This window comes from Sesamum indicum, linkage group LG4 (assembly GCF_026168435.1).
Source record: "Sesamum indicum cultivar Baizhima isolate 11 linkage group LG4, ASM2616843v1, whole genome shotgun sequence".
NCBI classification, from domain to species: domain Eukaryota; kingdom Viridiplantae; phylum Streptophyta; class Magnoliopsida; order Lamiales; family Pedaliaceae; genus Sesamum; species Sesamum indicum.
The window spans coordinates 16809999-16874239 of record NC_142660.1 but is presented as its reverse complement, the minus strand read 5'-3'; the positions used below and the strand labels follow the sequence as shown (position 1 = coordinate 16874239).

Sequence of the window (64241 nt, the reverse complement as noted above, 5' to 3'; positions counted from 1 at the left end):
ACAAACCTCGGGAATATTTAAAGTAATTTTTCAGACCACATAAAATTTACGTATAATAACGCTCAGCCCAAAGAAGTGGAGCGGAATTATCCCTAAATAAAATACAAAAAAGGTACACATACGCAATATATTCTTTTCCCATATTTTGTTTGTCGTGGGCTAAAGGATTATGCATAAATCTTTCTACATGTTTTGTTTAGAATTAAGGTTTAAACTTTTACTGCTTTACCTACGCCAATATGAAACCAACATCAGCCCTAATTATTTTTCATCGTTTGCTAAGCAAACTTGTCTCTGTTTCCGAAAAAGTGGACGTACAAGATAAATTCACTTTGGAATGTAGGAATCAGTGATGGGTTTGGGACACGTGTTCATGGATTTATAAGTTTAAAATAAGCGTATATATATGAACGATGAAAAAATTAGAGTCCATTTGGTTGTGTTTTCATTTTCATTTTCAGTTTTCAATAATTGAAATGTGTAGAAATATTTAATTGATTTTTGTGCGAAAATTGAAAATATGTTTGGATTAGTTGTTTCTAAATATAGATATATAGGTGTGAGAATGTTGAATATAGGTATATGTATTTTTGATGTGACAGATGACCAAATTGATTGAATATGTGAAATTATAAAACAATCAAAGTGAGTCTTGCCATTTGAAATAATTTTAATTGATTTGAAACAAGAAAAGACATGCTGACAAGATAAGACAAGTATGACAAATCCATGTGGCCTATAATTTCAAAAAATTGAGAATTAAAATAGGAATGCATTCTCAATGAAAATGGTTTGACCAAACAAAATCCCAACTACCCAAATAATGAAAAGTGAAAAAAATCTCATTGAAAACACAACCAAACGGACTCTTAGATTTTCGTGCAATAAGTGCAAGTCAAAACCACGTATGAGGTTACGTATGTCTGTTTAAAAAGGGTTTAATGGACAAACTTTACAATTGGATATCACATGGCGAGGCACTCTAGCAAGAGTTTGATGTTCCTCCCGCACCCTCTAAGACGACAATAGATTGGGTCAGTAGGTGAATTGGCACTGTAAGATGGTTGTTTATGTTGTTGCGTCTGATTATTTATTTTTTCTCGTTACTGAGCCAATGGGTCCTACCTCATTTAACCAGTTAGAGAAGCAGGTTGTAGTTCTAATTATAGTGGGGGATACGATAATAATTTATCTCGACTATACAATAGTTTTTTTCCTTTAAAGTTGTATGTATGGCGCAAGCGCAAAAAATAAAAAATTAAAGCAATTAAACAACATTCAAGGGGTTTGTTGTTGAAGGCTTGAGGGCTATTAGTGTATAAAAATGTGTGATGAGTGTTGTGTGTAAATTGGAATGTATGTTTGGATATGGAAGCATTTCGAGACATTTGGATCCGACTCGTTTAATTTATCTGAATTGAGACCAACTACTTAATTTGCGATAAGAAATGCGTTATTCCTTATTTTATGGGATTAAAGATGCAATTTTATCCCTACCCAAAAATAAGAACAATATCAACACTGTAAAATGCAAAAATTTTAAAATTTCAAAAAGGAATTTTAGCCCCTGTATTTTGTTAGAATAGCTAAAAATCCCCGATGTATTTTGTAAAACTCAACAAAAAACACACATTCCATTAATAATTAACGGAAGGTGCATTACAGATGCTCCTTGTGCATTTTGGGCTGTTTTTCACCTCCTTTTTATCTTAGTTTTGGGTATTTTGGACTAAAATACCCTTATAGTCTCTATATATTTGACTTGTTCTAAGTGATTTTTTTATATTTTTATTTATCTTAAAAATTAAATAATTTTAAAATATATTTACTTAAAACTATGAAAAAAAGTTTATAAAAAGTTTTATAATTTTCAAATACTAGTTAATTTTCTATCAAACACTCTATTTTTAACTTTTCAATTGCTTTTCTAATCAACTTTCAAACATTTACAACTTTTACTATTAGTAATTTTTCTTAAAATCACTTAATTCATCACTTTTAAAAAGAGAAAAATGCACTTTTGATATCAAACTTTAGAGTACATTGCAACTTTCATACCATACTTTTAAAAATACCCAATTTTAGTACGCTTTGGTCTTTTACTTGGACTTACTAGATGTTACCATTGTTTCGCAATATTTTATGCTAATTACGGGTATTGTGTATCTTTGTGGTTTATTTATGTCATTTATAACATTTTTGTGTGCTTATGTAGATGTGTGTTCTTATTTTTGTTTACCTGATATGAAAGAGTATTTATTGAAATGAAGAGCAATAACAGGACATGGAAGAGTTCATTGTTTCTCTTATTTGGATTTAACGAAGAAGGGGCGATTGAGCTGAGTTTTACAAAATACATGGTGGCTTTTAACTTATTTTTAAAATAGAGTGGGTTTTTTTTGCAGAGTTTTTAAAACATAGTGGCCTTTTATGCATTTTGTCCTTTAATATATCTCGTTAGCAAGAGTGGTCTTGGATTGATTTACTTTACTAGAGGAGATATAGTGAGAGAAAATGAGTGGAGGATTCACGAAATCTGATAAATGGCTTAGGTGGTTATAATCTGCAAACCAATTCTTGAGAAGTTTTGCTGAATGATGCGCCCTTATTGATCCGGCTTTTTAATTTCCTTGTCTGGGTCTTTTTTCTTTTTGTGTGTGTGTGCGTGTGTGTGTGTGCGTGTGCGGAGTGTGTGTGTGTGTGTGGTGTGTGGGTGTGTGTGTGTGTGTGTGTGCGTGTGTAGTTTGTGTGTGTGTGCTGTGTGTTTGTGTGTGCAGTATGTGTGTGTGTGAGTGTGTGTGTGGTGTGTGGGTGTGTGTGTGTGTGTGCGTGTGCGTGTGCGTGTGCAGTGCGTTTGTGTGTGCAGTGTGTGTGTGTGTGTGAGTGTGTGTGTGGTGTGTGGGTGTGTGTGTGTGTGCGTGTGTGGGGTGTTTGTGTGTGTGTGCGGTGTGTGTGTGCGGTGTGTGCGGTGTGTGTGTGTGTGTGCGTGTGCGGGGTGTGTGTGTGTGTGTGAGTGTGTGTGTGGTGTGTGCGGGGTGTGTGTGTGTGTGTCTGCGGTGCGTGTGTGAGTGAGTGTGTGTGGGGGTGTGTGCGTGTGCGGTGTGTGTGTGTGTGTGCACTGTGCATGTGTGTGTGTGCGTGTGTCACGGTAAAATATGTTTTACTTCCATTTTCAACACAGAAGAACTGAGGTGTTGCCTTTATTTTCTGCGTCAACGAATGCCATATGCGTCTTGTTACATTTGTCATTCTGCTTCAGTTTCTAAGTCTTCATTTGTATCTACAGAACCCTTTTTCTCGTGCAGGATGTTACCATTGTTTCGCAATATTTTATGCTCATTACGGGTATTGTGCATCTTTATGGTTTATTTATGTCATTTATAACATTTTTGTGTGCTTATGTAGATGTGTGTTCTTATTTTTGTTTACCAGATATGAAAGAGTATTTATTGAAATGAAGAGCAATATCAGGACATGGAAGAGTTCATTGTTTCTCTTATTTGGATTTAACGGAGAGGGGGCGATTGAGCTGAGTTTTACAAAATACATGGTAGCTTTTAGCTTATTTTGAAAATAGGGGGGTTTTTTTTGCAGAGTTTTTAAAACATACTGGGCTTTTATGCATTTTGTCCTTTAATTTATCTCGTTAACAAAAATGGTCTTGGATTGAATTACTTTACAAGAGGAGATATAGTGAGAGAAAATGAGTGGAGGATTCACGAAATCTGATAAATGGCTTAGGTGGTTATAATCTGCAAACCAATTCTTGAGAAGTTTTGCTGAATGATGCGCCCTTATTGTTCTGGCCTTTTAATTTCCTTGTCTGTGCGTCTTTTTCCATTTTGTGTGTGTGTGCGTGTGTGTGTGTGGTGTGTGGGTATGTGTGTGTATGTGTGTGCGTGTGTGTGGATGTGCGGTGTGTGTGTGTGTGTGTGTGTGTGTGTGTGAGTGTGTGTATGGTGTGTGGGTGTGTGCATGTGCGGAGTGTGTGTGTGTGTGTGTGGTGTGTGGGTGTGCGTGTGTGTGTGCAGGGTGTGTGTGTGTGCAGTGTGTGTGTGTGCTTGCTGTGTGTGTGTGAGTGTGTGTGTGTGTGTGTGTGCATGCGGGGTGTGTGTGTGTTTGTGTGCGTGTAACACGGTAAAATATGTTTTACTTCCATTTTGAACATAGAAGAACTGAGGTGTTGCCTTTATTTTCTGCGCTAACGAATGCCATATGCGTCTTGTAACATTTGCCATTCTGCTTGAGTTTCTAAGTCTTAAATTGTATCTACACAACCTTTTTTCTCGTGCAGGATGTTACCATTGTGTGTGTGTGTGTCTGTGTGTGGTGTGTGGGTATGTGTGTGTATGTGTGTGTGTGCATGTGCGGTGTGTGTGTGTGTGAGTGTGTGTGTGGTGTATGGGTGTGTGTGTGTGTGTGCGTGTGCGGAGTGTGTGTGTGTGTGGTGTGTGGGGGTGTGTGGGTGTGTGTGTGTGTGTGTGTTTGTGTGTGCAGTGTGTGTGTGTGAGTGTGTGTGTGGTGTGTGGGCGTGTGCGGGGTGTGTGTGTGTGTGTGTGCGGTATGTGTGTGTGAGTGTGTGTGTGGTGTGTGCGGGGTGTGTGTGTGTGTGTCTGCGGTGCGTGTGTGTGTGAGTGTGTGTGTGGTGTGTGGGGGTGTGTGCGTGTGCGTGTGAGGTGTGTGTGTGTGTGTGCAGTGTGTATGTGTGTGTATCACGGTAAAATATGTTTTACTTCTATTTTGAACATAGAAGAACTGAGGTGTTGCCTTTATTTTCTGCGCCAACGAATGCCATATGCGTCTTGTAACATTTGCCATTCTGCTTGAGTTTCTAAGTCTTAAATTGTATCTACACAACCTTTTTTCTCATGCAGGATGTTACCATTGTGTGTGTGCGTGTGTGTGTGTGGTGTGTGCGTATGTGTGTGTATGTGTGTGCGTGTGTGTGCATGTGCGGTGTGTGTGTGTGTGTGTGAGTGTGTGTGTGGTGTATGGGTGTGTGTGTGTGTGTGTGTGTGTGCATGTGCTGAGTGTGTGTGTGTGTGTGGTGTGTGGGGGTGTGTGTGTGTGTGTGCGTGTGAAGTGTGTGTCTGTGTGTGTGTGTGCAGTGTGTGCAGTGTGTGCTGTGTGTGTGTGAGTGTGTGTGTGGTGTGTGGGTGTGTGTGTGTGTGCATGTGCGTCTGCGGGGTGTGTGTGTGTGTGTGCGGTGTGTGTGTGTGAGTGTGTGTGTGAGTGTGTGTGTGGTGTGTGGGGGTGTGTGCGTGTGCGTGTGCGGTGTGTGTGTGTGTGTGCAGTGTGTATGTATGTGTGTGCGTGTGTCACGGTAAAATATGTTTTACTTCTATATTGAACATAGAAGAACTGAGGTGTTGCCTTTATTTTCTGCACCAACGAATGTCATATGCGTCTTGTTACATTTGTCATTCTGCTTCAGTTTCTAAGTTTTTATTTGTATATACACAACCCTTTTTCTCGTGCAGGATGTTACCATTGTTTCGCAATATTTTATGCTCATTACGGGTATTGTGCATCTTTATGGTTTATTTATGTCATTTATAATATTTTTGTGTGCTTATGTAGATGTGTGTTCTTATTTTTGTTTACCAGATATGAAAGAGTATTTATTGAAATGAAGAGCAATATCAGGACATGGAAGAGTTCATTGTTTCTCTTATTTGGATTTAACGGAGAGGGGGCGATTGAGCTGAGTTTTACAAAATACATGGTAGCTTTTAGCTTATTTTGAAAATAGGGGGGGTTTTTTTGCAGAGTTTTTAAAACATACTGGGCTTTTATGCATTTTGTCCTTTAATTTATCTCGTTAACAAAAATGGTCTTGGATTGAATTACTTTACAAGAGGAGATATAGTGAGAGAAAATGAGTGGAGGATTCACGAAATCTGATAAATGGCTTAGGTGGTTATAATCTGCAAACCAATTCTTGAGAAGTTTTGCTGAATGATGCGCCCTTATTGTTCTGGCCTTTTAATTTCCTTGTCTGTGCGTCTTTTTTCTTTTTGTGTGTGTGTGCGTGTGTGTGTGTGGTGTGTGGGTATGTGTGTGTATGTGTGTGCGTGTGTGTGGATGCGCGGTGTGTGTGTGTGTGTGTGTGTGTGTGTGTGAGTGTGTGTATGGTGTGTGGGTGTGTGCATGTGCGGAGTGTGTGTGTGTGTGTGTGTGGTGTGTGGGTGTGTGTGTGTGTGCGTGTGCGTGTGCAGGGTGTGTGTGTGTGCAGTGTGTGTGTGTGCTTGCTGTGTGTGTGTGAGTGTGTGTGTGTGTGTGTGTGCATGCGGGGTGTGTGTGTGTTTGTGTGCGTGTAACACGGTAAAATATGTTTTACTTCCATTTTGAACATAGAAGAACTGAGGTGTTGCCTTTATTTTCTGCGCCAACGAATGCCATATGCGTCTTGTAACATTTGCCATTCTGCTTGAGTTTCTAAGTCTTAAATTGTATCTACACAACCTTTTTTCTCGTGCAGGATGTTACCATTGTGTGTGTGTGTGTCTGTGTGTGGTGTGTGGGTATGTGTGTGCGTGTGTGTGCATGTGCGGTGTGTGTGTGTGTGAGTGTGTGTGTGGTGTATGGGTGTGTGTGTGTGTGTGTGTGTGCGTGTGCGGAGTGTGTGTGTGTGTGTGGTGTGTGGGGGTGTGTGTGTGTGTGTGTGTGTGTTTGTGTGTGCAGTGTGTGTGTGTGAGTGTGTGTGTGGTGTGTGGGCGTGTGCGGGGTGTGTGTGTGTGTGTGTGCGGTATGTGTGTGTGAGTGTGTGTGTGGTGTGTGCGGGGTGTGTGTGTGTGTGTCTGCGGTGCGTGTGTGTGTGAGTGTGTGTGTGGTGTGTGGGGGTGTGTGCGTGTGCGTGTGAGGTGTGTGTGTGTGTGTGCAGTGTGTATGTGTGTGTATCACGGTAAAATATGTTTTACTTCTATTTTGAACATAGAAGAACTGAGGTGTTGCCTTTATTTTCTGCGCCAACGAATGCCATATGCGTCTTGTAACATTTGCCATTCTGCTTGAGTTTCTAAGTCTTAAATTGTATCTACACAACCTTTTTTCTCATGCAGGATGTTACCATTGTGTGTGTGCGTGTGTGTGTGTGGTGTGTGCGTATGTGTGTGTATGTGTGTGCGTGTGTGTGCATGTGCGGTGTGTGTGTGTGTGTGTGAGTGTGTGTGTGGTGTATGGGTGTGTGTGTGTGTGTGTGTGTGCATGTGCTGAGTGTGTGTGTGTGTGTGGTGTGTGGGGGTGTGTGTGTGTGTGCGTGTGAAGTGTGTGTCTGTGTGTGTGTGTGCAGTGTGTGCAGTGTGTGCTGTGTGTGTGTGAGTGTGTGTGTGGTGTGTGGGTGTGTGTGTGTGTGCATGTGCGTCTGCGGGGTGTGTGTGTGTGTGTGCGGTGTGTGTGTGTGAGTGTGTGTGTGGTGTGTGCGGGGTGTGTGTGTGTGTGTCTGCGGTGCGTGTGTGTGTGAGTGTGTGTGTGGTGTGTGGGGGTGTGTGCGTGTGCGTGTGCGGTGTGTGTGTGTGTGTGCAGTGTGTATGTATGTGTGTGCGTGTGTCACGGTAAAATATGTTTTACTTCTATATTGAACATAGAAGAACTGAGGTGTTGCCTTTATTTTCTGCACCAACGAATGTCATATGCGTCTTGTTACATTTGTCATTCTGCTTCAGTTTCTAAGTTTTTATTTGTATATACACAACCCTTTTTCTCGTGCAGGATGTTACCATTGTTTCGCAATATTTTATGCTCATTACGGGTATTGTGCATCTTTATGGTTTATTTATGTCATTTATAATATTTTTGTGTGCTTATGTAGATGTGTGTTCTTATTTTTGTTTACCAGATATGAAAGAGTATTTATTGAAATGAAGAGCAATATCAGGACATGGAAGAGTTCATTGTTTCTCTTATTTGGATTTAACGGAGAGGGGGCGATTGAGCTGAGTTTTACAAAATACATGGTAGCTTTTAGCTTATTTTGAAAATAGGGGGGGTTTTTTTGCAGAGTTTTTAAAACATACTGGGCTTTTATGCATTTTGTCCTTTAATTTATCTCGTTAACAAAAATGGTCTTGGATTGAATTACTTTACAAGAGGAGATATAGTGAGAGAAAATGAGTGGAGGATTCACGAAATCTGATAAATGGCTTAGGTGGTTATAATCTGCAAACCAATTCTTGAGAAGTTTTGCTGAATGATGCGCCCTTATTGTTCTGGCCTTTTAATTTCCTTGTCTGTGCGTCTTTTTTCTTTTTGTGTGTGTGTGCGTGTGTGTGTGTGGTGTGTGGGTATGTGTGTGTATGTGTGTGCGTGTGTGTGGATGCGCGGTGTGTGTGTGTGTGTGTGTGTGTGTGAGTGTGTGTATGGTGTGTGGGTGTGTGCATGTGCGGAGTGTGTGTGTGTGTGTGTGTGGTGTGTGGGTGTGTGTGTGTGTGCGTGTGCGTGTGCAGGGTGTGTGTGTGTGCAGTGTGTGTGTGTGCTTGCTGTGTGTGTGTGAGTGTGTGTGTGTGTGTGTGTGCATGCGGGGTGTGTGTGTGTTTGTGTGCGTGTAACACGGTAAAATATGTTTCACTTCCATTTTGAACATAGAAGAACTGAGGTGTTGCCTTTATTTTCTGCGCCAACGAATGTCATATGCGTCTTGTAACATTTGCCATTCTGCTTGAGTTTCTAAGTCTTAAATTGTATCTACACAACCTTTTTTCTCGTGCAGGATGTTACCATTGTGTGTGTGTGTGTCTGTGTGTGGTGTGTGGGTATGTGTGTGTATGTGTGTGCGTGTGTGTGCATGTGCGGTGTGTGTGTGTGTGAGTGTGTGTGTGGTGTATGGGTGTGTGTGTGTGTGTGTGTGTGTGCGTGTGCGGAGTGTGTGTGTGTGTGTGGTGTGTGGGGGTGTGTGTGTGTGTGTGTGTGTGTTTGTGTGTGCAGTGTGTGTGTGTGAGTGTGTGTGTGGTGTGTGGGCGTGTGCGGGGTGTGTGTGTGTGTGTGCGGTATGTGTGTGTGAGTGTGTGTGTGGTGTGTGCGGTGTGTGTGTGTGTGTGTGTCTGCGGTGCGTGTGTGTGTGAGTGTGTGTGTGGTGTGTGGGGGTGTGTGCGTGTGCGTGTGAGGTGTGTGTGTGTGTGTGCAGTGTGTATGTGTGTGTATCACGGTAAAATATGTTTTACTTCTATTTTGAACATAGAAGAACTGAGGTGTTGCCTTTATTTTCTGCGCCAACGAATGCCATATGCGTCTTGTAACATTTGCCATTCTGCTTGAGTTTCTAAGTCTTAAATTGTATCTACACAACCTTTTTTCTCATGCAGGATGTTACCATTGTGTGTGTGCGTGTGTGTGTGTGGTGTGTGCGTATGTGTGTGTATGTGTGTGCGTGTGTGTGCATGTGCGGTGTGTGTGTGTGTGTGTAAGAGTGTGTGTGTGGTGTATGGGTGTGTGTGTGTGTGTGTGTGTGCATGTGCTGAGTGTGGGTGTGTGTGGTGTGTGGGGGTGTGTGTGTGTGTGTGCGTGTGAAGTGTGTGTCTGTGTGTGTGTGTGCAGTGTGTGCTGTGTGTGTGTGAGTATGTGTGTGCATGTGCGTCTGCGGGGTGTGTGTGTGTGTGTGCGGTGTGTGTGTGTGAGTGTGTGTGTGGTGTGTGCGGGGTGTGTGTGTGTGTGTCTGCGGTGCGTGTGTGTGTGAGTGTGTGTGTGGTGTGTGGGGGTGTGTGCGTGTGCGTGTGCGGTGTGTGTGTGTGTGTGCAGTGTGTATGTATGTGTGTGCGTGTGTCACGGTAAAATATGTTTTACTTCTATATTGAACATAGAAGAACTGAGGTGTTGCCTTTATTTTCTGCACCAACGAATGTCATATGCGTCTTGTTACATTTGTCATTCTGCTTCAGTTTCTAAGTTTTTATTTGTATATACACAACCCTTTTTCTCGTGCAGGATGTTACCATTGTTTCGCAATATTTTATGCTCATTACGGGTATTGTGCATCTTTATGGTTTATTTATGTCATTTATAACATTTTTGTGTGCTTATGTAGATGTGTGTTCTTATTTTTGTTTACCAGATATGAAAGAGTATTTATTGAAATGAAGAGCAATATCAGGACATGGAAGAGTTCATTGTTTCTCTTATTTGGATTTAACGGAGAGGGGGCGATTGAGCTGAGTTTTACAAAATACATGGTAGCTTTTAGCTTATTTTGAAAATAGGGGGGGTTTTTTTGCAGAGTTTTTAAAACATACTGGGCTTTTATGCATTTTGTCCTTTAATTTATCTCGTTAACAAAAGTGGTCTTGCATTGAATTACTTTACAAGAGGAGATATAGTGAGAGAAAATGAGTGGAGGATTCACGAAATCTGATAAATGGCTTAGGTGGTTATAATCTGCAAACCAATTCTTGAGAAGTTTTGCTGAATGATGCGCCCTTATTGTTCTGGCCTTTTAATTTCCTTGTCTGTGCGTCTTTTTTCTTTTTGTGTGTGTGTGCGTGTGTGTGTGTGGTGTGTGGGTATGTGTGTGTATGTGTGTGCGTGTGTGTGGATGTGCGGTGTGTGTGTGTGTGTGTGAGTGTGTGTATGGTGTGTGGGTGTGTGCATGTGCGGAGTGTGTGTGTGTGTGTGGTGTGTGGGTGTGTGTGTGTGTGCGTGTGCGTGTGCAGGGTGTGTGTGTGTGCAGTGTGTGTGTGTGCTTGCTGTGTGTGTGTGAGTGTGTGTGTGTGTGTGTGTGCATGGGGGGTGTGTGTGTGTTTGTGTGCGTGTAACACGGTAAAATATGTTTTACTTCCATTTTGAACATAGAAGAACTGAGGTGTTGCCTTTATTTTCTGCGCCAACGAATGCCATATGCGTCTTGTAACATTTGCCATTCTGCTTCAGTTTCTAAGTCTTAAATTGTATCTACACAACCTTTTTTCTCGTGCAGGATGTTACCATTGTGTGTGTGTGTGTCTGTGTGTGGTGTGTGGGTATGTGTGTGTATGTGTGTGCGTGTGTGTGCATGTGCGGTGTGTGTGTGTGTGAGTGTGTGTGTGGTGTATGGGTGTGTGTGTGTGTGTGCGTGTGCGGAGTGTGTGTGTGTGTGTGGTGTGTGGGGGTGTGTGTGTGTGTGTGTGTGTGTTTGTGTGTGCAGTGTGTGTGTGTGAGTGTGTGTGTGGTGTGTGGGCGTGTGCGGGGTGTGTGTGTGTGTGTGTGCGGTATGTGTGTGTGAGTGTGTTTGTGGTGTGTGCGGGGTGTGTGTGTGTGTGTCTGCGGTGCGTGTGTGTGTGAGTGTGTGTGTGGTGTGTGGGGGTGTGTGCGTGTGCGTGTGAGGTGTGTGTGTGTGTGTGCAGTGTGTATGTGTGTGTATCACGGTAAAATATGTTTTACTTTTATTTTGAACATAGAAGAACTGAGGTGTTGCCTTTATTTTCTGCGCCAACGAATGCCATATGCTTCTTGTAACATTTGTCATTCTGCTTGAGTTTCTAAGTCTTAAATTGTATCTACACAACCTTTTTTCTCATGCAGGATGTTACCATTGTGTGTGTGCGTGTGTGTGTGTGGTGTGTGCGTATGTGTGTGTATGTGTGTGCGTGTGTGTGCATGTGCGGTGTGTGTGTGTGTGTGTGAGTGTGTGTGTGGTGTATGGGTGTGTGTGTGTGTGTGTGTGTGCATGTGCTGAGTGTGTGTGTGTGTGTGGTGTGTGGGGGTGTGTGTGTGTGTGCGTGTGAAGTGTGTGTCTGTGTGTGTGTGTGGTGTGTGCGTATGTGTGTGTATGTCTGTGCGTGTGTGTGCATGTGCGGTGTGTGTGTGTGTGTGGTGTGTGAGTGTGTGTGTGGTGTATGTGTGTGTGTGTGTGTGTGTGTGTGCATGTGCTGAGTGTGTGTGTGTGTGTGGTGTGTGGGGGTGTGTGTGTGTGTGTGCGTGTGAAGTGTGTGTCTGTGTGTGTGTGTTTGTGTGTGTAGTGTGTGCTGTGTGTGTGTGAGTGTGTGTGTGGTGTGTGGGTGTGTGTGTGTGTGCATGTGCGTCTGCGGGGTGTGTGTGTGTGTGTGCGGTGTGTGTGTGTGAGTGTGTGTGTGGTGTGTGCGGGGTGTGTGTGTGTGTGTCTGCGGTGCGTGTGTGTGTGAGTGTGTGTGTGGTGTGTGGGGGTGTGTGCGTGTGCGGTGTGTGTGTGTGTGTGCAGTGTGTATGTATGTGTGTGCGTGTGTCACGGTAAAATATGTTTTACTTCTATATTGAACATAGAAGAACTAAGGTGTTGCCTTTATTTTCTGCGCCAACGAATGTCATATGCGTCTTATTACATTTGTCATTCTACTTCAGTTTCTAAGTTTTTATTTGTATATACATAACCCTTTTTCTCGTGCAGGATGTTAGCATTGTTTCGCAATATTTTATGCTCATTACGGGTATTGTGTATCTTTGTGGTTTATTTATGTCATTTATAACATTTTTGTGTGCTTATGTAGATGTGTGTTCTTATTTTTGTTTACCTGATATGAAAGAGTATTTATTGAAATGAAGAGCAATAACAGGACATGAAAGAGTTCATTGTTTCTCTTATTTGGATTTAACGGAGAGGGGGCGATTGAGCTGAGTTTTACAAAATACATGGTAGCTTTTCGCTTATTTTTAAAATAGAGGGGGTTTTTTTTGCAGAGTTTTTAAAACATAGTGGGCTTTTATTCATTTTGTCCTTTAATATATCTCGTTAGCAAGAGTGGTCTTGGATTTATTTACTTTACTAGAGGAGATATAGTGAGAGAAAATGAGTGGAGGATTCACGAAATCTGATAAATGGCTTAGGTGGTTATAATCTGCAAACCAATTCTTGAGAAGTTTTGCTGAATGATGCGCCCTTATTGATCCGGCTTTTTAATTTCCTTGTCTGGGTCTTTTTTCTTTTTGTGTGTGTGTGCGTGTGTGTGTGTGCGTGTGCGGAGTGTGTGTGTGTGTGGTGTGTGGGTGTGTGTGTGTGTGTGTGTGTGCGTGTGTAGTTTGTGTGTGTGTGCTGTGTGTTTGTGTGTGCAGTATGTGTGTGTGTGAGTGTGTGTGTGGTGTGTGGGTGTGTGTGTGTGCAGTGTGTGTGTGTGTGTGCTGTGTGTTTGTGTGTGCAGTGTGTGTGTGTGTGTGAGTGTGTGTGTGGTGTGTGGGTGTGTGTGTGTGCGCGTGTGTGGGGTGTTTGTGTGTGTGTGCGTGTGCGGGGTGTGTGTGTGTGTGTGTCTGCGGTGTGTGTGTGTGTGTGAGTGTGTGTGTGGTGTGTGGGGGTGTGCGCGTGTGCGTGTGCGTGTGCGGTGTGTGTGTGTGTGTGTGCACTGTGTATGTGTGTGTGTGCGTGTGTCACGGTAAAATATGTTTTACTTCTATTTTGAACATAGAAGAACTGAGGTGTTGCCTTTATTTTCTGCGCCAATGAATGCCATATGCGTCTTATTACATTTGTCATTCTACTTCAGTTTCTAAGTCTTTATTTGTATCTACACAACCCTTTTTCTCGTGCAGGATGTTACCATTGTTTCGCAATATTTTATATTCATTACGGGTATTGTGTATCTTTGTGATTTATTTATGTCATTTATAACATTTTTGTGTGCTTGCGTAGATGTGGATTCATGAAATCTGGTAAATGGCTTAGGTGGTTACGATATACTAACTAATTCTTGAGATGTTTTGCTGAATCATGCGCCCTTCTTGTTCTGGCTTTTGAATTTCCTTGTCTGTGCGTCTTTTTTCTTTTTCTGTGTGTGTGTGTGAGTGTGTGAGTGTGTGTGTGTGCATTTGTGTGCATGTGCGGTGTGTGTGTGGTGTATGTGTGTGTGTGCGGAGTGTGTGTGTGGGGGTGTGGTGTGTGGGGGTGTGTGTGTGTGCGTGTGCGGGGTGTGTGTGTGTGTGTGCGTGTGCAGTGTGTGTGTGTGCGGTGTGTGTGTTTGGTGTGTTTGGGTGTGTGTGTGTGTGTTTGGTGTGTTTGGGTGTGTGTGTGTGTGTGCGTGTGTCACGGTAAAATATGTCATTTATAACATTTTTGTGTGCTTGTGTAGATGTGTGTTCTTATTTTTGTTTACCAGATATGAAAGAGTATTTATTGAAATGAAGAGCAAGAACTGGACATGGAAGAGTTCATTGTTTCTCTTATTTGGATTTAACGGAGAGGGGGCGATTGAACTGAGTTTTACAAAATACATGGTAGCTTTTAGCTTATTTTGAAAATAGGAGGGTTTTTTTGCAGAGTTTTTAAAACATAATGGACTTTTATGCATTTTGTCCTTTAATATATCTCTTTAGCAAAAGTGGTCTTGGATTGATTTACTTTACAAGAGGAGATATAGTGAGAGAAAATGAGTGGAGGATTCACGAAATCTGATAAATGGCATAGGTGGTTATAATATGCAAATCAATTCTTGAGAAGTTTTGCTGAATGATGTGCCCTTATTGTTCTGGCTTTTTAATTTCCTTGTCTGTGCGTCTTTTTTCTTTTTGTGTGTGTGTGCATGTGTGTGTGTGGTGTGTGGGTATGTGTGTGTATGTGTGTGCGTGTGTGTGCATGTGCGGTGTGTGTGTGAGTGTGTGTGTGGTGTGTGGGTGTGTGTGTGTGTGCATGTGCGGGGTGTGTGTGTGTAGTATGTGTGTGTGTGTGTGAGTGTGTGTGTGGTGTGTGGGTGTGTGTGTATGTGTGTGCGTGTGCGGGGTGTGTGTGTGTTTGTGTGCGTGTAACACGGTAAAATATGTGTTACTTCCATTTTGAACATAGAAAAACTGAGGTGTTGCCTTTATTTTCTGCGCCAACGAATGCCATATGCGTCATGTAACATTTGCCATTCTGCTTAAGTTTCTAAGTCTTAAATTGTATCTACACAACTTTTTTTCTCGTGCAGGATGTTACCATTGTGTGTGTGCGTGTGTGTGTGTGGTGTTTGGGTATGTGTGTGTATGTGTGTGCATGTGTGTGCATGTGCGGTGTGTGTGTGTGTGTGTGTGTGTGTGCTTGTGCAGTGTGTGTGGTGTATGGGTGTGTGTGTGTGTGTGCGTGTGCGGAGTGTGTGTGTGTGTGTGTGTGTGTGTTTGTGTGTGCAGTGTGTGTGTGTGTTGTGTGTGTGTGAGAGAGTGTGTGTGTGGTGTGTGGGTGTGTGTGTGTGTCTGTGTGCGTGTATCACGGTAAAATATGTTTTACTTCCATTTTGAACATAGAAGAACTGAGGTGTTGCCTTTATTTTCTGCGCCAACGAATGCCATATGCGTCTTGTTACTTTCGCCAATCTGCTTGAGTTTCTAAGTCTTCAATTGTATCTACACAACCTTTTTTCTCGTGCAGGATGTTACCATTGTTTCGCAATATTTTATGCTCATTACGGGTATTGTGTATCGTTGTGGTTTATTTATGTCATTTATAATATTTTTGTGTGCTTGCGTAGATGTGTATTCTTATTTTTGTTTACCTGATATGAAAGAGTATTTATTGAAATAAAGAGCAATAATAGGATATGGGAGAGTTCATTGTTTCTCTTATTTGGATTTAACGGAGAGGGGCGATTGAGCTGAGTTTTACAAAATACATGGTAGCTTTTAGCTTATTTTGAAAATAAGGGTTTTTTTTTTTTTGCAGAGTTTTTAAATCACATTGGGGTTTTATGCATTTTGTCCATTAATATATCTCGTTAGCAAAAGTGGGCTTGGATTGATTTACTTTAATAGAGGGGATATAGTGAGAGAAAATGAGTGGAGGATTCATGAAATTTGATAAATGGCTTAGGTGGTTATGATCTGCTAACCAATTATTGAGAAGTTTTGCTGAATGATGCGCCCTTCTTTTTCCGGCTTTTCAATTTCCTTGTCTGTGCGTCTTTTTCCTGTTTTGTGTGTGTGTCTGTGTGAGTGTGTGTGTGGTGTATGGGGGTGTGTGTGTGTGTATGTGTGTGAGTGTGTGTGTGGGGTGTGGGTGTGTGTGTGCGTGTGCGTGTGCGGATTGTGTGTGTGTGTGTGTGGTGTGTGGGGGTGTGTGTGTGTGCGTGTGCGGGGTGTGTGTGTGTGTGTGCGTGTGCAGGGTGTGTGTGTGTGTGCGGTGTGTGTGTGTGTGTGTGTGTGCGTGTGCGGGGTGTGTGTGTGTGTGTGTGCAGTGTGTGTGTGTGCGTGTGTCACGATAAAATATGTTTTACTTCCATTTTCAACATAGAAGAACTGAGTTGTTGCCTTTATTTTCTGCGCCAATGAATGTCATATGCGTCTTGTTACATATGTCATTCTGCTTCAGTTTCTAAGTCTTCATTTGTATCTACACAATCATTTTTATCGTGCAGGATGTTACCATTGTTTCACAACATTTTATGCTCATTAAGGGTATTGTGTATCTTTGTGGTTTATTTATGTCATTTATATTATTTTTTTGTGTTTGCATAGATGTGTATTCTTATTTTACTTTACCTGATATGAAAGAGTATTTACTGAAATGAAGAACAATTAACAGGACATGGGAGAGTTCATTGTTTCTCTTATTTGAATTTAACGGAGAGGGGGCGATTGAGCTGAGTATTATAGAATACATGGTAGCTTTTAGCTTATTTTGAAAATAGAGGGTTTTTTTTGCATAGTTTTTAAAACACAGTGGGCTTTTATGCATTTTTTCCTTTAATATATCTCGTTAGAAAGAGTAGTTTTGGATTGATTTACTTTACTAGAGGGGATATAGTGAGAAAAAATGAGTGGAGGATTCATGAAATCTGATAAATGGCTTAGGTGGTTATAATCTGCTAACCAATTGTTGAGAAGTTTTGCTGAATGATGCGCCTTCCTTGTTTTGGCATTTAAATTTCCTTGTCTGTGCATCGTTTTTCTTTTTGTCTGTGTGTGTGTGTGTGTGTGTGTGTGGTGTGTGCGGGTGTATGGGAGTGTGTGTGTGTGTGTGTGCGTGTGCTGAGTGTGTGTGTGTGTGTGTGGTGTGTGGGGGTGTGTGTGTGTGCGTGTGCGGGGTGTGTGTGCGTCTGCGGTGCGTGTGCGTGTGCGGGGTGTGTGTGTGTGCGTGTGCGTGTGCGGTGTGTGTGTGCAGTGTGTATGTGCGTGTGCGTGCGTGTGTCACGGTAAAATATGTTTTACTTCTATTTTGAACATAGAAGAACTGAGGTGTTGCCTTTATTTTCTGCGCCAACGAATGTCATATGCGTCTTGTTACATTTGTCATTCTGCTTCAGTTTCTAAATCTTTATTTGTATCTACACAATCCTTTTTCTCGTGCAGGATGTTACCATTGTTTCGCAATATTTTATGCTCATTACGGGTATTGTGTGTCTTTGTGGTTTATTTATGTCATTTATAACATTTTTGTGTGCCTGCGTAGATGTGTATTCTTATTTTTGTTTACCTGATATGAAAGAGTATTTATTGAAATGAAGAGCAATAACAGGACATGGAGAGTTCATTGTTTCTCTTATTTGGATTTAACGGAGAGGGGGCGATTGAGCTGAGTTTTACAAAATACATGGTAGCTTTTAGCTTATTTTTAAAATAGGGGGGTTTTTTTCCAGAGTTTTTAAAACACAGTGGGCTTTTATGCATTTTGTCCTTTAATATATCTCGTTAGCAAAAGTGGTCTTGGATTGATTTACTTTACTAGAGGGGATATAGTGAGAGAAAATGAGTGGAGGATTCATGAAATCTGATAAATGGCTTAGGTGGTTATGATCTGATAACCAATTCTTGAGAAGTTTTGTTGAATGATGCACCCTTCTTGTTCCGGCTTTTCAATTTCCTTGTCTGTGCGTCTTTTTTCTTTTTTGTGTGTGTGTGAGTGTGTGTGTGGTGTGTGGGGGTGTGTGTGTGTGTGGGGTGTGTGTTTGTGTGTGTGTGCATGTGCGTGCGTGTGTGTGCATGTGCGATGTGTGTGTGTGTGTGAGTGTGTGTGTGTGTGTGTGTGTGTGTGTGTGCATGTGCGGGGTGTGGGTGTGTGTGTGTGCGTGTGCGGGGTGTGTGTGTGCGCGTGTGCGGGGTGTGTGTGTGTGTGCAGTGTGTGTGTGTGTGTGCGTGTGTCACGGTAAAATATGTTTTACTTCCATTTTCAACATAGAAGAACTTAGGTGTTGCCTTTATTTTCTGCGCCAACGAATGCCCTATGCGTCTTGTTACATTTTTCATTCTACTTCAGTTTCTAAGTCTTCATTTGTATCTACACAATCCTTTTTCTCGTGCAGGATGTTACCATTGTTTCGCAACATTTTATGCTCATTACAGGTATTGTGTATCTTTGTGGTTTATTTATGTCATTTACAACTTTTTGGTGTGCTTGCGTTGATGTGTATTCTTATTTTTGTTTTCCAAATATGAAAGAGTATTTATTGAAATGAAGAGCAATAACAGGACATGAGAGAGTTCATTGTTTCTCTTATTTGGATTTAACGGATAGGGGCGATTGAGCTGAGTTTTACAAAATACATGGTAGCTTTTAGCTTATTTTAAGAATAGGGGTTTTTTTTTTGCAGAGTTTTTAAAACACAGTGGCCTTTTATATATTTTGTCCTTTAATATATCTCGTTAGCAAGAGTGGTCTTGGATTGATTTACGTTACTAGAGAGGATATAGTGAGAGAAAATGAGTGGAGGATTCATGAAATCTGATAAATGCCTTAGGTGGTATGATCTGCTAACTAATTCTTGAGATATTTTGCTGAATGATGCGCCCTTCTTGTTCTGGCTTTTCAATTTCCTTGTCTGTGCGTCTTTTTTCTTTTGTTTTTTGTGTGTGTGGTGTGTGGGTGTGTGTGTGTGTTTGTGTGCGTGTGCGGAGTGTGTGTGTGTGTGTGCATGTGTAGTGTGTGTGCATGTGCGGGGTGTGTGTGTGTGTGTGTGTGTGTGTGTGTGTCGTGTGTGTGTGGTGTGTGGGTGTGTGTGTGTGTCGTGTGTGGGGGTGTGTGTGTGTGTGCGTGTGCAGTATGTGTGTTACAAAGTTCGACAACTTCTTCTTTTTTCTTTTTCTTCAGAGATTTTCTTTTTTTTTTTTGAAAAAAAAGAGGATCTTGCACCTTATAATTAAGTTATGTATGAACTTGTAAAATCTTGTTAATAAGCATAGCCAAACGCGCACTTAATCGATGGTGCAAATTGTATCTTTTCATAGTTTGGGGGTATAAAGTTAATTGCAATTAGTTGGGGGTGCAAAGTGAAATTAACCCAAAATGAAGGTATAATTAAGAATTGTCCTTTACCAATTTATGTTTGAATAGGTTACGTTATAAATTACCATCTTCCAACCACATACACGCCTAACACCGTGTATGTGGACATGCTATAACCTAAATGAAGGATGAAATAAATAGTTAATAGGAGGTCTAATTTGCAATTTTTACGATATTCTATTACAGTAACGAAATTGAATGTGGAGTTACAACGTGTACCCTATACATGCTAGTCGTTGTAGTACGTCGTTTTTATATACATATAATAAATAATTATTAATATTTTTAAATATATTATAAATAAAAATAAAATATATAAATTAATAAATTATATTTAAAAAAAGAAATAAACAAAATAAAATCAGCTTAAGACATCTCGTAGTGTAACTTTTGTAAATAAATAATTACAAATAATTTTTGAAATTATCTAATTAGAATATAAGTGTCATATTTAAAATTGGTACGAATTCAAATAATAAGTGTTTTAGGCTTGTCAGCCCAATCTAGCCACCTTGCTAATGAAGCAATGTGAAAACATGGCCCGTATTAGCAGGTCTAGTACCATACAACAAGGCTAGGTCTTTGCATTTCGATTAATCGAATCGAATCGAATCGAATCGAATCCAACCGAATTTTTGGTTAATCGAAAATTTGATTCGAGATTTTTAAAAACCAAAATGGTTCAGTTCGGTTTGGTTAAAAATCAAACAATTTCAAACTTAAAATATATTAACAAATATAAATGTTAATAATTATAAAAATTATATATTAATAACAAATTTAAATTATTAGTTAGTTAAAAATATTTTAAAATAATTATCCATGCATTTAAAGTTTTAAAAACATTTAAATAAATTTTCTATGTATTTAAATAATATTATGGCACATTTTATGTATTTAAAAATAAGTATTAAAACTGAAATTTAAAAATCTTTTTAATTACTTGAAATTTAGAATTATTTAAATAAATAATTGTAAACTTAATTAATTTAAATTCTTTGACTTTTTAAAAATAAAAAAATCCAAAACAAAAAAAGAAAAGTGGCTACCAAATTGTGGGCGACGAGAGAACAATGCAGGACGTCCTCACCCCCTTTTGTTGGGGTCGGCAAGTGGAAGGAAGGCGAGGAGGCGGTGGGGAGAGGCCGACGTGGGCAGGGTTGCAAGTGAGGGATTAATTTTGTCTATCTTTAAAAATAATAATTTTATTTTTTATAATATATATTAAAAATTAATTAAATGAAAATTCTTTATTTTTCTTTATAAATTTAAAATTAGTTAATCAGATATGATGGTTCTTGTATAGTCAATAAAGATGCAACGGACGTTAAAATAAAAATAATTAAAATAAGTAAGGGAATAATGATCGATTCTTTATCGTTAATTATATTTAATGGAGATAGACGATCAAACTATATTTAGTAAAATAAAGGGGGATTTAACCTATTTTCAAAAAGTTCATGGCAGGAATTGGATAATATGACAAAAATGTAGGGTGTCTCTTGCAATTTGTGCTTGGGTATGCCTAGATATTTGCAGGCTTCACAAATGGAACCATAGCCATACCACTCTTCCAACATCTCTCTTACCAAGTAGGATAACGTTTTCTCATCCTCCCACTCACCATGCTTTCACTCACCATAAACACCCCTAAGCCCCTCTTCCTCGCTACCCCCTTCCTTCCCAACCACCACCACCACCACCACCACCTCCACCCACCGCCGCTAAATACGCAGAAACCACCGAAGCCCTTGTCTGTCTCGGCACTCATTCTTCCCCCTTCCTCTTCCACCTCTCAGCAGCAACAAAAAGTATACCAGCCGTACAGGCCTCCTCCCTCCCCTCTCCCCTCCAAATACCGCAATCTCGACACTAATGCCCAACTTGAAATTCTCTCCAATCGTTTGGGCCTTTGGTTCGAATACGCCCCTCTAATCACATCCCTTATCGGAGAAGGATTTATTTCTACCACCCTCGAAGAGATCACTGGTATTCCCTCACTTGAGCAAAACTGCCTTGTTGTCGCCGCCCAGGTCCGCGACTCTCTTGTTGAGTCCACTGACGAGGAGACTGTTTCGTATTTCGACGGCCCGAGATCCCCTGAAATTCTTTATGAAATTCGGATTCTGAATACCACGCAACGCGCCCTGGCAGCCCGGTTCATTATAGCGCATGGCTTTGAGAGGAAGAAATCCGAAGAGTTGGCCAGGTCCATGAAGGATTTTCCGCGTAGGTATGGAGAAAGAGGGTGGGGGAGTTTTGATGGGAATTTGCCGGGTGATTGTTTGGCCTTCATGTATTTTAGACAAGGCCACGAGCACAAATCTGCGTTGTCCCCCGAATTAAGTAAGGCGGCTTGGGAAAGAGCTTTGGAAATGGCGGAGACGGAGAAGGCAAAACAGATAATATTGGAGGATTTGGAGGGAAAAGATGGGGAGGGAGGCGAAGGTGGTATTGGTATAGATGATTTGGTGAGAGTGCCAGTTGTTAGGATGGCGATTGGGGAGGTTGCAGAATCGAGTGTGGTGGTGGTGTTGCCAGTTTGCAGGGCAGAGGAGAGAGAGGTTGCGGTGGAAGAGGCACCGTGGGAGAGCGGAATGGGAGGAGAGTTTGGGATGGTGCAGGTGGAGAAGCCTTGGAGCCGGTGGGTGGTGTTGCCCGGATGGGCGCCGGTGGCAGTGTTGAAGAGAGGGGGAGTGGCCGTGGCATTTCCAAAGGCAAGGGGAGTTTTGCCGTGGAGGAGCAGGAGGAGGGATGCGGATGAGGAGATTTTGGTGGTGGTGGACAGGGAACAGGAGGTGGTTGCCGATGACGGGTTTCATTTGGTCGTCAGTGGTGGTAATGGGAGTGGTGAAGAGGGATTGAAAGTGGAGAGGGGGGCCAAGTTGAAGGAGATGGGGGTGGAGAAGAGCTTGGGGACTGTGGTTTTGGTGGTTAGGCCACCTCGAGAAGAGGAGGATCAATTGGCTGATATAGAGTGGGACTGAAACAGTAGTTATCTGATGAAATACAGCACCATATCAATTGTGAGAATTCCACCCCTCCGGAATGATGCTTGAGAGAAGGACTGCAGTTGCTGTTACTGTTGCTGTTGCAGTACTTCGGCCTCAGCTGGAAGATGTAGAAATTGGTCACTAGTTTCAGAGGGCCATCAAAGCTTGAGCAAGAATTAAGAGATGCAGATTTGATGTGGCTGTCTCATCCTGTACTCTGTTTTTTCACTGTAGTCTTGATAATTTTTTGCTTTCGGATCTTTCATATGTTCCTGGAAGTTTATCAACGCGCAAGTACTATAAGGAACTTGTACTGATTCCAACAGAATATAAAAAGATTTCTGAATATTCTCAACATTTGCAAAGTGTTTATATAACTTCTATTTGCACGCATCAATTCAAGTTAATTGTTGCTAGCTAACTTGCGTATTAAATACAGGTAATGCGATGCAATCACCATTTAGCTAGTCCTGGTGCAGAAAAGTATTATCCCAATTGTATCTCAAACTGATCATTTCACATACATCTCCGCAAACGTAAAAGAAAGAAATTTAAAAGCAACCATACTCCCCACAAGCAAATCCAAGACCCCGAGGTTCAGGCACAATGTATGACAATGAGATTAGATGCTATCATTAATTACCAAAGGAAAATACAGCCATCCAGGCATTATGTTTATAAGGCAGTAGTCAAGATAAGGATCACGCTTAAAAACACATCAAATTAGGGCTGCAAATGAAAAATTGGCCAAGACCATAGTTCCAGCATGACTATCAGAAACCCCCAAGAACTGGCAAAATCTACATTAGTTGTTATTTTTGTAGAGGTAACAAATCCAACGATTATAAGGAGCTCAATTTGATATACATATATCTTCATACACAATCAAAAAGTATTGTTCTTCGAAGATAGCTGTTGCTACTCAGTTATCTGACCACAGTCTTCTATCACAACAGGTAATGAAGTGGATCCACCGTCAGAACCGACCTTCTCCATCTCCTTCACTACACCATAACCATCCACAACTTTCCCAAATACGACATGCTTTCCATCGAGCCAAGATGTCTTCACTGTGGTAATAAAGAACTGAGAACCATTGGTATTTGGCCCTGCATTTGCCATCGACAACAGACCAGGCTCAGTATGCTTTAGCTTGAAGTTCTCATCAGCAAACTTTGCTCCATAAATTGATTCTCCCCCAGTCCCATTACCCTTAGTGAAGTCTCCACCTTGACACATAAAATTAGGAATTATACGGTGAAATTTAGATCCCTTGTAGTGCAATGGCTTCCCAGAAGATCCAATTCCTTTTTCACCAGTACACAAGGCTCGGAAGTTCTCGGCAGTTTTTGGCGTGGTATCAGCAAACAATTCCATTACAACTCGTCCAGCTTTTGCCTTTCCAATCAAAATGTCAAAGAATACCTTTGGGTTCTTCATTTCTTAAAGGAACCTAAAAATAGAGATGTAAAAAGAATGAGATTTGGCTAACAACTCTGTTGCAGTCCCATTGTAGAGTACTGAAAAAAAAAACACCACTTCCAACAGACATTGAAGAGGGCTCTTGCAAATCCAATTGGCAAGAAATGCACACCAAAAATACAAATTTTACTAGAAGCATAACAGAAGTCCATAAGATCTAAATCTGAAGATATTTCCAGATATAAGCCTGAATAGCAGTAAACATTCATGCACTTGCTTATCTATTCTCCTTTCAAATTTTTCAGTTGCAAGGCCTGTGGGGCAAATTAGCACGAAAAGAAAAGGCAAAAACTACAAAGGGAGAATCAAGAATTAGTTAGACACGCAAAAATGACAGAAAAACATATCGCACATAAGTTCATCACTTAATTAATACATGAATACCCATCAACATTTCCAAAAATCATAGCAGGGAATGTATTGAATAATTGGGAGAAGTAGCAACTGCTTTCAGAAAATCTAACGCAACATTTCCCAGAAAATTATCAAATTCAAATGTACAAAATTCGGAGATGTACATCCTGTAATTAATCCTCCTGACATCAAACAATATAAATCAAGAGGACACCAAATTACAGGGATGGTTAAATCTTTACTTGATATAGCACAATTTTTGAGCTCCATGGGCTTTTACTTAATTTTGCACCCACGAAGCCTTCGATATGTGCTGCTTCCTCGGCTTCACACACAGTCGAACACAGTGTTAAAGCTTCAAATGCATGCAAAACAGAGTTCAATTAACGCAGAGAAACAGTATAACATACCGTAGAATTGAGTTGCCGTGTATTTCTGTAAGGAATGGAAGTGAAGACGGCGAGAATTATCACAGATTCTTGCAAGGGGAACCTTTGTTTATATATTACACGAGAAGACTAGAAATGGCTGCGTATGTTTTAGGGTTTAGGGTTTTGAGGTTTTTCTTTTACATGTAGACGCTCTTTCTTTACGTATTTTCAAACTGCACCCATTTACTTTTAACTAATTCCTTTTTCTAACTCTTTAACTCTAAAATTTGGAGGGGGTATCCCTCCACTCAAAATTTCACTCTTATTGTCCTTTGTCATCAATTGAATTTGACATAGAAAATCATCGTCATATTTGAATTGCTTAAGTAATTATTTTAATTATATTATGAATGTTGATTATCAATAATTAATATACGTCAATTATCACTATCAAATATATATAATTAATTAATAGGCTAAATTGCATATTTGATCCCATAAAAAAGGGGTCGGCGTCCTTTTTGGTCCCGTAATTACCGAAATTCATTGTTAGTCCCAACAAGTTAAAAATAGTTGTAATGTTGGTCTCATTTCTATTTTTCCATCAATATTTAACGAAAATGGTCAAAGTGTTGTTAGTTGACTCAACTAACTCCTTTTTTCTTGTTGATGCACATGGGAGGATGTTTATGATGGAAACTTTACCGCCAACATTAGTCCCCTCACTCTTTACTTGTTTTTTTCACCATGGAAGCATTTGCTTTTCTATTACTACTCTACCTTGAGAAAGGTCTTGATAGCAATAGCATGGGATTAGTCCTTGATTTAAAAAATCATGATAGTCGCATGCATACAGGGATTGTATCTTGAATTTGGTTAGCAGCGATCGTGTGTATGATATAATCATTATTAGCCTTCTTCAATGTAGTTAAAATATGCATTGAGGACAGTGATTCCAAGAAAGAATCTGTCCCCTGTCAGTATTGTGACAATAAGCTCTCCTATACGCTCTGAGGTGGTTTACTCTTTTTAACTATGGCCATAGTAGTTGGCTGAGTGGTAAGAAATTTCCTACGTCGATCAATAGAGTAAATGCATCTCGAATAGGAAGTATAGATGACTAGTCAATGATAGAAATCGATATCCAATTCCATGTTCTAGATCTAGGCCAGGTAACAGTCGATAGAAGGATTGTACTCATGTGGAACTCGGAACCTAAATATTCACGCTAATATTCACCTAGTCTCTAGTGTCATGGACATGGACTGTTGCTGGACGGCCACATGGTAACGGGCATTTCTGGTTATGTGATAATCATAAATAATTAATTATTAAATTAGATTTAATTAATTACATTGTTCACATGCCCAAATCTAGTTGAGTTAGACCTAAAGAATCGCACCTAAATCACGAAAAATGAAGGAATTAATTTGAAATTAATTTCAAAAGAGGTAAATTAATTGAAAGGAGTGGATAAGCCGAAGAACACAGTAGACTCGAGAAATAAAAAAATATTTAAATCAAATCAAGGGATGTACCCTTGATGTTCCCGGAATATCAGTGTATAAAATAAAGATATTATAAAACAAACATCATTCATACGTGGGCCATGAACTAAATAAAAACTAGAAAGACAGAATCCAAACCGAGAGTAACCTTGACGTTTTCCCCGAATCGGCTAGCAATGTTGCTCCTTTCTCCAAATTTGGATCTCGTTCACAAAGGATCCAATTGCAGTACCCCTCTAAGTAATATCCACACTAAAAGACTAGACCTAGGAAGAAAAAAATCAAAAGAATAACACCACATATTAGTGTATCTTTTGATTCACACTTGTTCTTCACTTAATCCACCGATCAAGAAAAACCAAGATGTGGGATAGAGAGCGAGATAGTGGTAGAATGCATTCTAGAGTTGGGAGTGTTACAGTGTACACAAATATATATTACTTATATGGGAGAGTGAAAATATGACTAGATACATTCCACTTAATCCTACAAGGCAAGCTCCCTTCTACATGGTAGAATCCAATCATACCATATAGACTAATTATATATATGTATTGCTTGTATGGGGGAGTGAAACTGTATCTAGATACATTCCACTCAATCTCACAAGTAAAGCGCCCTTCTACATAATCCAATCATAATATATAGAAGGGACACCCTATATGGTCAAGTTGCACTTTCCAAAAGTGTAACTCGATTATCTCATATTTCCAAGTAGGGAGGAGTCCAACTTCTCATTTTCTTACTTGTAAGTCAATCCTTTAAGTGATGAATTCTAATTTAATGGATCGAACTTCATTATAAATAAATTAAAATAAACCTAATGGTTTCAATGAATTAAATTAAATTCAATAAAATTCAAACTAAATTAGGCCCATCGTCATTAGTCTAATTAAAGACTTAAACCTAAATATTTCTAAATAATAAATTCAATTTATTAATTAAGGCAAGTCCAATTAAATTAATCAAATTATTTTAATCTTGGGCTATCCATTCAATAGATCATCCCACGTGTAAATAATTCAATTTATTGCAGGTCAAATAATTTATTGAATTTGTTAATATGAACAAAAAAAAAACTGAATAAAAATAGATATTTACCTTGATTGACTTAAAAATGACTTATTGCATGTCAAATAATTATTTTCAAACTAAACTACACTTAGAATGGTGAAGATATTCTATACATTAACGCATGAAGACGTATGAAGGTAATTTGATCATAAAATAATTTATTTGACCTTCTATGAATCAATAATAAGTCAATCGAAAGTAAATATAATTTTTTTTCGATTTTTTTGTTCATATCGAAAATTCAGTAAATTTTGACTAACGAATAAACTTATTTTTTAAATAGAAGCAAACCTTTAGAATGCTAATGTAATTTTTCAAATCACAGAGAGTCTACATAATTTTTTATTAAACCTTGTGAGAGGATAGTGTAATTATCCCCATAATAAAAGCTTGGCCAGTAATAAATTGACATTTGAGAAAGATATTTATTTAACTTGTAGCATCTATTTTATCATCTAATGAAAGTATAATATAATGTTATCATATCCATACATGTCAAAAAAAAATCATACATTTATGTAACACACATTAATCACCACCTTGTTTCCTTCCAAAATTCTCATAGCAAGAGCGGATCGTAACCAAAGCATTTTCTTCAAAGGTCCAACAGCAATCTCAAAATTCAATGGAATAAAATATAATTACAGTACTTCAATCTAGCCATACTTAATCCCAGAAGTTTAATGCACATTTTGAGCACAAGAATACTTAGTATTTGACAGTAAGTGGCAGATTCAGTTAAGCTCCAGGCAAAAGTAGTCTTTGAACTACATAACTGTGGAAAGACATAAATTGTACACTATGAATCCTTCACATGAATGTTTGTCAAATTTGCAGCATGAAAGATGCATCCAGCTATTCAGAATGGCCATCTGGAGCACCAGGTCTCCCACGGATATAGTTCGCTTTTATATGATAATTAGAAGGTTTTAACCAAGCCACTGTTCACAGCGACGATCACCGCTGCCTCCAACAGAATGCCGAATACTAATTTTCTCAGTTGCATACTTTTGCTGGAGCCATTCGAAAGCATTCACATCAAGCTTCCCAGAGACAGATTTTCCTTGCTTCCTCCGAGTCTGTTGTTCCCGAATCGAAGCCCAAAGTTTCTCGATAGCATCCCTCTGCCGGGTGGTGAATCTAGAAATATTATCAAATGCATGCTTAGCTAAGATATCAACGGCTGTTTGGCACCTGCAAAAGAGATGACAGCTGCATGAGAACCCTATACAGCATTCTCATGAAGTTAAAAAATCCAGTGGTGCTCAAGAATCATCATAAATTCAAGAGGAATGAGAATTTCTTTAACCATGGTGTTTTGTATCTTTTTGCAGCAATCTCTAGACAGGAAATCAATGCTTCTCTCTGTGACTTGAGAGATCTCCTCTTATCTTCATCATCATCTTTCTTATTATGGGGTAATGAGTCCTTTTTCCCCTTCGACTTTTCTTCCTTCTTAGGTGCATCTGATATCAGAGCATCCAGCCCAAATGGATCAAGCTGTTCTTTGTCGTGATCAGCCAGTGTAGCAGGAGAATTGCATCCGTTATTTACCTGTCCTTCTGAATTTACCTCCTCCATGTCATCTTTGAGGGCAACAGCTTCTTCTAAATCATCATCTTTAGTTGCCACAGGAAGAGCAGATATGGCTTCTTTTATCCTCCCAGTTGCTTTTGAGAACTGAATAAAATTCCAAAGTAAACCATGTCTAAGATCCTCAGCCCCATTGAGTGGACAAAAACAAACGTAACGTCAGAACTAAAGGCCATCATTTTATCAGCATTGAGATTCTAACATTGTTATTAAGGCCTGGTCTGTGAACATGCTAAAATATCTTGCAAGTGCTAATCTATTGGTTACTTCACTATATGCATAACTAAGATCGATATGTAACAGAAGCTTTAGTTGCACTTCAGATTAAAACAGTAAAACATACATGATTCACTTAGTAATATTGGTTTTAGCATTGTCATATTTAAAGACTCTTGGGAAGCTAAAAGAATGCAATTAACTGTATTTGAAGGTGCATGATTCTGCTACTGAACCCACGTGCACAAGTAATCACTCATGTCTGTGCTTCATTGGTTATCCATTATGAAGCTTTACCTAAGCTAAACCATACACAAGAGCATGGTATTTCATCTTATTTTGGTCTAACAAAGTGTTAGGACATCAAATAATAGTTGAGTTTCATTCTTATAAAATCAGAGCAATAACTTTTCTAGAAGGCTCTTGATTTTAGCAGTGTGCAAGTATCATCAGGCATTATTTCCAATCGAGACCAACCCAAGAGGAATACTGTAACCTTATCAAAATATATATGGGACCAGTCGAGACTAAGCTAATGGTTCATTACTTACTACACTCCCCCATCACGATAATTACCAAAACTTCCACCAGGCTTCTATCTTTGAATACACTACCTCTCTGAAAATGCAAACTCATTGGAGCGTGGCTGATGCTTTGTAAAAAAGAAAATCCTATAATTGATGAAAATGATGCAACTCAAACGTTAAAATCATATAGCAGCAAAAAAACGCAACTTGTTCTTGTATCGTTCCTAGTGGGAATCTAATTGTGCCTCAACTCGGATACCAATAGTTAGACCGAGCTCTTGCTATGTTATATTAAACGCTATAATGATACAACTATGCAAATAAAATCTTTAAACCCAACAACCGCCATCCATCTCGATTGCCCGACCACGAGAGCAATTGTCACTAGGGCAACATAACATGAGCTACTAAAATATTTAAATCTTCTATTTTACCTTTGATCTAAGACCTAAGTGATTAAATTTTCACAGATCATGCCTCAGCAATTTGTCAAAACCTAAAGTGTTCAACTAAATTTAACTTGTTCATGGAGGCCAACAAAAAAATCAGCGGTCATTCCCAATCAATTGTAAGAAAATTATAAGAAACTCTTAATTACTGTTAGACATTAGCAATCAAATAAGAAAATTATAAGAAACTGTGGAGTTACAGTTGATCAATCCAGATAATTATCAAGATAAGAAACTAAGAAAAATTATTAAAATCCAGTTTCTTTTCTCCTCCTCCCCAAAACTGTCACTTCAAGCACCATAGTGACTCCAAAATCAGACCACACGAATATAGACAATCTTGAACAGAACAGAGCTCTTGCCTATACCACCAAAGAAAAATCCAATCCATTCAGAAGGGGATTGATAAATCAGGGTATCAAGATGATCAGAATAGGTAGAGATGGTCTCAAACCAAGATTTTTGGTTTCGTAGTTAACCTTATGATTAGTAATTTAGCTTTTTCCTGGTCGAGACGTGCAGTGACTCTGATTAATCTAATACCTAAAACAAACTAAAGGCTGTGATAGCTTTTACATTAAGTACTAAAATAGATGTAAGCATAAAAGACCAGATCAAGAAGCAGCATCTTGTTGGAGGAAACATTTGCAATTCACTTCATTTTAGGTCATAAATAATGAAGAAAAATAGTTAAAACATGGAGGGTACTAGAGTAACAATGAATAGAAATAAATTCATAGAATTATTGGGAATTTTTTATGTCATAATTACTGTCACCTTGGCGAGCAATACAGCAAACGAGGATCCAAGGAAAGTGACAGCTAGTTGATGGTAAAGTAATAGTAATATCTCCAACAAGCCAGAAAATGATGGAATCCCACTATTCACTACAGCTTAGGAAGATTTCTTGGTGTAAGCACCTGAAATTGTAGCTAGATGATACTACTGTTGACAGTCATCCGCAGCACATGGAAATTATATGGCTAGGAGAGAGAAATGTACACAAGAATTACTGGTGAAAGTAATTAGCAACTCGGAAATGAATGTGAATTAAGAAAGCCTGTGCAGTTCTATGTGGCACAGAGAGAGTGAAATCTAAATTCAGAGATGAGCCTAGTGACTGCTGTCAAACAAAAGAGGATAGCAAACCACAAACCAAAAGTTTTATTGAACATCTGAAAGACAAAAGTTAATGCATAGTTTACATTAAAAATCGATAAGTCAAAATCTGATAGTCAGAGCTCAGTGTTAAAGCACTTAACATGTTGATTGACTAGTAGGAAAGTCCTAACGTGATCTAATAAAGTTTTTTTGGAGTCTACAGCACCTCCTATCTATGATAATCATATAGAGAACTCTTTCCTTCCAAAAAGAGAAAGCAAAAATGTCATATAAACAATGAGGACTGGTAGTACACATATTCTCTATGTATAAATAGATGTACGATCTTAAAGTATCTCTTGCCTAAAACATATTAATTATCAAATCTGTGAATTTCCCAAATTACAACAGATAATATTCTCATAGGATTTACTTGTATGGAAAGTAGGTTACAATACCTATATCATCATGCGATGTCACATTATCCCCGAGTCGGGAATGAAAACTCCTGGAAATATATTTAATTAATTCGTCATATTCACATCACGTACAGTTTGGGACAGGTTTTGGTGAATAAGATAACAAAAAGAAGCAATAAATTTAAGAGCATAATTGCATGAAGTAATTGAAAGGACATCATCAATCCTGTAGAAAAAGGATATTCGTTTACTCACTATCATCATACATTACAATGAAAAATTATATACATACAACGAGTAAACAAACTCACCACAAAGCTGTCATCTGTGAACAGGTCATTCGCCCAAACTGCCCTAATAGTCCATGAATGCAACAGATTCTGCTGCTTCTCACTAAGGTGCTGCAGGACATTGAATTAACTATGCTATTATGTGGCCTCGTAAAGTGTAAATAGATAATACGGACAACAGAAGCTTGAATGCTTACATAAGCTACAAGTTCAGCTGCTGAGAACAGTGCATGATAGTCAGCACGTAAAGAGGGCTCATTACAAGTGGTCAAGGAGGACATGGCGGCTTCAAGTACAGAAAAGAAGTGATCACGGGTCGTTTCCTTGATACTACCAGCCTCAATTAGCTGTATTGCAAGCTTTGATGCCTTATTGAACTTTGATGGGTTCTTTATATGTGAACCTATTTTTTGCATGGCCTCAATTACTTGTTTTTCAGAGGCATCTGTTGTTGTTTTGAACCTCAGCCGTTTTCCAGCAACAACTGCATTTTTTTTTTATAAGGGTCATTGCAGCATTTTCTTGTACTATAAGAACGCTTGTGAAAAGAAATCTGAAGATGGTAATAGACTAAGTCTTAAGACACAGAACACGCTCCAATCACTCTGCTGAACGAAGAGAAACATCAAAAACATGATCTTCCAGTGCATAACCAAGGGAAAAATGAATGTGCCCTTTAAGAGAACAAATCCTTAGTAATCTATTTCGGTTATGTGCTTGTAAAGATCCGTGAGCGCGCTCCCCCACTCCACCCCCCAACAAGGGGGGAAAAAAGAAAACGAAAAGAGAAAATTCTTTCTGATGCTACAATAATCTCAAAATGCCAAAATCAACACAATAGTTTAAGCGTCACCAAGTACTTAGAACGTTAAGTATCACTAAATAAACTTCATGAAAATCCAAAAACGACAACATCCGGATATCCTCAGAAAGAACCTTGAGCCGACCAACCACCGCCTAAAAGTTCAAGAATAAAAAAGAAAAACAAAACCCCACATAAATTAAAAAGATGAATATGAATCTAAACTGTTAAAAAACACTTCCTTGAACACAAAAAAGGTTGACAAAAGCACCCAGATATCGAGAAACAAGATATGGACCATAAAAGGGTTAGACCCGAAATTGAGAGAAGTACCTTCAGGCTGTGATTCAGGCGGTGGCTTGGGACGTTTGAGAGCGCTCTTCAGCGCAGGAGCAGGAGGAAGCGGCGGCGGCGGCGGCGGCTGGGCTGGCGAAGGTTCTTGACTGATACTGCTGCTTGAAGAATGCACAATTTGTTGCGATTGTGCTGCTGTTGGCGGCGGCAAATCTTGAAAAAGGTCGCCACCCATTAATATGTATGTCTACCCCTTCGTCTACAATTCGCCTCTGTGGATTCGAGCTCTCGAGAAATTCTCTGCAGAAAGAGAAAGAAGGGGAGAGATGTAAGGGGTGAAAAGCGAGGTAGGTTGAGTTCTCACTTCTCACCTATTGTTTTCGCCGGTGTGTGTCACGCGTGTGCACAATTCATTTAATTTAAAGCATAACTATTATCTTTAAAATATATTTTATTAAATAAATAAAAAATATTAACACTTTATTAGAAAAAAAAGTATTGGTAAGGAAAATTAGAGAAAGAAACAAATATTAAAGTTGAGGAGAGAGGAAAAGAAAATAGAAAGACAAAGAGTAAATTTTTAACGAATACTTTATTGGTAAGAAAATAATAGAGAAATAAAATGTGGATATTTTATTGATTTAGAGACACTATATACACTGTAGGGTGCTCTCGCGCATACACATGTTTGATTTTGATCCTATATGGTGACAAGGAGCTATGCAAATGGAGAGAGCTTTGGAGCACTTTGCTACAGCTTGCTTACAGCATAAGGGATGAGTCTTAGTTGATTTTAACTCATTCGGGATAGTAGTGAAGTTTGTTGTAATTCTGGGGACATTGGGCTTATTGCTTGGGAATTTCAGGTGTGTCTTTGCAATGTGATCTTGTCCATTTGCCTATGCCAGGAATGGCTTTCACATGGCATAACAGAAGTGAGGGGAGGACATACTTCATTGAAACATCTAGATAGAGCACGGATTAATGAATCCTGGTTATTAAGGTGGCTTACCAATTTTTATCTCAGTAGCATCGCACACACTGCAGATCATTTCCCACTCGTATTACAAGGGAAAGCTTCTAGGACAGTAGCAAGGGTCTTCAAGTTTGACAATTACTTGGCTAAATCTCCATGTTTTCTTGCATTAGTGGGAGAGGTATGGAGGCACCATATTCATGGCACATTGATGTACTCCGTCACTAGAAAATTGAAGTTGTTGAAGCCAACTTTCAGGTACAGAGGAGGTATAAGGGGGACCTAACTAATAATGTACATTTGGCTAGTGAATTCCTTAAGCAGGCTCAGGAGTTGTTGCTATTGCGGTTCAAGCACCATCCGCTTTTGCTACAGTTGGAGAGTTGTTATAGAATGGTTTATACCAAGGCAGTCAAACTAGAGCAAGATATGCTACAGAACGGGCTTAGATACAATGGCTCAGAAAAGGTGACCATTGCACCAAAATCTTCTTTAGAAAGGTAGCAGTTAAAAGAGTTTTGCAGAGAACGGAGTGATGCTTACTGATGAGGACCTTGTGTAATAGGAGTTTGTCACTTACTTTTGTACACTTCTAGGCGGGCAAAGGAGTGACCAACCTATAAATATTAACTACCGGAGACAGTAGGCTAGGCACTTGCTTTGAAGGGAGGAAGCTCAAAGCCTTATTCGACCAATGCAAAATGAGGAGGTTAATGAAGCAGTCTTTAACATTGTAGAGGACAAGTCCCCTAAGCCAGATGGTTATTCCGCAGGGTTCTTCAAGGTTACTGGGCTGATTATAGGAGAAGAGGTTACTGCACCTATATTGGAATTCTTCAACAAGGGTCAGTTGCTTAATCAAGTGAACGCCACATACTCGCCCTTATCCCTAAAGGGCAGATGCCTACACTTGTAGCAGATTATAAATCTATCGCATGTTGTAATGTCCTAAACAAGATTATCAATAAGATTTTGGTTCAAAGGTTGAACAAAGTACTTGTAAAAGTCATCCACCCTGATCAAATGCATTTATTCTTGAGTGTAGGATCACCGATAACATCTTCCTAGCCCAGAAGCTATTAGCGGGGTAAAATCGAAGGGTGCTCCTTCCTCGGCGTGCAATCAAGGTTGACCTCCGGAAAACATATGACCTTGTGAAGTGGGATTTTTGTTGTACTCCCTAAACTTTGTTTTGAAGCATCTATATACACCACATATTCACCACTAATAGATGGTAAAACTAAAATCAGACTTGGTGTCAATCCTTTCTTTAACACATCAAAACTTTGTTGGCCCAGTTCAGTATAGTGAAAACTACCCCCTTCCTTAGTAACTTCGTCAAAAGACCAACGATTATGGAGAAAATCTTTAGTAAATCTCCTATAATACACAGCTAGCTCTAAAAAAGCTTCGAATTTCAGTCACATTCTTCGTTGTTCTCCATTACATAATAGTTTTTACCTTTGTAGTGTCATAACCCCATCTCAAACATCATGTGTCCTAGAAAAGCTATCCGATTCACCTAAAAGCCACAATTATTTAACTTAGCGTACAACATATGTTCTTTCAAGATCTGTAATACTCTTTTAAGATATTATTCATACTCCTCGCTGCTCCTAGAATACACTAAGACATCATCTATAAAATAAGTGTCGTGATCAAATAGAGGTAATTTTCTACCCGAAGAAAATATGCTTTGGGTCTATTAGATGAGACTGGTATGGCAGCATGTAAACATGTTAATAATGCAATGGAAGAGAATCAGATATTGGGTATTCATCAAAGTTAAATAGTTGCTGATAAAGGACACTATCAAAGACTTGTTGGAAGACTAATGTACCTTGCGCATACTCGACACGATGTGGCTTATGCAATAAGTGTTGTGAGCTAATTCATGTATTCTCCAAATGAAGAACATACTTGTTATCCCTATAATATGCTACTTAAAGTGGCCACCTAGAAAAGGAATTATGTTTCTGAAAAATGATAAATTGGATATAAAAGGATATACCAATTTTGGCTGGGCAGGTTCCATTCACTATCAAAAAAATTTAGCTTTTTCTACATTATAAATAACCACAGTTTAAAAAATATGATAAATCAATACTATTAACCACGGTTAAACAAGATCAAAGCAAAAATTTAAATTTTTACCACTATTAATCAATATTCGCCATAGTTTTTAGCCATATATAGCCAAAATATTTGTCATAGTTTTAGCCATGATTAATATTTTGGCCATACTTGCAGGAACAACGGCTAATGGTTGTTGTAAAGTCGTGGTTGATTTGTAGTTGTCAAGATTTTCTTCTTTGGACTATATTACTTAATTGTAATAAAAAACTATTTTGTCTAGTGATTAATGATAGGCAATCTACCACCAGATACTTCACATTTGTGAGCGGAAATCTAGTTGGAGAAGTAAACAACAAAAAGTAGTAGTCAGATCTAGTCTTAAAGTTGAATATAGGAGAGATTGCTAAAGCATTAACCCCGAACTCACAACTTTCATAAAAACACATAAAATCGTGTTTACTTTATTTTACTGTCAATTTGGTCAAAGCTTTGTCTAGATTAGGATTGCGGGCTGATTATGATCCAACTCAAGGAGCTGGTTGATAATATGAACAGGCACATATTGTTATGATTATTATTTCTTATCCTGAGTCTGGCCCTTTAATTCTGTAATACTGAGCTGATTTGACAAATTTGCCTTATCCTATGGCTTTTATGACATTTTCATATCTAGTCACAACTTTTGAATAGAAATTAGTAAATTGAGGACAAAACAATGTGCTTTACATTCCTCCATATATATTTAGAGTGGGGGGAAGGCTCTCCTCAGGGCAACCGCGACAAGCGAGGACTTGCTTCAGTAACAGGCCTTACCTAATGACCTATACCTAAACTCACATTAATTTTCAAATGACTTAACTTTGAGAAAATAACTCCAACAACTTCAAGGCTGAATTGAGGAAAAAGGAAATGAAGGGATCAATAAACATCAAGCCAAGCAAGTCCACCCTTGATTAGACAGGGACCCATATTTTACCCAAGTAAAAATGTTATGAAAATACCAGCATCAAATCGATTAACATCATCATCATAGGCAAATATCAATCTGAAAGTTTCAGTACAATCCGTTCATAAGGAGAAAATTTTGGCGAATGTCAAGAGCTAAAAGAAACTAAAACTTAGGTCGCCTTTTCTCACCACATGGAATGTGAACACAAAACCAGGTGTTTGATAACAACTCTCCTCCAACAACAGTAACCAGCTATGATCAACACAACCAAAATGCAGATGAAACACTAATTTCCTCCTGACAACATCTATTGCAGTCTCAAAATTAGATGGGGTCATCCTCGGTGAAGTTAACTGCAAGATCCCAATAATGACCAACCCCGTGATCAGAAAAGAATTTGCGGGCAGCTGTCTCAGTTCTGCATTCCTGGACAGAAAATCTTGTAAAGCTTGGTTTAGCCACGCTGCCCTGCCAAACTAGCACACATTTGTTAAGGGGCTTATCCTCATCATCATCTTCTTCTTCATCTTCTTTTTTAACAGCAGCACTCCAATCAATCCTCCTAAGCATAAGCTTCCCATATCTCTTGATCGACTTGGCACCACCTTCGACGATGACAACGCTGATCCCTTCAGAAATTATTGCACATCCAGTAAGCCTGTTCTCCTGGGCATTAATATCAACCTTAAAACGGGCCTGGGGATGAGAAAGATCATTAATCTTGTAAACTGAGACTATAGTATCCAGTGCATTTGGATCATCAAAGAGCTTCCTCTCTTTCTTTTCACGGCGCTCTGCTGGAGTGAGCTTACGGGCAATGTTCCTGTCAATGTGAGCTTGCTCACGCTCAGCTGCAGCACTTCTTATTTCCATTTCAAGCTTCGTGGGATCCTGGGTTGCTTCTGAACCAAGAACTTTCATGAGGTTGCTCATTTTGACTTTAGGTTTTGGTGGCTCTAAAACACCTAGTCTAATCATCTCCTGCCTATCTTTCTCCCTAGCCAATCTGCGCTGCGTTCTTAGTTTCTTCTGCTCTTTCTTGGTCAGCTTCAAAGGTTGAGGTGGAGGAGGTGCTGGTTCAGCAGGAGGTTCAATAGGTCGTGGGTGTTCCACATATATGGTGATCTTCTCCATCTTAATTATTTCTTCGTGTATGTTACCATCAACAATATCACCATAAGTACCAGATTGTAGGAAAGGTACATCCCTTCAAATCCGAGAAAAGTTGTTCAGAATAATGTCTGCCTAAGATCTAGTAAAGAAAGAAAAATAACTGCTAGGAGAGAGAGGGAGGGGAGCTACTTCAAGTACTGGTGAGAAGTAGAGGGCATATCTGTAATTTTCAAAACTCAAACACTCTATATATTTTACATGCATATATAAATATATATATATATGTGCAATATAAAATACAAAATATGAGATATGTACACAAGCATGAATATATCAAAACGCATACACATAAAATACCCAAACGTATACACAAGCACACTTACAGGACCTATATCTTTTCACTAAAATTTATATTTCAAAAAAATGCATACGGTAAGCGCTTACTTCTAGGGTAAATGTAGTGAAAAATGTAAGGCTATGTTTGGAGGAAAGAATTTAGATTTGAGGGAACTATTGGGAAAAGGGTTACAAATGACTCAATGTCAAGAGGATTTGAAATCCATCAATACTACAGAAAATATAGTTGAAAATGAAAGTTCAAGGATTCAAAATTCTTAGAACTATAGAATTATCTTATCCAAACAAATCCAATGGAAAATTAAGGATTTAAAATACCTGTCTTCAAACGATAAATTCAAAATCAAAGCATTGTCGTTGAACTTTCAAGAACTAAGATGCAATCAAAACTTCTTTAAAATACTTAGGGTTAAATATAGTTACCACCCCTGAAGTATCCACCTACATCAATTAAAAGTATTAAAACCTTCAAACCCTCCCCCCCCCCCCCGACCTTTACTTTTTAAGTTTGAAAAGTCCATTTCACCCTTTCAAAAATTGCTTTGTGAAAAAAAATATATAGAGATTTTTAAAATGCCAAAATCATCATTTGTCTAATTCAAGTTTCACTAGTGTATCAAGCTCTTTTTATTTTGTAATCGTAAAGTACTTGAAGCTCATTTTATAGTTTTACTTTTTCGTCAAATCAAGTTAAAACTAAATTTATACATGCATAAAATTACTATATTTATATAATATATATTCGTCAAACCAAGTTAAAAATAAATTTATACGTGCATAAAATTACTATATTTATATTATATATTTATATATATGATAATTATATAAATGAGGTGATTTTATGCCCGTATAAATTTATTTTTAATTTAATTTAACAAGTAAAACTTTAAAACTAAAATAAAATGAGCTACAATTACTTTAGGATTACAAAAAAAAAGGAGCTCGTTGAACAAGTAAAACTAGAATTCCAAAAATGGTAATTTTGGCAGTTTAAAAATCTCTTTATTTTGTTTCTTCACAAAGCAATTTTTGAGGGTGAAATGGACTTTTTAAACTTAAAAGGTACAGGGTGGGGAGGTTTTGGAGGTTTTAATACTTTAGGGGGGCAACTGATGCGGGGTGGATACTTTAGGGGTGTTAACTGTATTTAACCCAAATATTTAAAACCAGTTGAACTGGAGAGTTGACTTACCACCACTCAACATCTGGAATTGATTCCTTTGGCTTTTCTTTGGTAATCACCCTCTCCCCTACTTCTATTAGATTTGGGTTTATATCAGGCTCCGCCTTTGCCTTTGCCAGCTGAGCTTGCTTGGCCTTTAGCTCTTTTGCTTTTGCTTCTCCAAATTGAGACTGTAAAACCCAATTTTCAGAAGAATTACACAAGATCCGCTAAGTTTGTAAAAGAACTTACACAACAATTGGGGGGAAAAATACCTTCAACTTAATGACTTCTGCCTCTCTTGACCACTTGCCCTCCTCAACAAACTGGAAAGTCATCCGCTTAGGCCTCAATAGCTTATTTTTATCAATTCCCATCCTTGCATCAAAATGGGGATTTTGATCCGGATCCACATCAAGTTCAGGTTTAAGAATTTGGAAGGCATCTTTCTTTTGCTTGTTGATGTTTACCTATGAGATAACATAACAGGAAAACAATTAGTGAAACACCAAAACATGAAAAAAAGCAAATGAAGCCTACTTGCTCAATATACCTTTTTATTTTTCCCCCTTTTTCTGTAACACAAACAACAGAATCTCAGAAAATATTTATTGTTATGTAGTAGATTTGGTATACCTTGAGGGTACTCAAGCTGTTCACTTTTGGAACATTAACCACATTACCATGCTCATCAATTTCCCTGCCTAGTGCATCCAAACGAAGAACAGGTGCTTTCGAAGGCTTCGGTTGAATGGTGACGTCTGGGGCCATCTGCCCGGGGAACATATTTATGAGGGGAGCAAACTCTGGGTCCTGTCGAAATCCCATTTTGGCAGCAAGCTCCTGTGCACGTTTTACAGCTTCATATTTTTGTGCTGTGAGCCCAGGCAGATGAGGCATACCACTCTGTGGGGGTATTGTAGGAGCTGATGTAACAATAGGTAAAGTAGGTGCGCTTGATGTGACTCCAGAGGTACCAGTGAGCGAGGCAGTAACTTGAGGCACCGGCATTATACCTTTACAGGAGGAAGAAAGTTTAGCAACCTCTTTTTCACCCACTTGCGGACTACCCTCTCTTGTTGAGCCAGCATCTCTGTTCAACTACACAAGGTGAAAGGAAGGAGACATAAATTTTCAGAAAGGGCCCCCGAGAAAAAAATTAAAATAACATGTCATTATTTCTTGTTAGCAATCGTCTTTGTCCAAATCATCTTTGTCCAAATATATAGCACAAAAGAACATGTCAGAAATGACATAATGATAAAGCATGATTGAAACAAAACTTAAGCAACTTACTGAAGGAATCTTCTTCATCCTTTCTGCAAGCTCCTTCTGCATTTGTAAAGCTCTCTTAGCTTTTGCTAAAGCATCAAGGGACAAACCCCCAGTCTTGCCAGCATCGGAAGCTGTCCCATCTGTACTGGATTTCCCAGGAACCTCATGAGATCTGTTAATATTAACTCCCTTATTTTCATTTGTCTTGGAAATTGAAGATACCTTAGTAGCAGGAGAACTGGTATGAGCCACAAAAGTCTCAGGTGAGATGCTAGATGGTGTACTGACTGGTCCAGTTGCAAGAGACTGCAAGCAGAACATTGCCACATTTTAAGTCAGACTTAATGCAAATATATTATAACGTGAACTTATATTTCAGAGTTGGAGATCACAAAGAGTATAGATCTTTAATTTCACGACATGTGAAGGCAACCACAGTTCAAACAGTAACAGATTTACTGAACTCCAATCTCTAAGTGATCCGGAACAAAGGTGAAAAAGAGAATCAGGTAATCATACTGACACCCATCACAGACATACAAGTTTTCGCCTAGCTGCCCAGAGAGGATACAAATTTCTATGATCAAAAATAAACTCAGAATGATAAATATAAAAACCAAGCTTTGAGAGGATCAGTCAGAAGAAATACACAGATTACAGACAGTAAAGGTTTTCTGAAAAATGGACTATCTAGAAGTCACAAAACATTCTCAGAAACATGCATGTTAACATGTATTGTTTAAAATACCAAATGCAGAAAAAATATTTGAACTAGATTAAAAGTTTCAACACATGACAGATCTCTAATATGACAAAATCATAAAGTAAATCTGATAAGTATCAGCCAGAGCGGATAGATTTTTTACTATGTTAGATTGCTTAACTACAAACTCAAACCCATGCCAAAATCCTGCAGTAACAGGATTTTCTTTTTCTCATTTGACCAAGATGAACGAACTTTGCTACATAGCATCCAGATCATGCATTACATACTTCCCTGACATAATTTAGGAAAAAGCAAAGTCATAGAATTATATAATATGAATAAGTGAATCAATCCTCTACCTAATTATTTCACTGGATAAACCTTTCAAATGATTTAGAATTTGGTTTCAAGGCTATTTGCATATAAGTCAATACTTGAGAATCAATACACAAGAAATATCTGATAGGGAAATAGATGCATAGCATTACTTAAAGCGAGTTTATATGGAACACAAATGGGCTTCATACGCTAGTCTGGGTGATTAGCCTTTTGAGCTAATTTTCAGTAAATTAGCATGCACGTCACATTATTGTCCTGGTATTGATACTTGATATTGACTCAGACCTCCTAATTAATTAGATCTTGACATGTTACTTTATCTTAGCAAAGACTGTTTATCTTTGCAGATATCATTACAGTGAGTAATAAGCATATCTGATTTAACTCTACAGGTTAAATGATATTAATCTACTGAAGGTATAGATTAAAAGCTTCAAAATTTAACCGCAGCATATTTTCCAGTTTTCAGTTTTCGATCAATGAATCTTCCATGAGTGCAAGTGCAAACATGCAGCACTCCATAATCGACAATGTTAATGAAAATTAATTAACTAATATAATAAACCTACATACAAGTTGGCATGGACAGTGGACACCATCCAAATAAAGAAATAAGTTATATAAACAACTAATCAAAGAAAACCTTGGAGATCATATATATGATATCAGAGTCTAAGCAAGAATAAGATTCACTCCGACTAACAAAAGCCAAAAGGATCCACTCTCCGTGTATGAGATTGCTCATCCTTACAACTTGCAGGTTATCCAATTCCTTCTTCAGTTAAAAGTCAACCAGTGGCAAAAACTTGAAAATAGAAATGAGAAAGAGCACTGTTTAAGAATTCAAAATTCTGTTAGTCAGCACTTAGCATCCTAGGTATCATGTAGCATACTTGCAGCCATGATAGAATCTGGACTTCAAGCAACAATTACATGTTACTTTTCCGATTATTAGCAGAACAACTCTGACAAGCGGAATCAGGTAAGCCAACAATACCACCAGATGTATTTATTTTCTCCATTACTTTTGCTAGGCATGAGTATGTTACATTTCAATTTGGTATTTCAACAATATAAGCAGACAATTACTGTCTGATACAAATCTTTAGAAAGGATGATGATCGTTTCATAAATCGAAAAAGAGTCTAAGAATCGCGGTTTTTCAATGACAGAACTACTGGGCCACCAAATGTCTATCTAATGTAGAATACACAAGCACATCAAAAACAAATCTAATACAAGCAGCAAAACACCAGTGTGATAAAATATCAACAGACTCAGTATTTATCAACAAGAATAACAACTCAGACCTGCCAAAAAAACATCCCCCCAACATCGAAGTCTCAATTTATAAATCCTATCCAGCATAATAATTTGAATCAGTAACTAGACATTCAAAAGAAGCAACGAAAGCGAACACCAAGCAGTAATATGCACGTTGAAAATTTAGTTCCACACTAACTAACACATGGACAAGCAAGGCTCAAAAACCCACTGTATCATTTCCATACAAATGCAAATACCATTTAAATATAGATAAGAATCATTGCCCATGTTCCATGAAAAGTGTCCGCAGGTTCAAATAGACGAAATTAAACCGTCACTTCACAAATAATATTCTTGAGATAGAAATCAATCAATGTTCCAGCAACAAACTGACGCTGTTTAAGCAAACAAATAACTAATAATCTTCAACCAATGACGGAAAACAGGGAATAGGAACTCACATTGGCAACGGAACCAGCCTTACTTTGATGCCCACTATCACGCGACTCATACTTCGCATCCTTCTTTACAGATTTCCCTTCCGATCCGAAACCTTCACCTTCTTTCCTCTCTCTATCATCGTCCTTGACCTTCACATCCTCAAATCTACTTTTCTCCCTTCCATTCTCTTCATAAACCCTAGTTCTCTTATCGCTCCTCTCCTCACTTTCGTCCCTTTCTTTTCTCTTCTTTCTCTCCACCGAATGAGACCTCTCGCGCTCGCGGCGCGAATCTCGATCCCTGCTTCCCTCTCGATCAGTTCTAGAGTCGGACCGACGGCGGTGGTGTTCGTCAGATCTGCGCCGGTCGTCATCGTGCTTGGAGCGGTGATGGTGCTCCTTACATGATTCTCTATCTCGATGTGAATCGGATTCTCTTCGTTTACGGTTCGAATTCTCCTTGTCCATGGCTAGCGTAGGGTTTCTCTCTTTCAAATGATTGATTGAAAGGACAAAGAATTGTGGTAACTGTGTATTGGGGTTTCCCTATATGCCAGTGAAGCGGCTCGGTCCAAGAACTAGACGACCCGACCGGGAAAATCAACCACAATGGAAAATGCTAAGAGGCAACAATTTAATTTAGAGTAAATTACAATTACCTACCCCGAAATTTGACATAATTATAAATATTTTTTATTATTTTAAAAATTACAAATACCCTCTTCAAGTTAATGATCGTCTAACAAATAACGCATACCATTCAATAACTGACATAAATGCCCTTATGCAAATTAAATTGAATTTTAATTTGTTATCTATTATTTTTATGGAATAAAATGCCCCACGGACCTAGATAGAATTCATTGTTGTTTTGAAATTGACTGTTTGGTGAAATTGTAATATTTTCTTATTAAGCTGAAACGAATAGTGATTGTACTGTTTGGTGAAATTGTAATATTTTCTTATTAAGCTGAAACGAATAGTGATTGTAATTGTATAAAATCTTATTTACAATTCATTATGTCTCGTGATCGAAATAAGAGCATAGTTGTTAAGGACATAAAAAAGATCAAACTCTACTTTTGACTGAACTCCCTAAAAATGATTCTAGTTCCAATTGAAGTTCTTGGATAGCCATTACTAAGGCTTTCGACTGTTTCAAGGCATCTTGTGTGGTAGTAATATCTATGTTTTTTCTTGACTTATGAAAGTTCAACAAACGTAATTTCTCAATAGTGCATTCTTGATCTCTCTCAGAATGCACGCAACTAATTTGAGTGAACTTAGAGAGAGATGACCAACTTCTTTTTCTTAGCACACAGTTACATTATATTTGAACAAATTTAGTTGTAACTTAACTATATAAATAGAAAATCCAAACCAATTGATTTTACTATAATACAGTGCTTATGTCTTCGTTACAACCACTGACATGTCTGGTTGCTTTTTTGCGGGCTTTTAAAACAGACCTGAAAATTACTAATAACATTGTGTATTAAGGTCTTGATTGATTTAAAATCAACAAAACACCTACTTTAAAAAAATACCCAAAAACAACCCAAATTTGTCCCTTCTTAGACAAAAATCCAAACTGCAAACCACAAATCTTAAAATGAAAATTACGATTTCATGAAAACATTTTGAAATATTGGGAAAACAATTGTTTTACTAAATAATGGAACACAAAACACTCATTCAACAACGCATTCTTAAAAAAAAAAAAAAAAAAAAAAGAAAATTTAAAAACTTTAAAAAATAACCCAAATTAGATGGTTTGGGTCTCAAAGTAAACAAAACATGCGACTTCTATTATAAAAACACATAAATTCTACCCGAATGAACTAAAACACTATAAAATCAAGAAAAATCAATGACCTGGCTATGAGAAGGAAGTATACATCACTTTCTTTGGTGAACGAAGTTAAACTTCTCTTCTTGAGTTTTCAAACACCTTCTTCACATCAAAAATATAAGAATCGAATAATGGATTTGAAGAGATTTAGGGGATTTGGTTGGAGAGAAAGCTCAAAACCGATCCCCGTCCGAAAGTAGGCCATTAAATGTCTTTCATTTATGGCAAATCATTCAAATCTCAATACAAAGTACTTCAGGTAAGCAGCTAAGACAAAAGCACATAAAAATGTTAAAATGAAATCCTGACAAAAACACCTAGAAATGTTAAAATGGGATCCTCTCCACTGCGTTGGATCTTAATATATATGATTGTTCTTTTCTTAAGCCGGGATACTTTGGTAGCGAAGGTATCTTCCGAGATGATATTGGTTCCTTCAACGCTGGTTTCTCCTTTTCCATAGGAGTCAATACTAATTCTACCGCTGAAGTTTGGGGCCTCCGGCATGGTCTGTCGGTTGCATTACCTAAAGGATTTCCATTCTTATAATAGAAACTGACTCGATGTTGATCATTAACCTCATTTGCAGAGGAACGCCCACCCAAAAATCTAACCCAACTTCTTTGAGCCTGTTGGAAGGTGTTGGCTGAACTCAAAGAGATTCATCTGGTTTTTTGAAGTTAACATGGCAGCTGACCAGTTAGCAAAGAACATTACGACACAACCTTTTTGCGTTTTTGTTTATGAAAACCGCCCCTCTTTTAACATCCTGAATTCTGATCGATGTTGTACTTATCCAATGTATATGACTTCTCACCTAAAAACATGTTGCTAAAATGAAACTTAGTTTTTGTTATGTTAAAGAAAATATATTAAGAAAAAGTGTGTATTGGATATGGCCTTGGTATGGGAAAAATTCTTTCCAGAAAAGGCAAAATCCAAAAACCTAGCAGGCTTATTCTAATAGCATTGAAAGCTGTCACAAAGTGTAAGAGAAGCACACAAAGCTGGTCAAGAAGTCTAAAAACGAATTGAGATTGCCTACAGAGGACCATCTCAAGTAGCATTACTAAGAACTGTGCTTAGTTATTCAGTTCCATTCATTTCACTTCTGATAGTTCATGTGTAAGCAAATGCAATGTATAATAGAAAGTAAAGTAAACCATTAATAGAAAAATCATTCCTAAAGCATGTGAGTTGCATTCATATGTCAGCAAATAGAAGAAACAGAGACAAGATCTTACAAATTCAAAGGTATGAGTATAGCACTGTCTTGGCAAACAATTCATGTTTCTTGATATGTTAGCATTCGGAATTGTTACATAGAGCAATCCTCAAACTCCCATCATTTCAACTCTTCCATGGGGATTTGATTTACCAGGTTGTTTCTAAATGAGTAGATAGGGTGAAGGGACTATCAATTTTTGGGGTACCATTGAGACAAGAAGACAAAGTTCTAAAGCTATACCCCTGAAAGCATGAAAAGAGACTAGATTGCACAGGATATAACATATCAAATAGTGAGGATCTTCGACCAATATCAGAAGAAATAGATAGGTTCAGTAGCAAGAAATTAGGTTCTTTAGCATACTATCATAGTCCTTCACTAGGAGCCTCCTCCTTAGCAGTCTCCTTTTCTTGCATATGGGTGTTTTTAAGTTCCTCGTACTGCAAGAACACACAAGAATAGGAGGGAAGCTACAGTTAGGCGCACTATAAGAATAAGCCATGTTCATTGCATAAATAGCAAAATAATCCACACTATCTGGAAGGGAATTTCCATTCCACAGACAAAATCAGAAGTTTCTCTCTCTCTCATTTTCTATTAACTTGAGATTCTCTATGGTGCATGACTCCACAAGCAAATCACAAAATCTTTACAACTTCCAAATCCGGACTAGAATTACAAAAGAAAAGCATTTCTTAGTTTGACGCATAATTTTTTGAACCTGAAGATTGTGACTTCATTAAACGATAGATCATTGAGGTGAATAAGAGCAACAAAATACAATTATTCGAGGAATTTGCACTTTAGGAATGTTAATTTGTGTAGGTGTTCCAAGGATGTGAAAGAAGCCTCTTTTCGTCCTCAGCGATAGCGTCAAGAGTGCCAACCATTCGTGGGATCATTAAATCAGATATGAACTTACAAGATGGAAGAATAATAATTTATACCGCCCTCCCCAGAGGTTGGTTATAATTACAAGTAGGCCCCTGTGAATTGAGAAATTACATTTAGTCCCCTGAGGTTTGTTTCCACTAACAAATAGATCCTTATCTTAGTCAAAATTCACAGAATTCGTTGATATTAGCAGCAAAGTTGAATAAAAATCTATATTTACCCCCAATTGACTTATTGATTTATTGCAGGTCAAATAAATCTTTTCCGACCAAAACTACCCTTATAAGGGTGAAGATATACCTTATCACATGCATTAACATGTGAACATGTATAAGGGTAGTTTGAAAAGGATTTGTTTGACCTATAATCAGTTAATAATAAGTCAATCGGATGTAAATATGGATTTTCATGCTATTATCAACAATTAGGAGTTTTACCAGCGGTTATATCTATTTGTTACACGGAAACAAACCTCAAGAGTACAAGATGTAACCTCCCGCACCAAACCACAGGAGGTCAATTACACCAAATCTCATGAGAAGACAGTGTAATTATCCCAATAATAATGGCAGAACAAAAATTTAAGTTAGAATACACCTCTCGACATTTGTCTTGGTGCACAGCCAAAAGCTCACTGTATCGGATCTGCAAATCTGAAACTTCAGCTTGCAGCTTTTCATATTCCGCAAGAGTTGGACCTCCTAACTTTTGCTGGATGAACCTGTTAAATAAAAAAGTTATACGTGTTCATTTCACACTCACTACCTGGTTGAAGTACAATTAAGGCAAAAAGATGTCTGATAACTAAGATGATAATAAAAGAACGCTCAACTTTTTCCTGTTAAATCGCTGAGTCATAATTTCTTGCCTCTTATGATAATCCCAGTCAGTAACATCTATAGAACATTGGTGCAGTAAATCTGGGAACACAAACTACATGCAGATAACACTTATCTAATCAAGTTGAAGAACACTAGATTATACCAAAAACATACTGAGATGACAACCAACAACTTAAAATATGCAGTAAGGATAATTTTGCATTACTCCAGATGTACTTACTCAATTGCTGAGGAAGGTTTGTCGTTCTGCTCATATAGTGCAACGAGAACTAGATTAAAGAAAGGAAAAATATTACGACAAAGAAGTCATAGAGGATATAGATTCTTAATATCTATAATTCAATAACTAAGAACTATATTAAAAAAAGGAAAAACATTACCACAATGAAGTCATAGAGGATATAGATTCTTTATATATTAATTCAATAACTAAGGTTAAAATGAAAGTAACCTTTTGTCAGAGCATCAAGAACTCCACTGGACTCCAGGTACTTTCTAAAAGCTTCCTTCTTTGCTTCCTTTTCCTATTGGAAGAGATTTTGTGGAATCAACATTGCAAAAGAAAATAGAAAAAGCAAAATAAACCTTATCTAAACATGGGCTCAAATAATTGGGTATGTGTAGCACATCATTTAGCAACAAGCAAGAAAATAATTTATTACCCTTATGTTCAAATGACTAGCAAGTGTTTACTTCCTTGCTGGCATTGACAAATTCGGGTCCTTTCAAGATGCCGGAGAATTTATTTAGGCTCAGGTCTCAAAACTATATAAGATAATTTCTTTTATGTCATCAGGAAAACATCAATGCATATGTAAATATCCTACGTCGCAGCTCCCGTTCCAATGTGCACATAAAATGGTAACTTGTTAAACTTGAAACTTCTGTCTCCAAGTTCAACTTTGAGCAGTAGTTCACTTTACTAGTTTACTAGTCTCTCTCAGTTTTTAGATACAGATGCTTATACTTAAAAAGTTTTAAAGGATACGTCGGTGCTATTAGAAGGGTTAATAAAATGAGCATGTAAAATAATAACAGAAACGGGCACAGACCTATCAAATCAGGAACTAAATATCAGCAGTGATAAATGCAAAACGATCCTGCAATCAAGTTATTTTTATTCAAGTCAAATGCCAGTTAAATTACACACAGAGAGCATTTAGTGTCCTCCCAAACCTCCATAGTCATGTCAGATAGCATACTGGTTGAGAGGATATAAAAAGATCACTATCTTCATGAACAAATAATGTAAGTTCAACATCAGAGATCAAATGTCCAGAATTCGAAGTAGTAAATAACAAAAGACAGTATCAAGCCACATGTACACACTCAAACCTTCTGTCACTGATGGACTCAGGGTTTTCTTCCAAAAAGGACCCCAATTACTCAGAAGTCAGAACAATGGGAAATAACATGAACAAACTGTAATTAGTCATCATACATCGGCAAACAATATTTTCCTTCTCTATTTCTTTCCTGTATTGAGAAGACAATAGAGTTCTAGTTCTTTCTTTCTTCTTAAGTAAAACTTGGAGTTCAGTGACTCCTATATGTTCCAGGGAACATAATAGGGATTTCATTGCAATTTCCAACTTTTTGTAGTACGGTAAAATTTAAAATCCTCGTGAGGAAATGTCCTTAATGAAAGGACCATTAAGGAAGTACAAAAAACATAAATTGGATTCACAAACTTCTATAATTCAATTTGCTCAATTCAGATACTAGATCAAGATATATTTTATTTACCAAAAGTATTGTGTGGATATTATGATTCATAAGAAAGAAAACTAATAACCCATAAACAACATTTAGATATTAATACAGTCTTTAACTTCTGGGCAACGATTGGAAATGTCTCTTTTTATTGCAAATGCATTATGAAGCCAAGGGTGATTAGGAGAGCGGAAACTTGGACACAGAATTTGCTGAGATAAATGGTTGCCTAACCTATGAACATTCAATGTTATGACTCCTAATTGCCTCCTGATACTGCATTTAGAGAGCACGGGTAGTTGGATAGAAGAACTGTGCTCACAATGCTTTGGAATGAGAATGTCAACATAATTTATAAAGGATTTATCATAAGGGTAAGAAATCGTAGCAGTCTTATGCTGAGCATTGTGCACTTTCAGCTACAACTTGTATACTTCATTGATACTTGCTATACTAATCAGATAAATTCAGAAACGGCGCACCATAGTTCAACAGATAGAGGACACTACCCATATTTAGTGTGCTCTTGACAGTGGCCGCCAAGGCTCATTAGGATTCATATTCTTATCCCATTCACGTGATTGATTTCATGGCATATTGGCATGAACTTACAGCTTTTGCTTATAAAGAAAGTATTGCTTCTCCCCATACTATTTGATTTGTGACAAATAGTTCATACAGAAGTTCCAGAAATCATGTAACTATAGGAAATCATCTATCTGAAACTTACTTCTAGATGCACACTCCTTGTTGCTGATCAAAGCACAACTTCCGAGTTCCCAAGAGTATAAACAGCAAAAGGAACTACTGATGTAACGAAAACCAAATTAATAGAAAATATAACTTAGACCCGATATGAGTGATGCTATCTTATGAGCTACCACAAACTCTACCTCCAAATCGTTTCAGTCAATATGAAGAAGAAAACTCCAAAAGAGTACTCCAATCCAGAATCATGTCAAAACAAATAGAGCAGGCAAATCAAGTCTCAGAATTTCCTACTAGCACCACACACCAGAGTCCAAGAATCAAGAATGTGATGATTACATGTATTTATCTACTCAGATAATTACCCACACTGTAGAACTTAGACACCCAAAAAGTTCCACACCTAAATTTGCATCTCTGAATCTTCAAACGCGTACGTTGCAGGTCAATAAATCTTTCTTCACAATTATGCAAATAAATAAGCCACTGACTAAAATTCATAAAACCAGATCTACAAATTCGAGGAAAAATAGCTCAGCGACGTTTCCATTATTGTACTACGCAATGCGAAGCGAACAAAAGCTAAAGGGGACTGCAAATATACCATTTTGGTCGGATAGCATCAGCCAAGTCTTCAGAACCTGTGCGTTCCTCTTTTCCTGGAGTGTGTGTCTGTGTGAGAGAGAGAGGGGAATTCGAGGCATGTTTTAGTATTACTATTTACTAGTTTCCACCCCTTGCTTCTTTATTTCCGCAGGAGTGTAAAAAAAGGAGTGGTGGTGAAAACTAAGCTTTATTTGACTATGTGTTGTTTTTTTTTTTTTTTTAAGCGAGAGTGATAAATTATTATTAATTAAAACAAATTGATTATAAATAGGGGTAGGCGTTTTGGTCCTAATTCAGTTCGATCGGGTCCGGTTTCTTTTTCAAAAAATTGAGTCGGTGTTTGCGTAGGAATCCTCTATCCGAACTACCCGATGGAGTATTCGAACTACCCGATGGAGTATCCGAACTTTTATTAAAAGGAAAAAAAATAAATATTATGTGTCTTTTTATGTTTGAGTCAGGGTTATATTAGCTATCTGAAAGTTCGGGTACCCGACCTAAACTATCCAAACTTTCATTACTCTACCCGATATTCACTCCTAATTACAATCATACTTACTATTATTTAGTAGACACAACATCCCACGCATAAGGTGTGGTCTGAACCGATAACCTCTAAGATCATAGGACGAGTTAGGCCTTTGACTATTGATTATGTGTTTCTCATGTGATTTTATTTGCTTTATATATCTACTATTTGTTAAGGAGAAAATCTTGGTAATAAGTTAATTATGGAAGTATTTCTGAAAATTTTTATTTTTAAATAATTGATCTTTATTAAAAAGATTGAAAATTGTGGCAGTATAAAAGTAAGTAATATTAAAAATAGATAAAAGTTGGGAATAATACTTTCAAACACACTTAATTGAGAAAAATATATTTTGTCTCTGTAAATAAAATTAGATATATTATTTAAAAAAATCATTTTAATTAGTATATTTCATAGTTGACGTTTTACAAATATTTGTTATTATATTATTAAATTATTGAATACTAATAAAAAAAACTTGAGATTTAATTAAATAGCTCTCTCATTAGTAAGTAGTATGATTATTCATTGACACATAATAAGTAAATTTGAATGATATCATATATATATATATTATCATTAATTAATCATGACAACTTAGGTTATATTTTTCTATCACTACAAAAAAAAAAAAAAGTATAGCAACGAAGTTTTGCAAAGGACATTTCCATTGCGAATATACAACATATTTTGCCACGATTTTGACTGATATTTAATTTTTTGAATTTTGTGGTGAAATTTGTGACAAAAATCAATAAATTTTTGTAAGGGACAATCCGTTGTAAAGATCCGATGCATAATTTGGTCAACTTTAGAATGATCCACTGTCGTTGCAAGTCATTGCAAAAATCGTGGCAAGGGAGGTTTTGGTTGCAAATTTGCAACAAAACGAATTTGTCACAACATTGCGCATTTTTCTATTATATTTGTTGCCATGGATATTGCAACAAAAAGTAGGTCATTGTAAAGTTATGCAATTTGTTGCAACGGCCCACTGGGATTCTCTTTTTCATGAATATCGTGTGTTGTAATATTGTCACGATCCTTACAACAAAATATTTTCATGACAGATATTGATTGCATTGCAACAATTTTTGTTATTTAGTGTCCGTTGCAAATTCATTTAACTATTTTGCTAAGAATTTTGTACGGTGCAAAGTTATGCATTTCGTCAGAATGGATTTTGCAACGGCCTACTCGAATCCTCTTTGCTAGGAACATCGTATGTTGCAATATTGCCACGCCCTATGTAACGGAACTTTTTCGTTGAAAATATTATTTGCGTTGCAATGATTTTTGTTGCTTAGTGTCTGCTGCAGAAGCGTTTAATTATTTTGCAACGAGTTTTGCAAATTACATGTGTTCATGGCAAACCTGCTGACATTTTTGCAATGGATTACAACTGTAGACCATTAATTATTGAACCACCATTGATTTGCAACGAATTTTATAATGGATTATTTCTGTTGAAACCCATATATAACAACTGGAACGTATTATTTCAAATTTGGTATTTCGCAACAGATTTATTTCAAAAAGGCGTGGCAATATCCTAATACAAGAAGACCTTCATTATACTTTTTTTTCTTTTTTTTGTGTATAATCATCTATAATAAGTTCTTCCTCTTCTCTCCTCTATAATAAGTTCTTCCTCTTCTCTCCTCCACTCAATCGTATATTAAAAATGTGCAATATTGTTTATATGCAAAGGGGAAATATTTTGTTGGAACTGACATAATATGGTGCTAATTTGTAACAACAAAATGATCTAAAATATGGATCCAGTTACATGTTAATCTATAAATTGGATTTTGAGGGGCTGATTACAATTTTAGTTCTCATACATTGCCACTAATTTGTTTTTAATCCTTAAATATATTGAAATTCTATTTTAGTCCTTCAACTTCTAAAATATTAACAGTTTTGATATTTAGGCCTAATTAATGACCATTTTGCTCTTTCAATAAAAAATATAGTCTAATTATTTATTCTCTATGCTTACGATTAGGCCCAACATGCTTCCAAAAATAAAATTAAGCCTCTATAAATTCATACCTTGGTTTGACCATCTTGTTCCTGGGTATTCCAAGTCATCGATTTTACAGACTTTCTCCAGCCACACTACAACAACAGATGGTTTGCAGGTACTTGGCTCATTCAACAAAAGTTAGCACAATCCTATTTTATTTCATACCATATGGCGTAAAAGTACTCCAATATAGAGACTTAAATAAATTTTTTGGTAGATAGGTTGAACAATTTATTTGTTGCTAAAAGAGTCAAGTAACTGCGAAACGTCTGGTTGAAGAAAGTCCGTAAAATCAAGGATTTGGAATACCCGAGAACAATACGGTCAAAGCAAGGTACAAATTTACGGAGGTTTAATTTTATTTTTGGAAGCATGTTGGGTTTGATCATGAGCACAAAGAGTAGATAATTGGACTATATGTTCTATTTGAAAGGGCAAAATGATCATCAATTAGGCCTAAGGACCGAAACTGTTAATATTTTAGAAAGTGAAGGACTAAAATAGAACTTTAATATGTTTAGGGACTGAAAATAAATTAGTGGGAATGTATGAGGACTAACACTGTAATTATCCCAATTTTGAGAAATTGAGAGAAGTTGCTTTTGTCCTGAATTGGAATACGATGGGAAAATGTTGGGCTTTGATGTGTATGTAAAATGTACATGGGGGTGAGTGTTTTACACTTTTTTTGTACCTCATATTGGAAGTTTATTGTAAAAATAAAAACTCCTTATATTAAGTTCAATATCCAAGTTGTGTTTGAAGTGTTATGGAGACTAGAGTGAACATTGGATTGCATTACATGCATGCTGCCACCGCCCACTCGACTCTGTGTATAGGTGAAAGTCTCAAGATATATATTTTTGTAGTAAAAATATTTGAATTTACTCGATATTAACAACACCAACAATCTTCATTCTAGAGCTATCCCTCTCATCCGAGATTTAAGCTCTAGTTTCTAAAGACTTCTACGTGTTTCTCGAGATGTTCAACTGTAGAGTGCAATACCGATAGATTGAACAGTCTTATTATGAAAAAAGTTGCTTAGTATCGGTGCACATAGAAAATGAGACGTAAAATTTATACAAGGCAAGCAGAAATATTCTACAATTATGTTAGTTTGCAATTTCCTACCTAGAGTTGTTACAACACGACTCTCACTGTAAATTTTTGACTTAGTTTTTCCGTAAAAACAACACAATAACAGGTTTTACAGTTTATTTGTTCCAATGTATTTGTTTGTGTTTTTTATTTCAAAAACTATTATTATATCTGATTGTTATTTCAAAACGGTACTACAATTGTTTGTGCTACTCTTTCCAACTTATAATCCATCTAAGGATAAATACAATGACTTAGCTTATTGTCAGTGTATACCTTCTTCCTGAGCATTTTTAAACGTGCTTTGTGCAGTGCTTTTCCAAATAACTATGTAAATTATGAAGAATTTTAAAATTATTATGGTATGTAATTTAATACTTGACAAAATTAATCCAATTTGTAAATACAATATCAAAATTATTTTTTTCTATTTATTTTTTTCTTCTCCTCTCACAACTGAACTCTTGTTTATTTAATTTTGTCCATCTTACTCCTCATATCTAGAGTTTTCTCATTTCCCCTCATATTACTTTATTTTATTTTAACTTAATTTTTATTTTATATATTATAAACTAATAAATATTTAAGTAATTAAAAATATAACAATAAATATTACTAAATATTTACAATTTTGAATTATATAAATTAAAACGTAAAATACTTTTATCATCCGAACTATGCTCATTTTTACATTTAGCCATCGAAACTTTTTTTTTGTGTCAACTTACCATCTCAATTTTACGAAATTTGTACTTTGTCATATACATCCGTCTTTTTATTAATTTTTCTGTCGGAACAATATTACGTCACATAACCCTTAAATATTACATGTGTGCTGCATGTAAAGGTTTTCCAATAAAAAACTTGATTGAAAAAGAATTGTAAATAACAAAGTACAAAATTTAATAAAATTGAGATGGTAAGTTAATACAAAAAAAAAATTAAATATCAAAATGTAAAAACAATCATAGTTTGAATGATAAAAAATGAATAACCCTAAATTAAATATGCACATAGAATATGTGCTTGTTTTTCCTCCTCGGGCGACCCGACCCGTCTTCCTGCCACCGAGTTTAAGTCAAAAACCTAGCCGCTCAATCCGACCCGTTGAAGATATTTTCAATTTTACACACATATCTTATTATAAACTATATATATGTCGGAACTTTTTTTGCGAGCTTTTTCGACTTTATTAAAACTCAAGAAAAGATAATGAGAAACATCCTCATAAAACCCAAAAGCCAAAAACCCTACTTGTTAAAACCCTGCCCTCCATTTTCTCAACTCTTCCACAGGTCTGAAAGAGAGACTGAACTGTTCTCATCCATTTCCACCCTTCTTATGGCTAATAGAGCTCAATAAAATTTGAATGGAGTTGATTATGGCCAAACAAAAGCCAAATAGCAATACGCACAAGTGTACTCAAGAATTTGGGAATGGGTTGAATTCCGACGTAATTCATTATTCCAGGCGCAATGCTGTCGGGCGAAAGAGGAAGAGCAAGCAGCATCAGCAGCTATTTATGAGTGAAAATGATTATAAGCTGCGGCTTCAGGAGGTCTTATACACTCCGGACTATATTCTCACCAAATTTTTTCGCAAGGATGGTCCCCCGCTTGGGGATCACTTTGATTCTCTTCCATCAAATGCTTTTTCCTGCGGTAAGAGGTGGAAAGATGTTTGTGTTTTTTTTTTGTTCGGGGTGAACATAGAATTCGAATTGTTCAGGTGGATTTTCTCATTTCCTGTGGATTTATTTGTTGATTATTCTCTGATTTAACTGATTGTTACATTATACTCGGAAATCATGCAATGTGTTAGGAGAGCTTTTGTTTCTACTTTCTATTTTATTGGGCCGAGAACATGACATGAGGGTAGTCACAACTCATACATGAATATGATGCAGGAATTACTTCCCAATGGAAGAATCCTGGGTTAGAGTGTTTCTCTTTCGTTTTCTGAACTTTTGGATGAAAGGACTAACTAGTGACTATTCCAATATTTTGTTTTTCCCTTTAGGCTGTGTGATAAGCTGTCTATCATTAGATCTCTTTGGTACTTGATGAGATCAGTGTACCTGAGATGGAAATGAATATAAGGCTCTTTACCTTGCTTTAAGCACATGCTGGTATTAGGTTGAGAAGCTGTAAGCATGCCCTTTGTTTCTTGTCCAGATATTTAGACTGATAAGTTGGTTGCACTTCAAGAGATAAATAAGTAGTTGCCAAACAGTCAAGTTTTGATTGGTTTTGGACAATCTTGGTGCTAAAGTTGAGGAGACAATGACCTACTCAGTTTTATGTATTTAGCTATAGCTATCCGGTTTTGTTAATAACCAGTTTAAACTATTAGGTCTGTAATCATTACTAGTTTGCATGTCAGGAACCAAATAGGATTGTAGATAATGGAGCTGGGTAAGTGAGAGTCTCATGGTAATTTACTAAGTTGGTATTCTTACATCATATTGAGCTAGGTATTTGAGTTATGAACTTTTAGACAGCCAGATCCTCACTCAGATGCAGAATGGTCCACCATTTTGGTTGGATAAATGTATTATATCTCCCCAATGCTTCTCTCACTTTAGTGCCACAACATCTTACAACAGTCCTTTAAAAGAAGAAGAACACAGGAGTCAGAAACTTATGGAAACTCAACTGAGGTGTCCCAACTCCCCAGAGTCCTATATGCACTCCATCAACTTTGGTTCTCTAACCCCATATTGTTCCTTCACTTATCTCTAGTCAACAAACAAAAGAATGTCAAGCAGATAAGAGAAGAACCAAGAGTGTTAGTCACATTTGTTGTGTGACACTTTATTATCTATCTTTGTAGTTAATATATGCATTTTATAAATATCATCAGAATCTTTCTCTTGATTTTTTTCTCTCTGATGACCAGGTCCCAGCAAATCTCATCATGAAGATAATCGGAATTCCTGTAAAAGAAGAAAGGTATATAGCACATATTTTAACTCGAATTTTTTTGGTTAAAAGCCATGCATAAATGTATTTGGACCTTTCATTTTTTCCTTACATCTTTTCATTGTAGGTTTCCATGCATGCCATTTTGGACTACCAAGCTTGTTGTGAGAACAGTTCACCTGCACAGAGGCATGGCATAGGAAAAGGCCCAATGACTGCGAACGGTGCTCCAATAAAGAAACACGGCATGGGTAAAGGTTTAATGACTCAAAAGGGTGCTCCAGGGAAAAAGCATGGCCGTGGGAAAGGTTTCATGACAGTTTGGCAAGGTACAAATCATGTTGCAAGAGATTTTGCATATGGTGCTAACAGCAGTGAGCTTGCCATTCAAAAGAAGAAGAACAGAGTACAGCCACGGGAATCCCTTGCGGTTTGCCCACTGATCCATCTTTGGAGTTGTGTTGTGACAATTACATCATTTTCTGTACCAAAAAAGCTAGTTGGATAGTATAATATGAAAATTCTTTCTCAAATGTAACAATTTCACTTATTAACAAGCAACTAAGTTTTATTATTCCTTATGCAGAGAAGATTGGCAAACAAAGAACAGGCTAGGAGGAAGACTGCTGTGGGAAGTAGAAAAGTAAAGTTTGCTTTAGCTATTGTACTTACAAAATACAAGGAAATCTTTTCGGTGGTGTTTTAGTTGATATTTACTTGTGTGCCAAAATTTGCAGGTGGAACGCCAGAAACTTCAGAAACAGAAACAGAAACAGCCTCATAAAGAAAAATGTGAACTTGCTCTTGAAGATGCGAAATGTCTAGAAAACACAGAACAGTTTGCATTGCTAATGGATGATGAGGAGCTGGAGCTAAGAGATCTACAAGCAGGGCCAAAACCGTTGTCTTGTTGTGCTCATTTTCCAACCAATGCTTCTCATGGTTGTTCCCTTTGCAAAGGTAAATCAAACTGTACTTTTACTGTTCAATTTCCTTTCTTGATCTGTTCCAATGCCCTTTGGTTATCTGGATACATCATTGTTGTAGTAGAAAACTTATTTGCTTTGCTGACTTTTGTTTGACCTTCCTCTCATCCTTTTAACAATATTTGTATTATGATAGACTTGCTTGCGAAGTTCCCTCCAAATTCTGTAACAATGAAGCTACCATTGTCTATCCCACCATGGGTTTCCTCGCCAGAGCTAGTTATCAAGTTTTTTAAGGTATCTAAACAAGTCTTTCTGTATGATTATGCATTTCGATTGCTATTGGTGAATGGCCTTGACATACCCCTTTTCTAGATGTATCAGAAATAAAATAGTTTTAAACTCTTCCTGTTACAAAATCTCATAATCCTAAATTTCTGATTCCTCGTCATACTGCATATTTATCTTAATATATGCTTTCTGTACATTTTTTATATTGTGCAGGGTAGGTAAGTCTTACATCCTTATTACATGTTCTTATGGTGTCTAGGGCAAATAGTGTTGGGAAATAGAGGTTCAAGGTCTTTAGCTAGCTAGCTATATTATACTTTTCGATTTTCGGCTGGATAACAATTAACTTAAACACCATTAGCTCATGGGACTGCTAAATGCAAATGGGAATTATGGAAAACAGTATTCACAAGATATAAAGAGTACAAGATAATGTGGAGAATGATATGCGATTGAGCCTGCTGTTCTTTTTGATTACTGGCTTGCCTTTAAGCTCTATCTATTATTCTCTTTCACATGATAAGTCGATTGAATGAGTTTTACAAATAGTATATTATACACCATGTTTGGCTAATTTTCTTTTATTTCCTCACTGAAGGTGTTCCATTTTCTTTGTACATATGCTGTAACAATCAGTATACATTCATTCACGTTAGACGAATTTGCTCAAGCATTTCATGATAAGGTAAGCCATTGTCATTCTTGTATTGTATTCATTTAGTAGGTTTTGTGTGTTTCATATTTCTTAGTTTTGTCCTCCTCCCTATGTGGTCGTCAGGATTCATTGTTGCTTGGGCAAGTACATCTGGCACTTCTCAAACTACTTTTATCAGATATTGACAAGGAGCTGAGTAGGGGATTTCTGTCTCATGCAAGCAAAAATTGCAAGTTTTTGGGTTTGCTTCATTCGGTGAGTATGTCTAACTGAAGGCATCAGTGAACTGGTAATTTGTTTGTATGCGTTCTTCTTTTCCTTATAATAACTCAGCTTTGTTGATATATTATAAGATCACTTACCTTTAATCTTGCACATAGTGATTTTCACGGAAGTAGTGGAGATACTAATTATATTTTTGGTCCCTATATATAGCCACTTCGTTTTGGTCCCTAATTTTAAGTGCCACGATTTTGGCCCCTAATGTTTACAAATTTCGTCCTACCGTCAAAGTAGGGACCAAAATCTATAAAAGTATGTAAACATTAGGGACCGAAATCATGGTACGTGAACATTGGGGACTAAAAGTGAATAAGTGGCTATATAGGAACCAAAAATTTAACTTACCTTTATGATAATATTTTTTTGTTATTTTCCACTAATTTTATTTATAAATATTTATAAGATAAATTATTATTAGGTAATTAATTATATTAGAACTAAAATTCCACGACATGTTGTGACCTCGATAAAAAATTCAATTTTTCAGTTTATTTTTTAATAAATTATAATATAAAATTTAACTTTTTGCGCAAACAAATATCATTGAAAATAAATAAAAATATTTATGTACTATAATATTAATTGGAACAAAACTACTACTTTAAATCTATTCTTGCTTATATATTTTAAGGGTAAATTACAACAACTTCCCTTGAGGTTTGACATTATTACGAATACCTCTCGTTGTTTGAAAAATTACTAATACCCCCAATTTTAACGACTGTTTAACAACTAGCTCAATCCGTTAGGTTTTCATCCATTTTTTGTGGTCAACTGACCAAAATGCCCTTGTCGACTAAGAACTATAATTTTATTTATTTTTAATTTTTTTATGGATTAAGTGGATAATTTTTTTATAATTTTTCAAAATTTTCCATCCGTCCAACATTTTTTACAAATTTTTAATTTTTTTAGCAAAAAGAAAAAATATAGTAAGGGAAAAGTTACAATTTCATACCTCTATCCAAGGATTACATAATTTCATCAAACATCAACGGAGGTATTTGTAATTTTTCAAATAACAAGGGAGTATTCGTAATTATGTCAAACCTCGGGGAATTTTGTTGTAATTTACCCAATATTTTAATTGAACCAAATAAAAATTAATCTTTTTCTTCTTTCATTGTAAAGAATGGTAAATTACTTTTTGGTCCCTATATATATAGCACTTATTCGCATTTGGTCCTTAATGTTTATGTGCCACAATTTTGGGCCTTAATGTTTACAAATTCTTACAGATTTGGTCCTACCATAAATTTTTGGACCAAATCTGTAAAAATTTTGTAAACATTAAGGACCAAAGTCGTGGCACGTGAACATTAGGGACCAAAAGAGAATAAATGAGCATATATAGGGACCAAAAATGTAATTTACACGGAGATACTACGTTGATTAGTAGTCTCCCTCTTTATATGTAAATCAGAAGAATTATTATGATAAGAATTGTAAAGGTAATATATCTATAACTCATGCTATCTAAAAGTTTAAGGACATTATCTATTAACGATAACTAATCTTCTAGAGAAGCAAATTTTGACAGATAAATTTTCCATCCATGTCTCGCCTTCTTTTTATTGTTCTTTAATTAACCTTGTCTATATTGATCATGGGTGATTATCAATACAATGAAGTTCAAGTTTGGTCCATGTAGTAAATGAATAAAAGTGGAACTGAAGAACTTTATTTGAATAATTTCAAAATTATTTAATTATTGTTTATTGAAATTCAATACATCAAGTATTTGGAATTTACAATCTAAGCTTAGCCCACCTATTATATTGAGTCTTTTTAAAGTTTAGAAAGAGTTGACTGAAGTAGGTGGTGATTTTTGAGTCTGGTCTATATAATTCACTGAAGTTTAGATCTACATAGTTGGAATTTATCTTGATTAAATTATATGACAAACTTAAGTTGTTTTCTGAATGCTTTTGAAGACTGTTGAGCAGTCGCTGGTTCCATTATTTAACATGCTTTTAGGACACCTAGATTATCATTTGTGTGGAAAACTTGTTTCTGGAGATTTCTCCCATGGATATATAATTCGTTGCTACTATAGAGGTGATAGAAAATAGAAGTCAACTGTTCGTGTGATGATGATTTGATTGATTTGTCAGAAACTAGCAGGGAAATAATGATTTAGATGTCAGTAATGAATTTGTGCAATTTCACCTTTTTATATAGTATCTGAGGGATAGTTTGGTGGACATTCAATATCAGCATCTCTTAGCTAGAAGTGTATCTAGGACCAAGTACCTTGGCCCTCTTCTCTCCACTTAGCTTTATGAGCGGCCACTTCAGAACTTGACAGACGATGTTTTACGTATGCTTGTGTCCACACAGCATTTGGTGGAAAGTAGAGCAAATCTTGTCTTCATCATGCTAGTTGTCTAAGGATCTGTAATTTCTTAGATATTTCAAAATATGCCTTGTCTTTTTGTGGTTCATTTAGTATGTTAATGCATTGGACTTCTTGTATTGCTGTTAACACTCTTTGCATGGTTCGGCAGCTTGAACATAATGGATCTATTCTGGAGTTCTGGCAGAATTCACTGAACCTCCTGACATGGACGGAAATCCTGCGACAGGTATTGGTTGCAGCTGGTTTTGGTGCCAAACATGGTATGACACGGAAGACAATTTGCAACAAGGTATTAAATTTCCTGATGAGCATGATTTTCATCTTCTTATAGTTTTTTTCCATCATGTGTCCATTTGGTTTGGCAGTCCCCTCCTTTTATCTGTGTCTCAAACTATCAAACTTTAGACCCATTTATTAACATGGGGCAGCCATTTAAAGTCAGGTCATTATTAAAATTTTGTGTAACTCTAACAATTGCATGTATTTGAACGAAGGGTTTCTACCGCCTGCTTTATCAGTTGTAGATTAATACCTTGTAAATAAAACCTTTAGCTGATTATTTGGCTAGTTATCTATAACATGTAACAAAAGATCATCATATTCAAATTCCCTTGAGGAAATATTTCTTAATCTTGCTTGTTTTGTTCTCTAGGAAGTCAATCTTATGGATAAGTATGGCCTAAGTCCTGGTACATTGAAGGGAGAACTATTCAGTCTTTTGTTGACACAAGGAAATAGTGGGATGAAAGTCTCAGAGTTGGCAAAATCTTCATCAGTAAGTTTGTGGTTTCTATTGTTAGTTGTTAGCAAACATTCATTGAGGAACATGCCAACTATTTGGCAGTTTTAGATATTATCAGCTTTTACTTACTGGGTAATATTTCTTTTGCCATGAAGATTGTTGAGTTGAACCTCACGGATACACTCCCCGACCTAGAGAATTTGGTCACTTCAGCTCTCTCGGGTGACATAACGTTGTTTGAAAAGATCTCATCATCTGGGTATAGATTACGTATCCATGCAGTTGAGAAAGAATGTGAAGATTGTCCATCTGATTCTGAAGACTTTGGAAGCATGGATGACATTTCTGAAGTCACTGGTGGAGATGATGCAAATGATTCTGAGTACGAGACTCTGGGCTGCAGTCCGTCCAAAACTGATGTTGGTCAATCTAACATGAACATGCTGAGAGTATATAATGAAATTGATGAGAGCAATCCGGGAGAAGTATGGTTGTTAGGACTAATGGAGAGTGAATATTCCGATTTAAGCATTGAGGAGAAGCTAAATGCTTTAGTCGCGTTGATTGATCTTCTTGGTGCTGGATCCAGTATCAGAATGGAGGTAATCCTTATTTTTTTAATGGCTCCTTTATGCCTTCCGTTATTAGGGTCAGCACAGATCTTTCCTCTTCTTTCTATGTAGATCTCTTGTTTGCAGTTTCTGATTTGTTGCTTTTGCTTTCTGAATGTTAGCTAATACATAATTTAATCTCTGTATAAGCATGTGAATATTGGTGCCTTTGGTATGTTTATGAAATATGACATTGCCTTTGATGATTTCATTGGACATATACTTTCTAGAGTTGGTGGATAATCTATTTTTCACATGTACATTCAATAGCTAGATATGCTTATATTTCCTTATGAATACATCAATTGAGATAAAAACGATAACCAAATAACTGAGAAAAGTTGCTGATATTTAAGTTACCTCTATTTCCTGGAAGATGGAAGGGTGAGGTAGGCGATGGTTTTTGACACATCACAATGAACATTTATGGCACTATTAGGAAGTTATGGAAGTCAGATCCAGCTCTTGTTTTATTGTGCTGGGCGGATTTTAAATGTCCACTTGGCATTTGTGTGTGTCTTTGTCTAAAGTACAGGGATAGCATGTCTTATTTGTCTATCATCTTCTTCCTCTTTATTTGTGTTCCTAATGATCAGTTCACTAATGGGATCAAGAGAAGTCTTTATGTCACAAGTACTACTTCACTCTTCTTTCTGTCAATCTGGAAGTCAGCTTATCGGCATTTTTTTCATCCAAATCATTGAAG

General features: G+C 37.3%; 6 protein-coding genes across 8 annotated transcripts in view; 2 read left to right on the top strand and 4 right to left on the bottom strand.

The window, feature by feature from the left end:
* Nucleotides 1–20660: 20660 nt before the first annotated feature.
* LOC105161288 (rubisco accumulation factor 1.1, chloroplastic) lies at nt 20661–22464 on the top strand. The gene has a single exon (XM_011078930.3). It carries the CDS (start codon nt 20740–20742, stop codon nt 22099–22101), a length of 1362 nt encoding a protein of 453 aa, XP_011077232.1. The 5' UTR covers nt 20661–20739; the 3' UTR covers nt 22102–22464.
* Nucleotides 22465–22808: 344 nt separating this feature from the next.
* On the bottom strand, nt 22809–24511 carry LOC105161287 (peptidyl-prolyl cis-trans isomerase CYP19-3). The gene is made up of 2 exons (XM_011078929.3): nt 24354–24511; nt 22809–23560 (listed from the first exon to the last, which is right to left on the bottom strand). The coding sequence occupies exon 2, from the start codon at nt 23545–23547 to the stop codon at nt 23026–23028; it is 522 nt and encodes a 173-aa protein (XP_011077231.1). The 5' UTR covers nt 23548–23560; nt 24354–24511; the 3' UTR covers nt 22809–23025.
* Nucleotides 24512–27474: 2963 nt separating this feature from the next.
* Nucleotides 27475–32988, bottom strand: LOC105161285 (nucleolar/coiled-body phosphoprotein). The gene is made up of 5 exons (XM_011078928.3): nt 32627–32988; nt 31689–31975; nt 31513–31602; nt 28206–28576; nt 27475–28090 (listed from the first exon to the last, which is right to left on the bottom strand). The coding sequence occupies exons 1-5, from the start codon at nt 32820–32822 to the stop codon at nt 27826–27828; spliced, it is 1209 nt and encodes a 402-aa protein (XP_011077230.1). The 5' UTR covers nt 32823–32988; the 3' UTR covers nt 27475–27825.
* A 3662-nt stretch (nt 32989–36650) lies between these two features.
* On the bottom strand, nt 36651–43778 carry LOC105161284 (Pre-mRNA-splicing factor 3). Of its 2 annotated transcripts, XM_088879841.1 has the most exons (7): nt 43268–43319; nt 40718–40801; nt 40517–40640; nt 39857–40321; nt 39496–39690; nt 39251–39411; nt 36651–37795 (listed from the first exon to the last, which is right to left on the bottom strand). In XM_088879841.1, the coding sequence occupies exons 1-7, from the start codon at nt 43315–43317 to the stop codon at nt 36913–36915; spliced, it is 1962 nt and encodes a 653-aa protein (XP_088735967.1). In that variant the 5' UTR covers nt 43318–43319; the 3' UTR covers nt 36651–36912. The 2 variants fall into 2 exon arrangements, with proteins under 2 accessions (XP_088735967.1, XP_011077229.2); XM_011078927.3 differs by having other exon boundaries at nt 40517–40801; nt 43268–43778.
* Nucleotides 43779–46338: 2560 nt separating this feature from the next.
* On the bottom strand, nt 46339–51244 carry LOC105161283 (c-Myc-binding protein). Its single transcript, XM_011078926.3, has 5 exons — nt 51088–51244; nt 48514–48586; nt 48283–48331; nt 47818–47941; nt 46339–46766 (listed from the first exon to the last, which is right to left on the bottom strand). Exons 1-5 carry the CDS (start codon nt 51088–51090, stop codon nt 46692–46694), a joined length of 324 nt encoding a protein of 107 aa, XP_011077228.1. The 5' UTR covers nt 51091–51244; the 3' UTR covers nt 46339–46691.
* A 4697-nt stretch (nt 51245–55941) lies between these two features.
* The window catches only part of LOC105161282 (Homeodomain-like transcriptional regulator), a 13903-nt gene continuing 5603 nt past the window's right edge, over nt 55942–64241 (top strand). For both annotated transcript variants that reach the window (XM_011078924.3, XM_011078925.3), the window contains exons 1-11: nt 55942–56409; nt 57647–57699; nt 57797–58099; nt 58256–58312; nt 58407–58629; nt 58792–58892; nt 59485–59571; nt 59665–59796; nt 62331–62471; nt 62835–62957; nt 63080–63526. In XM_011078924.3, the coding sequence (XP_011077226.1) occupies nt 56118–56409; nt 57647–57699; nt 57797–58099; nt 58256–58312; nt 58407–58629; nt 58792–58892; nt 59485–59571; nt 59665–59796; nt 62331–62471; nt 62835–62957; nt 63080–63526 (1959 nt within the window). In that variant the 5' untranslated portion in view covers nt 55942–56117. The remainder of the gene's footprint in view (nt 56410–57646; nt 57700–57796; nt 58100–58255; nt 58313–58406; nt 58630–58791; nt 58893–59484; nt 59572–59664; nt 59797–62330; nt 62472–62834; nt 62958–63079; nt 63527–64241) is intronic.

Coding starts and splice junctions, on each gene's coding strand:
- LOC105161288 (XM_011078930.3), top strand. CDS start 20,740: ATGCTTTCACTCACCATAAACACCCCTAAGCCCCTCTTCCTCGCTACC.
- LOC105161287 (XM_011078929.3), bottom strand. CDS start 23,547: ATGAAGAACCCAAAGGTATTCTTTGACATTTTGATTGGAAAGGCAAAA.
- LOC105161285 (XM_011078928.3), bottom strand. CDS start 32,822: ATGGGTGGCGACCTTTTTCAAGATTTGCCGCCGCCAACAGCAGCACAA. Junction 31,976..32,626: donor GCCTGAATCACAGCCTGAAG/GTACTTCTCTCA, acceptor AAAAAAATGCAG/TTGTTGCTGGAAAACGGCTG. Junction 28,577..31,512: donor TCACAGATGACAGCTTTGTG/GTGAGTTTGTTT, acceptor AATTTTATTCAG/TTCTCAAAAGCAACTGGGAG.
- LOC105161284 (XM_011078927.3), bottom strand. CDS start 43,714: ATGGACAAGGAGAATTCGAACCGTAAACGAAGAGAATCCGATTCACAT. Junction 40,802..43,267: donor AGGCTGGTTCCGTTGCCAAT/GTGAGTTCCTAT, acceptor TTCTGCTTGCAG/TCTCTTGCAACTGGACCAGT. Junction 39,691..39,856: donor ACAGCTTGAGTACCCTCAAG/GTATACCAAATC, acceptor GTTATCTCATAG/GTAAACATCAACAAGCAAAA.
- LOC105161283 (XM_011078926.3), bottom strand. Junction 48,332..48,513: donor TCTTGATGCTCTGACAAAAG/GTTACTTTCATT, acceptor TCTTTAATCTAG/TTCTCGTTGCACTATATGAG. Junction 47,942..48,282: donor AAACCTTCCTCAGCAATTGA/GTAAGTACATCT, acceptor TTTATTTAACAG/GTTCATCCAGCAAAAGTTAG.